Source organism: Crinia signifera, chromosome 9 (genome assembly GCF_055691185.1).
Source record: "Crinia signifera chromosome 9, ASM5569118v1, whole genome shotgun sequence".
Lineage (NCBI taxonomy): Eukaryota > Metazoa > Chordata > Amphibia > Anura > Myobatrachidae > Crinia > Crinia signifera.
Window position 1 is genome coordinate 33,664,464 of NC_139225.1, and position 60,948 is coordinate 33,725,411.

Sequence of the window (60,948 nt, forward strand, 5' to 3'; positions counted from 1 at the left end):
CGCGCATAAAAAGATGGCCGCCAGCTTAAGTTTATCCTTAGGGACCCCTGGCATTCCTAAATGGGAGAGTCTTCACTTGGCGCAAAAACCTTTAGAGGATCTCTAGGGAACGAGCCGTGAAGTTGTGCTGCAGTAAAACAAAATTGGTTCTCACAAATTTAATATTTTTTCTTATGTTTACTCAAAGCAGCCTCCCGCTGCCCGTACATTATGTCCCGTTGCCCATATATTATGTTCCTATTCTTGCTTTTTGGGTTTGAGATAGAAACGGCACCATCTGCAGGGTGACACTCATTCTACAACTATCATTTTTGTGCTTTCTATGATGTTCTTGATTTGTTTATTTTATTATTTATTAATCGTTTCTTATATAGCGCACACATATTCCACAGCACTTTACAGAGTATAGTTGAACATTCACATCAGTCCCTGCCCCAGTGGAGCTTACAATCTATATTCCCTACCACATGTACATGTGTCTGCACACACAGACTTATTCATTCTAGGGTTAATTTTGTTAGGAGCCAAATAACCTTCCAGTATTTTGGATTGTTTTTGGATTGTGGGAGGATACCGGAGTGCCCAGAGGAAACCCACGCAAGTACGGGGAGAATATACAAACTCTGCACAGTTAGGCTCATGGTGGGTTCCGAACCCATCCTCAGTGCTGTGAGGCAGTAATACTAACCATTACACCATCTGTACTGCCCAAATGATAAGGATGTCCTGATGATAAGGGATGGTATTTACTATTAGTATATGGCTTGCTTGTATTATACCCCCACCACCCGGAGTAAAACGCTGTCCTGTGCAAGGCTGCGAATGGCTAATCGCATTTGCAGCGATTAGCTGCAAATGCGTTTCCAACTCACTCACCATCGAATGATTTTTCCAGTGTGTGTGCTGAAAACACAACGCTGTGTTTCCAGGGCTGAAAACGCCTGAGCATGCTTGCAGTTTCCCTGACACTCCGCAACTATGGCTGGGTGACACGCATATATGCCAGGTTAATGTCAATCAACTCGGCATCCGATTATCCCCAGCCTGCAAATTCACAGACCAGCGATCATTGCTGTCCCTTGTGCCCTTGTGTACAGAAGCCAATCATCTTATGAACATTTGTCCTTACACCACAAATGACACAGGACACATAATGGCCACCTGAAAAATAAAACGAATAAAGCTCTGTGAAAAAAAAAAAAGATTAGCGGTTCACAGAAAAACCCTTTGAATTTCCTAACGCACGAATGATTGCGTGGTCATTATTCATATTAATATGACATGGTTTTTCGGATCTTGGCTAGTATATCTACCCACAGTAATGCATGGAGAAAGGGGTACGTCTACTGAAATTACAGCGTTGCAGACTTAAATTAGAAAACACGCTTTTAATTACATGTATACTTTTAGTCTATCGCAGCCATCGTAATCTGACTTATTCAAGCTGATCCCTAAACCAAACTCATCTATCCCTTCACCTACACAGTCTGACAAGAGATTGAAGGCTCCTGTTTTTTTCCCCCCTGTGTGCGGCTGGTTTTCATTAAGAAGTCTCCACACTGGATGCATACCGTGGCGTTTGTAACTGCAGAGAAGGGCCTAATTACCTCATTAAGAGTAGATCTGTTTTCCCAAGGGTCCTGACCTGGAGCTCAGTGAAGGAGTCACTTAGGCGGCCAGGATCTGATTGAGCCTCTGATGCTTTTCCCTATTGCACAAGCCTTGCACACAACAGACCCCTCATCCAGTCAGTCCCCCCTTCAATGTCAGATGTGCACACACACACACACACACATACAGATGTATGTTACAGCAATCAGTTACAATAGCCTTGCAACTGGTGATAATTTACATTAATGTGCCATTACGTTATTTCGCTATATAAAAACAAAATCTGTGAAGGCTACCATCTGTGCCCTTAAGTATTGCCGTCATACGTCGTACAGTACATGTACCGCTTATTTCCAAAATACTGATATTTGATTCTACAGATCTTAATGCGTCATTATGACATTTTCCTACAGCCGCCTTGCAATGGATAACCTAGCGGCGCCACGCGGTGGCACCTTGTCCGCGATTCTTTGCCCTATGCAATCAGTACGTGTTAGGCTTTGAACAGCACAGTGGAAATATGATCTATATGTTATTTGGAGCTGTGCGTTAGAGTGCAACCTTTGTGCAAAGGATTCTCGTTGTCTCATATTTAAAAAAACTGCTAAAATTACGTTCTTGTATCGTCTTGTATTTGTGACTTACTGCGCACAGTAAGTTATAAAGAAATAATAATACAGTATATAATTACTTGTGCAGCGCAGTGAAAGGATAGTCACAACGCATTTCATCACCTCAGTATGATTGCATATATATATATATATATATATATATATATATATATATATATATATAGGAGTAGGCAAAAAAGCAGACAGCGGCACTCTGGGAATTTTCAAAAATGTATATTAGTGCAAAAATAGCATACCAACGTTTCGGGGCATAAGGTACCCCTTTGTCAAGGTGAACAGTGCAGTTCACCTTGACAAAGGGGTACCTTATGCCCCGAAACGTTGGTATGCTATTTTTGCACTAATATACGTTTTGGAAAATTCCCAGAGTGCCGCTGTCTGCTTCTTTGCCTACTCCTGCACAACTGTTCCGGAAGGCACCTGGGTCCCTGACCAGCTGGGGGAGTGCCAGGTCAACACACACCTTGCTATATATATATATATATATATATATATATATATATATATATATATATATATTCAGGAACTAAATCTCCACTATTAATATCAGTTAATTTAGTGAGTGCAGAGCCCCTACAATGTCTGTTTAAACAATGTGGTCACAAGCCATAGGGCACCCCAAAACCAGGAAAGGTGAGTGCCGATGTTTAGTGTGTGTGTGTGTATATATATATATATATATATATATATATATATATATATAGATAGATATATATAGTGTGCCCAAATGAAAATGAGACTTTTGCAGTAGCGACGTCGTAGCTAATCGCATTGAGTTCATGTGTTTGCCGAGAGATTTCGTAGCGTTTTTCGCAGTTGCATATGCGTAGTGAACGGGACGTGGGAAGCACTTGATGTTTTCGCATCCCGCCTCATACCGCTGATACAACCGGAATATGGTGCACCGTACAAGACACTTCTCTCCGTACACCGCCTTCATCCTGCGACATAAGCATGCTCGCCTTCTGCGCAATGAAATTGGATAACATCTCTTTGTGCTGATCTGGAGAAATCCATCATGCATCCGACTTCGCAGAACAACTTTGCAGGAATAAAGAAAGAGAGGCGAAGCCATCCACTACTTTGCGCAACTGGGAAAAACGCTGCGCCATCTATCGGCAAACACTGCGTAGATACAACGCAGCTACAGCAAAAGTCTCCTATATTGCTGTTTTCAGATCTTACAGTTTTGTGTTCCTGTTGTTGGGTCATTTATTTGAGTGCAGGAATTTGCAGATCCACCCCAGGATCCCGCAGTAACCCCTTAGCTCTCAGGATACCCCTCTTCATGCGGACACTTGTTGATAGAAGCACTTAACCTCATGTTATGAACCACTACGACACATCTTGAGGAGCTGAAAGAATAACACGCTGACCATCTAATTTTCCTTTTCTTTCTCTACTAGGGGGAAGAAGAAAAAAGGGAAGGGGGGGTCAAGGGTCAGCACTGAGAGAAGGAGGGGGCGTGTGGAAAGATTTATCCAAGAACTAGAGAAAAAGAAAAAAGGGAAGGGGAAAAAAAAAAGGTTCTGTTTTCTTCTAGACGTCAGCAAAAGGCGTTTTTTGGTCACTTGGCTGAAAGTGCATGTGAGTGAGAGTTGGTCCCTGCCCTAGAGGGGGAGAGAAGACAGGGAGAGTTTTAAGGGGAGAAGAGAGGAAAGGAAGCAAGATAGGAGACAGTACAAGCAAAGTCAGACTGAGGGGGAAGTAAAGTCAGTTTTGGGAGAGAACACAGATTATCCACAGCTAGCAATAGAGAAAGGGAGATAACAAGATCCATCAAAGGGACAAGAAGGAACAATAATCACTGGAAGTGTAATTAGAACTTGAAAGTTTTTCAGAAGTTTCTATAAGACAGAAGGAAAAGTCTAATAAGGAAGTAAAAGGCATCATTTCAGGAGGAGGGAAGGAGAAGGGAAGGTGAAGGGAGCAGGACAAGGGGCATGGACAGAGCTCTTGGCCTGGATAAGTCAGGACCCCATAACACGATGCGGATTTTGGAAACTCCAGAACTTCCCCACAGCCGGAAGAACTTTAGTGTCAGTCACCTCTTGGACCTGGAAGAAGCTGCGGCTGCAGGGATGCACAGCTCCCGGGATCTCAGGCCACCAAACGAGGAAGAAGACAAGGATCCCATAACAGGGGGTAGCAGCGATAGCGAAGTGACAGTTCAGGAAGGTAAGTCTCCCCGTGCCAGCGTTGGGGACATCTGGGCAGTACCCATGAGAAGCTTCTCAGATATGGGGAGGGGTCAGCACTGTTTGAGGGGGTGTGTGAATCTGATGTCTGGATAATTGTTCAAATTAAGAAATATTTTCTGCTTCGCTGCTGCAGAGATAAGCAGACTGGGCAACGCTGCAGTGGGTCGCAGGACCCAAGGTAGTTTGAGAACAAGTTATGATCTGGGGCCGGGAATGAGATGCAAGCTCTTGGAACCACAATCCCTCCTGAACAACAGAAAAAAAAAGGTTTTCTGCTTTAGGAAGGCACATGGCTGTCAGTGCTTGCTGCAAGCTGAAATCCTCTGTGTCTCATATGTCTGGTGAGATCTATGGGTGACCTTACTACTGGCTGCCCCTGTTCTAGAGTTATGTAGTCCAGAATGGACAATTATATGGTATGGAGCTGTCCATATCTCTGAGTCGGTACCGTAGCGTATAACACATTACATAAACGTTGGCTGAGGGTTGTTGAAATCTGTAATGTTAGACAATCTTTGCATACTTTATCTGATAGAGAGAATGTTCTTATTTACTAAGATGGGAGTTCTATTCAAGATGGGAAGTTGCTATGCGCAACCAATCAGATTCTAGCTATTATCGTCTGAAAGGTGCTAAAAAAATAAGTAGATTATGATTGGTTGCTATGGCAACACCCCATCTTCAATAGAACTCCCATCTTAGTACATTGCCCCTTAAGCCTGATATAATTCGGCAATAAATCTCTGCCAGGGTAAGTAGCCCTGGTAACATCCTAAGTAATCTGCAGCTACATCCTCGTCAGTCATGTGGAAGACTATTCAAGTATCTGTGTCACATATGAAGTCACATATAGCGATAATCGCTTTATATGCATTCAAGTAGTGTTCTCAAGGGTTAATGAGAGCTATAATGAACCAATTTACCTCCTCCAAAATAATCAGGTATCCCTCAGTGATGTGGTTCCACAAGTATCGCAAGGAGAAATTGTTTGCACTACAGTGTGGTTTGGAATTTTTTTCATTTTTTTTTTTTTCACAAATATATTTTCAAACCAAATGTAATCATCCATTAATACCAATAGATCAAAGGACATTGTTGAAAAAGTTACACAGCCTGGGGATAACCTGGGGTGAGAACGGGTGAGAATATATACCGCCTGAATCAGCCAATAAAGTTGGCCCGAGAGTTTTAAATTCTTTAATGCCATATTATCTAAAATAGATCTGCCATTAAAGCAAAACGCTAGGTTCTAAAATTAATCCAATCTAGAACTTTGTTACATTATTATGCAAACCTGACAGGATATAATTTATTAGTATGGTACATATATAAATAGCATACAATATTAGGGAAAATGTTAATCAAATAAAAAACAAATTAGCATTTTGCATTGCAGACAAGAGTCGCAGACTTTCACACATATATATATATATATATATATATATATATATATATATATATAATTCAAAATTGTATTTATGTAAAAATAATCGAAGAATATGTTTTTTTTTTTTTAAACAACGAAACCCTAATTAATCAGACCGCCCCTTTCCCGGTACTCACAGTCTCCAGGGGGTAATTTTCGATTCTATTAATCATTCACACTGGGTAAATGGAGGTGTTTTCATGTGTTGATATAATGCCAACGTTTAATTAATTATATAATTTTAAATTCCCAATCTAATTAAATGCCAGAACTTGGAAGAGAGAGCAGTACAATAGAAATGATATTTGCGATTCAATATAAATTTACACAGTATAGAATTAAATACATATTTGTTGATAAAAGAAAAGTACATTTTGTTCGTTAGGTATTAGATAATAAATCACTTTTAAATGAATAAAGTAGTAATAATGATTGTAAACTTGCTGACTTAAAAGATAACAATCCCTGCGATGTTTGAAGCCACTAAGACCTGTTCACTTGTTAATTAGATGATGACAATGTTTTTTGTATTAGCATAAGGGGATACAATTGTCATATTTTGCAAGAACGCGATCTACATGCTGCAAAGTGACAATAAACTACTTTTGTAGCATGATACAAAGAGAAGAGCATAAATGTGGAAATGTTCAATGGAAAGAATTGGGCTTTTTGTTTTGCCCTACGAAAAAAAAAATTAAAGTTATTTTGCTACAAACTTGGAGTTAACCATAAAGTCTTATTTTGGGGAAGAATTGCACTTGGCTTGCTTTAGGAAACATATGCTTTACTTTTCCGATGCTACAAGGGAAGGTCACCGGACATAAATTAAAGGGCAAGCAAAGGTACATAAACAAAGAGCCGAGCCAGTGGTTTCCAAACTGTGTGCCGTGGCACCCTGACACTTGCAAGGGTGCCTTGGGTTGGTGGTACATGACCAATACTAATTATATATGGTCAATGTATAAGTGGCGTAGACCAGTCTCGTTGGCTGCCATTCATAACATAAGCAGACAAACATAAGCGAATCCTGTCTCTCACCACCTAAGGATACCTTATAAACACAACTTCTTTTTTTTTTTTACATTTCTCAATAAGAAACTTTTGTCCATCAAAAGAATTCTGATGCTCTTGTGTGCTGTGATACAAAAACATTTGGGGACCACTAGGCTAAGCTGTAATCAGATCCTAAGCAGTAAAAGTTCCAAAAACCAGAACAAGGGACAGTATTAAATGTAATGATGCGTTCTAGGTGATTAAAACGATGCATTAAGACCAAGAAGTAAATTTACTAAACATCGATGTTGTTCAATTTAAAACCGATGAGCCTCGATCTTTAGTAAATTCCACCCAAGCATTTGTTCTTCATTCTACACACATAACATTTTAAATATCATGAAGCATCGAGTGATTTAAGATAAATGGGCTGCACTGTTGCGTTCTGACCAATCACATGTGCAGGAGGTGAGAAGGAATGTGTTTTATTAATTACTTTATAAAGCTGCGAGACCCTCCTTTAAGTATCAGTTGACTGAAGCAACCTCTTGTCAACAGGATAACATTGACATCACAAAACCCTGTAGCCAATCAATGACAATCAGCTCCGCCAAGATTGCCCATATTTATTCATAAGTATCTGAAATACCCTAAAACTGTACAAACCACAGGAATGAGCAAACATTAGTCTAAGCGATTGCATTTATAGCTGTGTAGCAAAGCAGGTAGGTAAACAGTGTTTCCTTTTTCCAATTTCCAGTAATTAACAGTTAGAAAGTGGCAACGTGAAAACATGTACGGAGCTGTCATTAAAAATGTTTTTGTCACCAAGAATTCAGTGGCAGCTTCCCCTTATTGGATCTGTTCACCCATTGGATATGGTCATCGGACTGTTGATTTCCATGTGACTGTGATCCCAAATCAAACTTTCCCCATAGTAACAAAACCAATCTATATATAACATTTTTAATCTTACGCTTTGGAATCTTTATTTTTATCATTAGCTTTTTGTTGGCAAAATTGTTTTTTTGAACACTAATAACTAAGGAAGTGGAATGTTACCTTGAATCTTTTTTTAAAGACGCGCCATCGTCCAACTAGTACTGACTAATACTTTGTTTGCATAGAAATTTTTGTGCTACTGTATGTTGATTAAACATTTACACGAAGACTTCATTTTCACTATATCCTTTCATTGTTATTTGAATTTGTTGTAAAAATTATGCAGCTAGTCAAGTGCTATTATTAATTAAATGATGCATATTATTTAACGCCTAGGCAGCATGGGTACCGACCTACATACTGTGTGGGAATCTTATAGCGACACAACTGACCGGCACATAGACAACGAAACATTAACTTATTTATTTATTAACAGTTTCTTATATAGCGCACACATATTCCGCAGCGCTTTACAGAGGATATTTGAACATTCACATCAGTCCCTGCCCCAATGGAGCTTACAAACTATATTCCCTACCACATGTACACGCACACACAGACATTATAGGGTTAATTTGTTGGGAGCTAATTAGCCTACCAGTATATTTTTGTAATGTGGGAGGAAACCGGAGTACCCAGAGGAAACCCACGCAAGCACGGGGAGAATATACAAACTCCACACCGTTAGAGCCATGGTGGGAATCGAACCCACGACGTCAGTGCTGTGAGGCAGTAATGCTAACCACTACACCGTCCGTACTGCCCCGTACTGCAAAGAAATAGTAATAAATAACTAAATAACTGCGCTTGGACAAACCGAGTGTCCATACAAAGAGTACAAATAAATGTATTTATTTTAACATGCAGGGTAATTACTGTCGGTTTTTGCATGTAGCCTACACATGCTGGCCAGCTGTAATTTAAATCTGAGTTTGGACACGCTCCTCTCAAACATAAACCTCTTTCAACATTTTAAATCTGCTCCCAAGTGTACAAAAGTACAAAGTTATGCGCTTCGTTTTGTTCCCAAACAAGCCCCCCCCCCCGTCTGTCCACATTTTATTTTTGTAACGTCGATAACAAGAAATTGCTTACTGCAGGACACACCCCATTTCCTTGTAGCCCGCATTCGCGGTCTTCTTTCCCACACTATCTGTCCAGGTTTTAAGGATATCCATGCTTGAGCACAGATGTGTAAAAATCAAAATAACTGAGGCTCTTATCAAGCCACCTGTGCTTAATTATGGTTAAACTTAAAACCTGGACTGTTAAGCTGGATACACACTTTGTGCAAATGATATGCATGACAACGATATCTTTAACATGTCGTGCACACCGTCTACTGTGTACGCACTATATCGTTAATGAGTTAGTGGGTCGTTAACAACCCTCATGTTGTCTGAACATGCATTCAAACACTTTACAGAGAATATTTGAACATTCACATCAGTCCCTGCCCCAGTGGAGCTTACACTTATATTCCCTACCACATATACAAGTCCACACAGATATTCCAGGGTTAATTTTGTTGGGAGCCAATTAGCCTACCAGTATATTTTTGGATTGTGGGAGGAAACCGGAGTACCCGGAGGAAACCCACGCAAGTACGGGGAGAATATACATACTCCGCATGGTTAGGTTCAAGGTGGTAATCAAACCCATGACCTCAGCGATGTGAGGCACTACTGCCTCACATCGCTGAGGTCATGGGTTTGATTACCACCTTGAACCTAACCATGCGGAGTATGTATATTCTCCCCGTACTTGCGTGGGCTAACCATTACACCGATTTCTGAATGATATTGTTAAAGATATCGTTCAGTGTGTATATGGAGTATCATTCATCCGGGAGCACTGGATATAGGTGGCACCGCAAATCGTACAGTGTGGTGTACCTAGCTTAAGTGTGCCCAAGAACCAAGGTTGGGGAACACTGCTCTATGGAATTGTGTTTTACAAGTGGTGCCTGGCTTGTTTGTTTTCCTACGTAGAAGTAGAAATAATTCCCAGCCTGCAATGAATCTGTCCGCTAACAAGGTCTCAAGCAGCGTTACGACTAAGGGCTATATTTATTAAAGAGAGGGCGAGAAGTCTCCAAAAGTGATCAAATACAACCGTCAACCAATCAGCCTGTAACATGCCAGTTAGGATCTGATTGGCTGGTGCTTTATCACTCTCTATTTTATCACTTCTCAAGCTTAGTACATCTGGCCCATAAAAAGAGAACTAAGCAGTCAATCGGCACATAACTGCCATTGTTTTAAACAATGCCTGTAACATGACAGTTAGGAGCAGAATGGCTGCTACTTTATCTCCTTCCATTTGATCTCTCTCCAATGTTTAGTAAATCGACCCATAGAGAGAAATTTACTAAGATGTGTATTCTACTTCACATGTGATGTTGCTATGGGCAACCAATCAGAATCTACTTCTTTTTTATTTAGCACCCTATAGAGAAGTAGAATTTGACTGGTTGTTATGAACAACATCTAAAACCCCACAGTTTAGTAAATATAACCCTAAAGCAGGGTACACACTATGCTATATGTGTACATAGCGAGATCGCGAGTCGGCGGGACCCATCAGGGGAGCTGGCATCAGACGTACTGTCACACTATGCCTGCAGTAATTGAGTGCTGGTGGCGGCCATGTTGCATTCCGCAGCATGGCCCTCGCTAGCAATGTCTCCCGCCGGATTTGGGATTTATGTGTCCAACTTCAATTGTAAATTTCATTGTAAAAACTAGGTTGCACAGTATTTGTTCGATACATGCAAAAACGGCCAGTATCATCCCTGCATGCAAATAAATAAACAAATAAATGCGCTTGCACCCCTGTAATGCAAAATGGTTTGTTCCAGGAACAAATGACGTCTTCTTTGCTATGTTTTTTGTTTTTACTAGCAATACTTGTAGCAGTGAAATAAAGGGTCCGATTCAGGATCGCTCGTAGAGATCCAATGGTCGGGGTTTGTGCATGCGCATTTCTGTGCATATGCAAACCCTGAAAGCGAACGGCTTTGGCAAGTTGCACACTCACTGGGCCGTTCGCTGCAGGGAGAGAGGGCCAGGGGCGGACGGGGTCGAAAACGGGGCTAGCCCAGGGGAATAACCAGTGTTTTATGGCGGCCCCCGTGTTCCTATGGGAACACGAGGGGGCCTATGACTGCCGTTGCGATGGTTGACATAACAGGATGACAGCCTCCCACCCCTTCTTCGTCCTAGCGCTGGTAAATAAAAGACGGTTGAGACAGTGGTACCGAGGGGATACGGCGGCGGTGGTTCAGACGGGCGAATGTCTCAGGCGCTCAGAAAGCTGCGATGTAAGCTTAATGAGCCAACCTGAAGTAGGGACAACGTTCTTTTTCTGCATAATTAGTATCAAAATAAAACAAAGTACCTATGTCAGTAGTTTAGGGGAACCAGATATTCTTTGTGAATACCTGACACTTTTGCTTTTCCTAAATCTGCAGTGATACAGAGAGCTGACGTTTTGTTTGACGGCAGACATCAGCCGAGGTAGACCATTAATTGCATAGCGGCGTATAAACAGGAAAATATTCAATATAATTGATGCCCCTGTTTATAAAACACATCACAAGCCATGTTATCATAAAAGAGATTAGGTTTCCACTATTTCCCTGTTTATACAACAGGTTACAAGTAACCAGTGACCTGCAGGGCTGCAGCCAGGCACATCAAAGAGGCAGGAGGCTGGAGAAGTGACACGTTACTCAGGGCTAATTAAGCCGAAACCTTTTTCCTGGCCATAAGTTCTCTTTCATATGTACGTTGTATAATGGCGGTGAGCAAACACCGCAGGACTACAGGCGGCTCAGAGACTGCAATTTTTAAGTATCTATTGCAATTCTTTTATTTTATTTTTGTTTATCCTGCCGTGGACATTATTTTCCCTGGCCGCTGCTAATGTTATTCTTGCATCTCCACCCAGCCGAACACAGGCCGATTGCAGAGAGGGTGAGAGATACAGGAAGGGTCAGAACAGACAGCGAGGCATCTAGGGTCAGGCCCCTGTTCTGTTACTACAGGTAGGGGATCTGTTATCTGGAATGCTTGGACCAAGGCTTCTCCAGATAAACTTTAAAGGGGTTGATCATAATCTGGAGCACCATGCCTAAAATATTCTACAATGCATTTAAATAGGACTTCTGTCACCCCCTCCCCTCTCTGTCACATACCATCCCCTCCTGATGAAAGTGCTCCTCATTGTATAGGATGAAACACCAGTGGCGTAACTAGTCACACTAGTGTTTACTAGTGCGTAAACACTACTGGCATAACAGGAAGCCCCATAGCAAAATTTTGTAAGGGCCCCTTTGTACCATGCAGTGGTCAAAAATGTATAGCACACATGTAACTGTGACAGGGAAGGTGGCCCCTCTCAGCTCTGGGCCCCATAGCCGCTGCACTCCCTGTACCTATGGTAGCTACAGCCCTGTATATGACACATGTAACTGTGACAGGGAAGATGGCCCCTCTCAGCTCTGGGCCCCATAGCAGCTGCACTCCCTGCAACTATGGTAGCTACACCCTATATATAACACATGTAACTGTGACAGGGAAGATGGCCCCTCTTAGCTTTGGGCCCCATAGCAGCTGCACCCCCTGCACCTATGGTAGCTACACCCCTGTATATAACACATGTAACTGTGACAGGAGAAGATGGCCCCTCTCAGCTCTGTGCCCCATAGCTGCTGCACCCCCTTCACCTATGGTAGCTACACCCATGTATATAACACACGTAACTGACAGGGAAGATGGCCCCTCTCAGCTCTGGGCCCCATAGCAGCTGCACTCCCTTCTCATATGGTAGCTACCTGTATATAACACATGTAACTGTGACAAGGAAGATGGTGCCTCTCAGCTCTGGGCCCTATAGCCAGGGCTTGTGCAAGGCAGGGGGGTAGTGCTACCGCCGCTGACTTGCTTCGGCGCACGGTTCCACATGGGGGGGGTGTTTGGGCGCTGCTCAACTGGATCCACAGGGGGGGTGTGCAGCCGCTACTGACCTGCTCCCAAGTGCCGCCCTCAGGAGGCCGGCACACAGGCAAATGCCTAAAGCTGCCTAGTGGTTGCGCTGTCCCTGCCCATAGCAGCTGGGGTGCCGGATAATGCTCCGACAGTGGGGATCTCGACAGTCAGTATCCCGACTCACAGGGGCTATTCTCCCTTGTGGAGGTCCACAACCCCCATAGAGGGAGAATAGAACCTGTAGAGGGAGAATAGAACCTGTGGCGAGCAAAGCGAGCCACTGAGCCCACAAGGGGTTTTTTTGCGCTTGCCCCCCCTGCCGGAGCACCGGCAGACGGGATCCCGATGTCGGGATACTGACTGTTGGAGACCCATACCACACCCAGCAGCTGCACTCCTTGAACCTATGGTAGTTACGCGCCCCTTGTGAGATACTATTGGCTCGATCCTGTTAGACAAGCTCTGGGTACATCTGCGTGGAAATGTAAGAAAAAGATCCACAACTCACGTCCTGATCCTGTGACTTTTTCGCCCTGTTCTGCGAGTCCGTCGGTCATGTAAATGCATCACATGCCAATTTGGGGCTAATAATTTAGAGGCCTTGGTGACTTTGTATGTGCATATTACAAAATAATACATTTTCCTCTTCATGTATTATTATGGAATTTTCTGGATAAAAAGTTCCTGTCTATGTCATACCTGTACATGCAGATTCAGTATACAGTAATGTGTAGGGGAAGAGATGACTTAAACAGACTTGTTTTTGTAAAGGTTTCTTTTGATGTTCCTACCACTGTAAAGTGAAGATGATCTCATTCTGGGAGGCGGCTTCTTCAGAAGGGTTTACACTGCAGATGTGTTTTTCCATCCTTGATGCGTTTTTGTTCATTATTTTTTGTTTGGCTGAATACTAGCAATATAATATACAATATATATTTGTTTCCCAGCTACTGTAGTGTTTTAGAAATGTTTGGTCGCGCCCCATAATAATGGGGATAAATGAATTAATCCCACCGCTGCTCCTTGAGAGTACCCACATTTCAGCGGTAAAAGAACAGCAACATAGACTGTATTTTATTTTTCCATACAGTTCGGTATTTTAGCTCAAAAAACATTGACGTGCGCTTGCCTTCATCATGACACATGCCAGAGACAGAGGGGCGGAGGGCTAATTTGAAAGATCAAATGCTAGGGATCTGGTGAAAAAACCAGACCAAAAAAAAAAAAAATTCCCGGAATTGCTAGAGAATTACAGTAAATATGGTAACAGGAGGGTTGATTAAACCAATTTAATGAAACATAAACTAAAAGCTGATTTTTCAACACTGTGCAAAAAATGTAACATGGAAATATTCATTGTAATCACCATTTAAATATTCATAAATAAAATGTAAGTTGGAGGGCAGCTAGCCAGCAGGGAGTCTGGGAGTGTTATGCCCCCCAGATTGTAAGGGTATGGGTCATAGTGGGAAATGCTATTTCACATGGCATGTTGCTATGGGGACCCGATCAGATACTATTATCATCTAGAACAGGGATGGGGGACCTTCGGCCCTCCAGCTGTTGTTGAACTACATATCCCAGCATGCCCTGCAACAGTTTTAGCATGGACGAATAGCAACACTGGAGCTAAAGGCATACTTGCCAACTTTGGCATACTCCTTTCCGGGAGAAGCCCGGAGAGGAGTGAAAGGGGGCGGGTAGAGGCTTCCTTTTGGGGGGCGGGACACGGGTGATGTCATCAAGCCCCGCCCCCATGACGGGCTGAAGCCTCAATTTGCGGGTCCGTGGGTGGGGGGAGGGGCTAAAAATGACTCTAAATGCCGCGAATTGCATAATTTAGCCCCGCCCCCTCCCCGCGGACCCGCGAAAGTCATAGTTTTTAGACCGCGGGGAGAGGGGGAGCCGGGGCTGTAGGGAAATGCGGGAGACTTGCCCCCCTTCCTGGGGGACCGGGAGGGGGACCCGATTTGCGGGACCCTCCCGGCCATTCCGGGAGGGTAGGCAAGTATGGCTAAAGGTTCCCCATCCCTCATCTAAATAAATTCTGATTGGTTGCCCATAGCAACATCTCATGTGAAATAGATCTCCAATCTTAGTAAATTTCCCCCATAGGGTTGATACAATGAAGGTCAACATACATTAGGTTGACCATTAAAGGTCAACAGCGCTTTGGTCGACACATGAGATAGGTCGACATGGCTAAGATCGACAGTCAGATGGTCGACAATGGAAAAAGATCGTCATGAGTTTTTCTTTTCCTTCTTTTCGAACGTAAGTCGACATGGACACCACATCAGTGTACCGGGTCCCCTCGCCATGCTTCAAACAATGTCGACCTTTTGACTGACAACATTCCCATTGTCGACCTAATGCTTGTGTCGACCTTAGCCATGTCACCTATTTCATGTGTCAACCTAATCCCTGTCGACCATTTAGTGGTCAACCTAATGTATGTCGACCATAGTGTTGACCTAGCGACCATATCCCGATTGAAACACACACACACACACACACACATAAACATACACACACACACGCACATAAACATACACTCTTTCCCTGAACTGTCGCAAAACTGTCTGTTTTGGGGAGTGGAAGGGAAATTATTTTTTTTTGGGGGGGGGGGGGATGTTGCAGCAACTTCTCTTTCAGTCTAAGCAGGGGAGAGAGGGAGGCTCTTACAGCCTTTGTCTGCGATGGAGTCTGTGGCTGGGTAAGGCGCCAGCATCTGACATTAAACCAGATGTTGGGAGGTGCCGATCACACGCTAGGAAAGTGCAGCCACATGGGCATGAAAGCTACACAGGAGGGGCCTGTATACAGTCTGCCTGCAGGCAGGGATGTAGAGTGGGGGAGCCGTAACCAGAGAAGTGCCACCAGGTCTGTAAAATGGGCCATCTACAAGGAGCATAGGAGGAAGGAAGAGGGGGCGGTTGGAACAAATATTTAAGAAGGGAGAAACGCTTGGTAAAACGTTCTGTAGACAAGGCTGGCTGGCGACGTACAGATCATCTAGATGCAAGGTTACCGAGACGGGCAAGAGACAGAGGGCCTGATTCTGGTCAGCTCGCTAAGCAGCATAAAATCGTCACTCAGCGAGCCATCTAACGCCGGCCGCCAGGCAAACAAATGCCCGCCTACCGCCACCGAGCGAATATCCCCGCCACATTACGAATGGATGTTTTGCATAAGCATCCATTTGCAGGGGAAAAAATCATTCGATGGTCAATAACCATCGAATGATTTTTCCCCTGTTCGCACATATAAGTCAACCTTGGCTTGCCTATATTTGCGGCATCCTGCTCCGAGAACGGGCAGGGGGCGGCTGGTGTCTTGTGACATTAGCCGCCCGCCTCCGTAAGGCAGGTGCCATCCTGCGTTCGCATGGGGACGCCAGGCGGTTTCCTGGCAGCACTGACCGTTTTTGTGGGTATGCGTTTGCATGCGAACACCCCCTGCCCGCCTCCATCCTGCCCCCTGTGTGAATGCCACCGTGACTATGCAAGTCGCCAAAGGCATCCGCGCAAACATCAGTCCCCGGGGTGAATACGCTGGAGAGCGAGTCCCAGAACAGAACAGTCCCAGAGTGTATAACAGACTGGTAAGCTGCTGTCCAGGGGAAACCAAAAAAAAAAACAGGATTAGCGAAGGCACCAGGACGCTAATTGTAACCACATTGAAGTGCTGGTTAGAGGATGAGAGAGACGGTGAGATGAGGTCAGCGGGTGTTGTGATCATCACCGTATAGGACCTAGGAGATCTTTTATGGAGGTCCAGCTGGGTCGGAATACGCTATTACAGGATAACCGCATGGTTAGACAAAAATGATGTTTTTTGAGCATAAGTTAACAACATAATTTCCATTACTGGGAAAACTTCCTTCACCACAAACTGCATAGACGCCGGCAAACCACAGGCCCCAGTTTGCTAAATGGTGCTCAGCATTAAGACGTTTGTGATGAAAACTTCTACGGCTTTATCCAAAAACGGTCTCTTACAACTTACAAAACAGTGGGAGCATTTTATACCATCCCATGTCCGTAATGCTGTCAGAATACAGATCTATTAAGCAACATGTCATTAGTGGGAGTGAAGGATTTCTATATTACTTGGATTATTTTAGGTAGACGGTTCTACGAGGTCTATCGTATTAGTTGGGAATTCCCTCCTGGTGTGGAGAAGTGTAAGGCTCGCTTACGGAGCCCCCGGACTCGCACTTACTTGTCTGCAGTCCTATAAGTGTGCTTACAAAGGGCCCAATTCAGACCTGATCGCTATCTGCAAAGTCGCAGAGGACCGCGAGTAGATAGCCGCCGTCCAGACAGAAAGATATCCGGCCCCGTGTAAACTTGAAAGTGAATTGCGAAAGGATTGCTATTCGTTGTACACTTGTGATTCCAAACGCAATTCACACACCAAAAAATGAACTTTACAGTCTGTGCAAATGTGAGTAAGAGCCTCCTGATTCAGACCTGTTCGCTAGGCTGCGTACGTTTGCTTATTGGCGCATGCGCAGACCCGCACCATCGGTCGGGGGACAGAATTTGTCACGCAGAGAGCGGATCTGAATCACCCCCTAAGTCTGACTCTTCCACAACTCTGCGGAACTCAAGGCCCGTGGGTTTTCCCGGACACGTGCAGTCATTCCGTAATCGCTTGATCTACGAATTCCCTGTTCAACAATCAACTCTGAGGGGTAAATTTACTCAGATAGGAGTTATATTAAAGATGGGATGTTTGCCATAGCAACCAATCAGATCCTACTTCTTATTTATTTAACACCTTCTAGAAGATAATAGATAGAATTTGATTGGTTGCTATGGGCAACATCCCATCTTCAATAGCTTAGTAAATTTACCCCTGAATCAGGCCCTAAATTCGCAAGTCCTGAATGGGATTGGACCGTGAAGGGGTCGAGTTGCAGTCCCATTGCTGCCTTTTTATACATTTCCAATGGCAACTAGGAGTGACACCTCTGTTTGTTTTTATGTATAATGAGGTGGAGGGTTTATTATAACACTGAGGCTTTGTGCTAAAACCTGACTGATTTGAAAAGATGTCACTGTCACATTTGGTTAAACATAAGGGTAGGCGGATATTGGCGAGCTCCGGTTGAACAGCTGGATCACGTCCGGTGTCACTCGAGACAGTGCAGCCGTTAATGGCCGCACATGTCATTCTCCGCTATCAAGTTCAAAAGTGTGATTTTAGGGGAAAGTTGTCATTTTGTGGACACGTTCTGGCCAATTGCTCATCTGTGATATTGGCTCCGGGCTAGGGCAAGGCGAAACACGTGTTTACAATTTTCCATGAAAATGTACCAGCTATAACTGTAACACATAAGTCCCCCATACACTGGTACGATATGGCCTTTCCCTTATTACCACGATTTCCCCAGACTGATAAATTGCATGAAAGGTGTGATATTGTATGTCATTTACCTCTGATTCTGAGCCGGAGATCGCCATGGCTTCCACAGTCGCTAGGTCGACACATGAAATAGGTCAACATTCATTAGTTTGACATGGTCATAAGGTCGACACAAGCATTAGGTCTACACGGTAAAAGTCAACATGAAAAAGGTCGACATGGGTTTTTCTATCTTTTTTTTTTTACAAAAAGTGTTTTTTCCAAGTGGGCATAGAATGAGAATATAATAGTTTGCGTAGTGTAGCCCGATGCATGGCGGACCAAGCGGTACACTTATACGGTGCCCATGTCCACTTGTGTCGACCTAGACACCAACAAAAACATGAAAAAGTGTCGACCTAGTGACTGTCGACCTATAGTGGTCAACCTAAGTTCTGTTGACCCCATGCAAAAGGACTGATTACGATGTATCGCATGCGATACCTGGGCTAAGTGTATGGGGACCTACAGACCATCCATTGGCACTTATGTCTGACTTGGTGCCTGGTGCCACATTGAACACATATCACCTGCACATGTCCCCACGTTACCTGTGTATATTATGCAGAGTTACATATCTGTAGTCCTCCCAGCCCTATGCATACACTTGGATTGACACCCATTATCATCAATGTATGCTTACGCCCGTCTAATGATACTCCCTGAAACAGGGGTATCTGCTTTTACACATAACTGTGCATAACCTGCACATCCATTGGCGCACCCTCACTCAACTTTGTCTATGTGAGAACACCATAGTTCCCTACTTTCTGGCTGCCCTTTCCAGGAGTGTGGCTACTTGTTTGGGGACGTGGCCAGAGTGATCGCGCTGTTTTAGCCATGCCCCCCACATGCAATGCCATTTTTAAGGCATTGCACTGCGGGCCATCATGTGATGTCAGCCGCCTGCCCCGAGCAGGCAACGGCCCTCTTGCATTCCCAGGGGAACGCTCAGCATCTTCATGGGGATGCTGATAAAATTCTGGACCTTCCCCTGCTCTGGGCCAGTGTCTGCCCCCGCCCTTCCCTCTCTCTCCCCTACCCATGCGAGTGTGATACTCGCCGAAGACGATTGGCAACTACGCATAAGCGCAGACCCCCCACTATTGTATCACGCCCAAGATACGCTTCCCAAAATTCAACAACTGTCAGCTTTTGTGGAATGAGATATGGCTTGGCCACGCCCCCAATACCTGGGCCCACCAGATCTCTTGGCGGCCCTGGTGGTGATCAAACAGCTTCCTTTACTGTCTCTGTGGGCTTTATTCTAGTTCATTCTTTCTGACAAATTCCTTCTTAGATGGACAAAACCATGTGCACTGCAGGTGGGGTAGATGTAACATGTGCAGAGAGAATTAGATTTGCGTGAGTTATTTTGTTTCTGTGCAGGGTAAATACTGACTGCTTTATTTTTAAACTGCAATATAGATCTCACTTTGAAGTAAAACCCCACCCAAATCTAATTCTCTCTGCACAAGTAACATCTGCCCCACCTGCAGTGCACATGGTTTTGTCCATCTAAGAAGGATTTTGTCAGAAAGAGTGAACTAGAATAACCCCCTGTGTTACAGGTATTCTAAATAGTGTTACACTATGATATATTTCCTTTTTCTGTTTTATATTCTTTTGTGTTTAATGAGGAAACATTATATCAAAGGAATTGTCAACCCAAAAACTACTCTACACCAGTACATAGAATGACAAAGGGCCTGAATCAGCGACCGACTAAGGGCCTAATTCAATCCTGTTAGCAAGGCTGCGATTTTTGCAGATGGACAAAACAATGCTGCGCTGCAGGTGGGGCAGATGTAACGTGCCCCCAGACGGCTGCAGACTATGACTGATCTGAGTCAACACACGTCATAGCTGGACGACAGCCGATAGATTTTCGTACATATCTGACTTACGTCTTCCTAAATTTTCTAGCTGTGGCTCCCTCCCCGTGATGTTCCGGGGTCTGATGCGGCAGGGATATGACTGAGGCGTGGTTTTACTGAGAGTGATGAATTTGCTACAAATCATCCAATAATAATATAAGAAACAAAGGCCCTTATTCTAGTTGGTGCGGTAATGTCCGCGTGCGGTCGGTCCGCCGATGTTTTGTGTCTGCGCATGGGCGAACGGGACGCACGTCCAAATTCTGCATGAAATGTGTACACTACGAACAGGGGGTGGAGAGGGGCGTGAAGGGCTGTTTGGGCTCATTACCATATGTTTACACCCCACGTTTCATGGGCGTTAATGCGGTCGTGACACACGTGTAGGGGCGGACATATGACATTGCCGGATGTCAGCTGCCCGCCCAGATCCCTGCTTTTGCACGGAGAAATGCCCGTGTGGTCTGAGGTTGCGGGAGCTGCTTGACCACTCGGTCCTGCATTCGATGGTCTGCGACCATCGAATGATGGGGGAGGTTCCCTGAGATGGAGGAGGTGTATTCATGAGAAATACACTTGCGGTCCGTTCGGACAGCTTCTTACCGCATTCAGGCGGAGTGAGCGATCCGTACGAAAGGCGGGGTTTAGGACGCATATTCGGCTCCGTCCGCACAGACCAGAATAAGGCCCAAAGTCTTGAATCATAAAAATGTGAAGCGAATCGGACATAATTTTTTTTTTTTTTATGTGATATGACAGCACTTAAAAACGTATGCGCGTGCTTCTGACTCCGCTAGGAATTCCGTCACAGTCATCATCAGTGTGATAATTACACCAGGGTGAGCGCATCTGTAACTATCACCCCTACAGGCGGTAGATCTACTTAACCAACCAGATTCGTTACCATTTTTCTATTGCATTGTAGAAAATGATAGTAAGTATCAGTATCTGTTTGTTTGCTTTTTTTAACATCTCCAGTTTTTATTTTTAAGGTCGACAGTCAAAAGGTCGACATGAGTTTCAAGTTTTTTGTCCTGAATTTTGACATGGACCCTGAATCAGTGTACCGCGTCCCCTGGCATGGCTCTCTGTGATCGGCACACTATCATATTCTCCCTCCACAGCCTTGTGTATGGTAGTGTATGTCGGCACAAAAAAAAAAACGTGAAAAACTCATGTCGACCTTTTGACTGTTGACCTTCCCATTGCGGGAATTACACGGCTTGCTGCCCTCGGCACACTATTATATTCTCCCTCTATGTCCACTGGGATGATAAAAGTATGAACAAATCGGTGAAAAATAAAAATCATGAAAAACTTATGTCAACCCTTTTCCATGTCGACCAAGTACGCCTTTTGCTTGTATCGACATTTTGACTATGTAGAACCAATGCATGTCAACCTTTTTTATGTATCAACCTTTTGACTGTCCACCTTAACACTGTCAACCTTATGACCGCATTCCATGCCAGATAGCGACAGCCGGGTAAGCGGGTCACAAGACCACATGATGCCTGACGGCCTATCGGATGCAGTACATTACAGCAGAACCTCTTCTCTTTACCAGTTACCATTTCAGTATAAAAATAGCATTTCCGCCTGACGGCTGTGCACTTCCACGCCGCCTAGCACAGAACCCCTGTGTTGTAGGGCTCTGGCGGCCGCCACCTCCGCCACGATTCATAGCCGGCCACTTTCTTATTAAAAAGGGGAAAAAAAACAGCACTGTAAATGTTGCCTTTGCTAATTGGAGACTAGTTCCAGCAAAACCAATTATCATCAAGTGTATTACAGGCATCAGTTGCGGTCCAGGTATAATAAAAGCTGTGTTTCCCTTAGAGCAGCTGTGGTGGCAGCGTAGGTTTTAGCTGGGGGGGGGGGGGGGGCAGTCGCTCCTGTCAGCGGCTCCATTCCCCTAACAACTAAAGAGGTGAAAAATCCATGAGAACATTTTTGTGCAACATGATCACTATCCCACATCCCCTTCCTCTCTGATTCACAAGTCTGTGAGCCTAACCCCTTCCATCCCAGGAAGGCCCGCAGCACCCGGCTGATTAATGGAGTGGGCTGGTTCTTTACAGCTTTTGGGGTGATTCAGACCTGATCGCTCAGGTCCGAATTAGGCCCCGTCCCTGGTGGTTGGAATTTGCTCATGCGCGAATATGCGTATGGGCAAACACACGGAGTGAACGCCTTTGGCGTGTTTTACACTCGTCTGGGTGTTTGCTTACTGGGGGCGGCCAGGGGACGGGTGCTGGAGACACAAAAACGGTGGGCGTGCCCATGAAAACGCTGGGCGGACACCTGGGAATGCAGGCGTGGCGTGGCCTGCTTGGGGGCGGGCAACTGACGTCACATGACATCAGCACATGCCCCGAATGGGTGTGGATAGCGGGCGCTGGAAAAATCAGTCCAGGCTGACTTTTCTTAGCAAATCATTTGCGAGCGGATGTGTTAGTATACATATATCCAAGCATGCTAGTGAGGGGATTCGATCGGCGGGGAGGGGGTGCGTTTACCTGCTAGGTAGGCTGCGAATATACGTACAGGTCTGAATCAGGCCCTTTCTCCATAGGAGACCCACAACCCTGGTATTTGTGTGGTAGAGGGTGGAGCCATTGATAGTGCGAATGGTGTCATCGACGTGGGGGGGGGGACAGGGTGATGTGCGGGTGCGGGAGACCAAGTCAAGTATGTATTAACTGCTGTGATAAATGTTTGTAAGTGAAGTAAGTTATGATCAATTAGTACATTAGTTACTCACCCCGATGCAGTCACTTTTCCTACAGTCAAAATACCGACCACCCTTGACGGATGGTCAAAATACGGCCACGTTCAAAATACTGACATTCATTATGTCGAAGTGGTCAAAATGCCGACACAGCCAAAAGTCGATATGTGTTTTTCAGGATTTTTTTTCTTTGAAACTGACTTGTTTATACTTTACCATCCCGGTGGATGTGGAGGGGGAATATAATATTTCCTGAAGTGCGCACGAGCGCAGCAAACAATGTGAGGGGACGCGGTACACTTACAGTATACAATGTCCATGTCCACATAGACACCCCAAAAAAAGTAAAAACAAACCTACTTTTTGACCTGTTGACATTTTAAATAGTATAAAATGCCGGCATTTTGACCATCGGCCAACGGTGGTCGGTATTTTGATTGTAGGTAAATCATACTGAATCCTAGAGGGAAAATTGTTCCTAATTATACAAGGTTTAACTTGGCTGTATTAGGCCAGGCTCACATTATACGACTATCTTTTGCAATCCACTGATAATCTGCGGATCGGGCCCATTTTTGGCCACCAATGATCAGCGAATCGATCACAGGTTGTCCGCATTTAGAAGTATATGCCCAACATTTCCACAGGGAGGGAACCTAGATCAGGGTTGCCGACTTTTGTAGTCTCCTCTCCGGGAGAAGCCCAGAGAGGAAACTTTCAGCAGGACTTTGGGGGGCGGGGCTTGAGTGTGTCATCATTAATCCCCGCCCCCATGATGGTAAATGGCCTGATTTGCCAATCTCCGTGGAGGGGGCGGGGCTAAAATGACGCGTGATTACACTTTAGTCCCGCCCCCTCATCGGAGATCTGCAGAATCGCAGATAGGGTTAGTTTACTGCCGTGGTCAGGCAGAGGAAGCCGCGAACGGGGGGCAGAGCGGGGGTCCCCCAGATACCGGGAGGGCTGCCCACCTTTCTGGGGGGCAGGGAGGGGGACCCAAGTGGCCATATGCTGGAGAGATTTATCAAAGCTTGGGAGAGCGGTACAGTTGAAAGAGCTAAACTACTAAACAATCAGCTTCTGTCATTTTGTAGGCCCTTTCACACACACCCAAGAATCCGGGTTATTGCTTGAGCAAGCCAACGTGACCCAGGTCTAGGCTTGGAGTTATAGGGTCAACCATGTTTGTGCATCCTAGATCCGTTACCCAAGTCCCAACCAGGGTTATTCCTTGGCCAGCTGCAGCGATAAAGGCAGACCTGGGTCATTGATGTCACGGGTCATCCCTAATAGACTGCTGATTGGCTGGCTCAGAAACATAACGCCATATCCAAGTGCCCTGTGTGAGCGGCAATGACTCAAGACGAGGGATAGGTATATCTGACCCCAGGGTCTGACTCCTCTACAGTATTCCAGGTTGGACACGTGTGTAAGGGGAATTTGAAGATGATTGGTTGGTATTTTATTACTCCCCAAGCTTTAATAAACTACCCCACTGTGAGATATCTCACAGTGGGGGACAATTACTAAGCATTGGACAGTAATAAAGTGGATAGAGAGAGAAAATACTAGTCAGCCCCTAACTGTCATGTTACAGGTTATGTTTGGGAATGACAGTTAGGGGTCAAAATGTTGGTAGTTTATTTCTCTCCAATGAATCACTCTCCAAGGCTTAGAACATCTGCACTCATGTATGTCAATGATATCTGCTCGGTTTCAGGCTGTCAGATAAAATGTATGTTGGTCTAGGCAGTGCTATGGGCAACCAATTAGATTCTATCTATTACCTTTGAGGGGATGCAGTTCAAATCCCGGCGGTCGGAATCCCGGCGTTCAAAATCCCGACACTTTCTCCCTCTATGGGTGTCCGCAACACCCATAGAGGAAGAATAAATTAGTGTGCCGAGCGTAGCGAGTCACCAGGCCCGCTGCGTGGCGAGCACAGCGAGTCCGTAATGGGGGGCGATCCATGTCCCCCCCCTTGTCGGGATTTCGGCGGTCAGGATTCCGGCGTCGGGATTTTGAATGCCGGGATTCCGACCGCCGGGATTTCATATCAATCCCACTTTGAGAAGGTGCTAAATAAATAAATAAAGAAGTAGATTCTGATTGGTTGCCAATAGCAACATCCCATGTGAAATAGAATTTCCATCTTAGTAAATAAATTCCCAAATGTCAGTCAGGTAGTGCCTCTACTATTTGTAGGTGACCAGTGAGGTTGTAAAAAGCGAAGAAGGGGTTGTCACGTAGAGGGGGGGGGGGGGGGTGTTTGGGTGTGAAGCTGCAGACCATATCTGTCCCTGCATGTGATAATTGGTACATCCGTGCAATGTATAATACATTAGGGGTTATTATAGTTCACTCTTTCTGACAAAATCCTTCTTAGATGGACAAAACCATGTGCACTGCAGGGGGGCAGATGTAAAATGTGCAGAGAGAATTAGATTTGGGTGAGTTATTTTGTTTCTGTGCAGGGTAAATACTGGCTGCTTTATTTTTACACTGCAATATAGATCTCACTTTGATGTACACCCCACCCAAATCTAATTCTCTCTGCACAAGTTACATCTGCCCCACCTGCAGTGCACATGGTTTTGTCCATCTAAGAAGGAATGTGTCAGAAAGAGTGAACCAAAATAACCCCCTTTGTGACAGTATTATCACATCTGTTTTTAAGGATGGAATTTAACAATAATAAATCATACTTGCCTACCCTCCCGGAATGGCCAGGAGTCTCCCAAAATTTGGTTCCCCCTCCCGGCCCCCCGGGAAGGTGGGCAATTCTCCCGCATTGCCCTGGAGCCCCCTTCCCCGCTGTACCAAACAATGGGATTCGCGGGTCCACAGATTGGGGGTGGGGCTAAAATGACATGAATCGCATAATTTCGCATCACTTTAGTTCCTCCCCCAATCCACGGACCCACGAATGGCCGAGTTTGACTGCCAAGTGGGCGGTGCTTGGTGATGTCATCCTTGTCCCGCCCCCCTGACAGGCACAATCAGGTCTCCTATCTGGTCTTCTCCCGAAGAGGAGAATGGAAAGTAGGCAAGTATGTGATAAATGTTTTTTATTATTTATTGGCCGGACACCATTTATCTATCATAACGATTCATAACAAGAGTATCACTCCTTTGTATATCTGCCCCATAATGCTTATGACACTGCTTCTATTTGCCCTACCACAGTGACTTACTACTTACTAGTGTTGTCAGGACACATTTTTTTGTCATTATATCTGGCTGGATATTTAGTATAGATACAGGTGAAGTCCTGAAAAAAAAAAATTAAATGTATTTGGTATAGTAAAAATGAAATCACATAATGATCGCTTCACTTTGATTGCTTAATCATTATTTTTTTATTGTTATTGTTGTTAAATGCGGCAAAAAGAAATTCGATTTATTTATTTGTCCTATAATATCAAACAAAAGTAAAAATAACATAAACATAAATTTGGGTTCAAACGAGAGAAATATTGAGAGCAGATTGTGTTGTGCGCACCTGCTCCTGAGCTTCTTGGGAGGCAGTAAAGAATGCTGCCTGGTCAATCTGATTGTGAATCACACACAAACAGAACGACCAGGCAGCATTCTCTTTCTGCTTCCCAACCTGCAGAGAGACAGTGAATGGCTGTCAGCATGCTGATTGGTAGATGACTGAAGCTAATCACCAATCAGAGTTCTAACAGCCATTCACTGTGAAAGTGGAGAGATGGCACGGACCACAGAAAGGTGTTATGATTTTTTTCCCCTGTGAATGGGTGTGTAGGGCCCCCAAATGCATTACTTTGCCTGGGGCAATGCAGTAAAAACAGCCCTGCCTGTATTATACTTTGTGACCTCCTTGCATCCATATTATTCCTGACGGCCGCCGATTACATGACTCAGTCACCTTCTCCGATCCCTCCTCAATCTCCACATCTGAGCTCAGCGGTGTTAATTTGTAATACCCACGGAGAGTAGGATTTGAATTAGCTTATTTTTCCTCACCTGTCATCGTCCACTATCGAATTTCCAGTTTATTTTCCAGCGGAGCTGTTAATTAATTAAATGGCGGATCTGGCGATGGGGGAAGAGGTGGGGGGGCTACCGAAAGGATGCATTATACCCTCATCACCTCCCAGAGAATAATAAACAATGAAATACAGTCCCATAGCTCAGCCCGGACCGTGTTTATTTATATATTTGGGGAAGATTTATCGTTTTTTTTCCCCTCTCAGGACCCTTCCACAGATGACAGAAAATGTGCATTAAAGAGCTGTAAATAGAATGTGTAACCCTTTCCGCCATGTTGCGTTGCCCTCAGCCCCCGTGCAGGGACTCCGTGTCACAGTTATTATACAGGCCGCCTCACTGGGGTGTTGTAGTGAAGCGATAATTCCAAAGGATTAGCTATTATTTATAGAGTTGAAGTGTTAACATAGCCTCGTTGAATAGCTACACTTTCAAGGCATTACCGTTTTATACAGCAAATTCTCACACGCTGAATTTCCCCATAGGGATATACAGGTACGGAAATCCTTGCAGTGCCCCGGTATTAACCCTATAATTCCTACATTATTATAGTTCCTATAAAAACCTTTTTTGATTGGCTGATAGTCACACATTAAGTGGCAAGCCTTTATAACATAGGGATAGAAAACGGTCATCTTAGTATTGGATAGGAGACCCACAAAAGTTTTCTTCGAGGCCCGAATGGCCAACCATAATAGGCAACAGTTGTGTACAAGGCGTTAACAATCTCCAGTACATGGAACATTGTTACAGTTCCCTAAAATGACAAAAATAAATGGATATAAAGTTATTTAAATTTTCATTTTAGATGAATTTTCTACTTGGTTAAATTTGAATAACCGCGCCAAGGCTAAAGTATTTCTCTGTATTCCTTTCTCTGTTCAAAGCTCCACCAGGATACTGTGGCACAAAAAGGGGTATTCGGTTATGGGGAACAGCGCCTGCGGATATCATCGATAGTTACTGCACACTGACATTGCAGTTTGCGGTTGCGCTGTGCCTTATAAATGGTTACAAAGTCTGTGTACCGCTTGGCTATCGCTACTAACTAGATACCTACCATAAACTGTATTGCAGGGTTATCCAGGAAGTATAACTGTATTGTAAATAAATAATGAAAGTATCTGATAGCTTACAGTTATGATACCACGATGTACTATATCAGTGAGTCCCCAGCGAGTCTTCCCAACTTTTATTTTATTTGTTTATTTAAGTAGTATACATTTGAAAGGCAATACCAGGGAGGTTGTGCTGTTTAAATGATTGCTACTTTAAAACACCGCCCAGACTTGCCGGGAACTCGCCTTCAAGTCATGGCTTATTACATTTACCCCCAAATGTATTTTAATAAACCAATGGGTCTATGTACTCAGCCACAACACCCAACTGCCCTGTTTTTGGGGGAACAGTCCTGTTTTCAAGGGACTGTTCCAATGTCCTAACCGTGGAACAAGGAACAAGTTGACCATGGTGAAAAAAGGTTGCCACAAATTTTTTTATGATTTTTTTTTAACCGACTTCTTCTTACTTCATGATCCAAGTAGACATAGAGGGGGGATGTATTAGTGCGCCAAGTGTAGCGAGGCTCCGAGACCTGCGAGGGGACATGGTACACTAATACGGTGTTCATGTTGGCATATGTCGACTCGACATAGGCACCACAAACCCGTGAAAAACGTGTGTCAACCTTTTCCTCTGTCAATCATTTCATGTTGACCTTTTGCTTGTGTCAACCTTTTGTCCACGTTGTTCTACATCATGTTGACCTTTCTCATATGTCACCTATTGCCTCTCAATCAATATTGGTCATCCTACTGACTGCCGACCTAGACACTGCCGACCTAATAATCCACACTTGTGCGACATAGGTCACGCAGACGCCCCATGGTGTCACCCAATGCCGTGACCTAGGACAAAGCACTAATGCAAGCAAGAAGCGTCTACTTAGAGATGGCCATCGACCATCGATTCAAAGTCATTGATGGTTTAAGACCGATTTAGAATAGTTTTGCAAACGATGAGGGAGTACCAGATGTTCACCTCCATCGATGGCACAGCATAACCAAATATTTTGGGGGGGGGGGATTCTCCCAAAGGTGCAGAGACACAGAGCAGAGCTCCACCCCCGGCACCCGTAAAGGCCCACCCCAAGATTCTGATTGGCCCATGGACCAGTCAATCAAAGAAAATAGATCACCATCGATAGTCAAAAACATTGATAGTCATCCATTAGAAATGATGCTGCCATCGAAGACTGTTTGTACTATCTCTATCGCTGCTGCTGTGTAGGCAGCAGCGATGGAACTTCACCCACATCTGAATCAGGCCCCGACATCAATGCAGCATGCGATTACATTTTTTTTGTTGTTCCAATGGTTCCCTTTAAAATAAAAAAACCTCTGCTGCTCTCTGACTCCTAATGTTTCTATAACCTGAAACTGTATTTACAGCTGTGCAGTATAAGTAAGTGAAGTACTCTCACAGCTGGGCCATCACGGCTGTCACTCAAGTAGATTTCCATTCTGATTGGTCTTTTACTGACAATGTAGAACATGAAAAACCTCCAATATGTTTACTTAGCCTTTATGCTTCCTGCACACGGGCGTTGTGTAAAGCATTTAATATGCATTCTCACTGCCTGTTAAGTGCTCATTGAGTCTGACACTACACAATAGGGACACACTCCTCCTGACAAGTGTTTGCATTGTGTTCATTTCCACATTGCCTGCAGCATTCAGAAGCATAGCTCAGTACGGGGTACATTTACTAAGCTGGGAGTTCTAGTTCAGATAGGATGCCATGGGCTACCAATCAGAATCTACTTACTTATTTAGGACTTTCTAGAAAAAATAGATAGTATCTGATTGGTTGCCCATAGCAACATCCAATCATCAATATAACTCCCATCTTAGTAAATTTCCCCCTTGAAGTAGGCGCTGCCTGATTCAGAGATGGATGATACTGCACAGATACTGCAAATGCAGCAGGAGGCATCCGTAGTGGAAAGATGCCTGCCGCCAGCTTCTGTGATGCAGCGTTGGGTCATCGTCATCTTCATACCGCCCATTATTTGCAGTTCCCAAATTGGGATCCGCCGCACCAAAGTCAGCTCACTTACGACAGGCATTTTACGACACGGTGCAGAGAGGCTAGTTGTGTGAAACAGTGGTGGATCCGGGGGGGGGGGGGGGGGGGGGGGGGGAGGGAGCTGCTGCACAGTTCAAAATTAAAAAAAGAGAGCCACACCAACTGTCATTCCAACTGGAGCGGCTCTGCCCCTATTTGAATTTTTAACTGTTATGCAGCCCCTCTGGAGCCACCACTGATGAGAACACAAATGTAAGCGAAGACATTCCTTTTACTGATGTAAACCCTCATAATACTGATCCAGCTGGGTATTTATCCGTGTGTATTCTTTCTACCATTATCACTGGGCTCTAAGACATTGATCTTTTAACTTTAATATTTACTACACTGAAAACATTACAATTAAGGGTTTTATACTTGGACTTGCAAAGTTCTGTAAGCTACTTCTTTTTCCCGTTTCTGAGATCCTTAGGGACACATTTATCAACAAATATTTGTGGGATATCCCCGGAAAACCCACGTTTTCAAAGGCTACCCTGAAATATTAAGGATACTTAATGAAACGCATTCCAGAGCTCAGCCCCATTAGCGAACGCATATTCAGATGGAATCAGTCATCGGAGCTTATTGCTTACACACGCTGCAGCAGTTATTGTATGAATTCCACCAAAGTAATGGTCTCTCGCATATGTATGTGTAGTAGTGCGCCAGATCCCATAGGAGCAGTTAGAATATTGCATTAACTATCACTGTTATGGGGCACACACACGGGGTGATTTACGCCCCATCTCAATGAAGCACGGACCCCTCCGTATGTACAGTATCTCCCATCAGGGGCAAATGTCGGATTTTCATGGGGGGTTTCTGTACATGCACATATCTATATATACAGACACACACACTTTTGTACGTTTATATACACACACACAAACACACACCATACATACCATAGATACACACAATCATGTACACACACATACCATAGATACACAAATACATAGCATACCTACACACATCATGTACATGTACACACACACACATACCATCCATCATTTACTTAGACACACAAACATACCATAGATACACACATCATGTGCACACATACCTTACATACACACTTCATATACACACACATAATGTACACACAAATACACACATAGCATGCATACATAGTATACACACATCCATACCCTCATGTGAGGGTCAGAAATCGGTGCAAATAATATATATATTGGAGGGGCGTGGCTACGGGAAAGGCGGCACTCTGTGTCTGTGTGTGAGTGGAACATAATCACTTTACCTGCCCTGCCCCGCTGGTCCTCTCCTGCTGCGCTTCATTGTCCCTGCTGCCCTGCACAGTGCACTGCAGTGCACACTCCAGACGGCATGCATGACATTCTCCAGTCTATCCCCGAGCAGGAGGAGGCCGGCCCACCGTGTCCCCCCTTGGTGCATCTCAGGAGTTGTAGTCTTGTTTGGCAGCTCCCCCTCAAGCTCCCTGGGGAATAGCCGGCGGTCGGAAACTACTCCTCCCAGAGTTCCCACGGCCTCCTCGGCTGAGACTGAGACGTGAAGGAAGGAGGCGCCTGTCAAGCGCTGTGGCTGAAGGCTAGAAAACCGGTACAATCGGTACCTGTTGAATTTATTCTGTACAGGCCGTTAGAAAACAGTACTGTACCGGGTAAATCGGTACAGTTGGAGGGTATGCACATCATGTACACAAACACACATTTTTCCATACATACATGTACACACATACTGTATACCATACATATACACACACATACTATACATACTGTACACACAAATACACACATCATGTACACAAACACACAGACATAATCAGGAACACACACACATAGCATAAACACATCGGGTGAGATTTAATAGGATGAGAGATTCAGAAAGTGAGAGATTTAGTGAGAAATCTCCAGTTTTTTTAAAGCGGCAATCATTTACACTGCAAAATCAAACTGGTTTAGCAGTGTAAATGATTGCCGCTTTAAAAAAAACTGGAGATTTCTCACCAATTCTCTCACTTTCTGAATCTCTCATCCTATTAAATCTCCCCCTTCATGTACACACACACATCATGTACACATAGCATATACCCTCCACCCCCAAACAGACATCAGGACAGCCCCAGAGCCTGGTCAGATGAAAGATAATTCACTCACGTCGGCTGCTGGTCCCCTCTCCTGGCCTGAGTGCTCGGTAGCAGCTAGTTCCCCTTCGCCGTAAGGACCTGGGGAGGAGAGGGGGCGGGAGAGGGGGCGGGAGAGGAGGAGCAAGGTCAGAACAAGACAACTTTTTTTTGAGCCGACATGTGCCGACAGGCGGTATTTCATGCCCTACCATCCACTAGGGCGTGGAGGAGGTTATTAAAGCTGTGGCGAGCGAAGCGAGCCACCGTGCCCGAAGCATTGCGAGCGAAGCGAGCTATGCGAGGGTCCATTTGGGTCCCTTCTTCTGAACTTGCTCCTCCTCTCCCTGCCCCATCTCCTCCCCAGGTCCTTACGGTGAAGGGGAACTAGTCTCAACCCTGAGTGCTCTCTCTCACACAACCACGGAGCACTGCTGTGCCTGGGAGGAACTGTAGGCTGCCTCTGTATACAGCGCCCCCTACCTCCAGCCAGCCCAGCAGCACCCTGTCACTCTCAGTGCAACAAGAGGCAGCTACCAGCTGCCAAATAGTCTGCATATGCATGGGGCTGTGTTAAAATAAAAATCGGTCAGCTGCAGCGATCGATTGGAGGGCAGGCAGATTTCTAGATACTCGGAAACCTCCCCTGTGTGCGTGGGTGCCCATAGTGATGGCGATGCGCAAGCACTGTCTATCCGGTAGTGTCTAGATCCCATGCAGTTTAGGTAATTTTCCCATCATGCCCTGGGTCCACGTATACCTGGAGGGGGAATATAAATCTGTGGCGAGCGAAGCGAGCCACCGTGCCCGAAGCGTGCGAGCGTAGCGAGCCCGCGAGGGTACAATGCTGCAAAAATAAAACAAAATAAACGACACCTACATGAATTACACATAAATTTAAAAACGTTGTGAGGGCATCTAACAACTTCCGCCCTCACTGAACGTCACTTCCTGTAAGCTATACTGCATGGGAACTAGTCTCTACCCTGTCTATCCTGCTAGATTGCAGTGTATTGCCTAGCAAAATATCAGCACAGATCGCTCAGCACACATCTCGGGTGCATCCCTTGTGTGCTCTGATGTGTGCTAAGTTAAGCACCTCGCTCAGCACGGAGGCGGCGGAGCCCCGTGTGTAGGGGGCTTAGATAATCACTGTCCCTTCATGTGTGTGTTTTTTTTTTTTTAATACGTGTGGGAGATTCTTCATTTCTTTTTACCGGATCTAATTGCAATAATGAATAAATACGACCCCTTGTGCTATATACGACACACAATGCAATAAATGCATGTTATCTATACATGCAGCACAATCCTGACTAGGGCCCTTATTCTGGTTCACTCGCAACGGCAAATTCCTTCTCAAATGGACAAAACCATGTGCACTGCAGGTGGGGCAGATGTAACATGGGCAGTGAGAATTAGATTTGGGTGGGGTTTTACTTCAAAGTGAGATCTATATTGCAGTGTAAAAATAAAGCAGTCAGTATTTTTCCTGCACAGAAACTAAATAACAAACCAAATCTTATTCTCTCTGCACATGTTACATCTGCCCCCCTGCAGTGCACATGGTTTTGTCCATTTGAGAAGGAATTTTGCCTTTGTGAGTTAACCAGAATAAGGGCCTACTATATCTTCAAAGACTTCATGATCAGAAGGGGGAGCGAGCAGAAATCCAGCAAAACTAGGGCGGCAATGCTGTTTTAAGCCCTAGTGTGTCCAAACACCCACTAATACCATAATTTTCCAAATTAGCAGGACGCTGAATAGAATAGCTATGGGAGCTCTCTCCTGGCGCTATTCACAGCATGGAGAATAGAATTGACGGTACTTGTGTAATATCTGGGCGCCCGATTTTTTCATTGTATTGCATCGCATCGCATCGCATGCAATATAGTGGCATACAATTCATGCAATGCGATTTTTCATTGTAAAGACCAGATTTTTAATTGTATAGTCACCCAAGGGTGATTTCATACCCCCACTATCCAACTACGCATGGAGTTGATTTTATATAGTGTGTGGAGCGCAGCGAGCCACCGAGCCCGAAGCGTGGCAAGCGCAGCGAGCCTCGCGAGGGGACGCAGAATACATGTAAAGTAATCCGCGGCCGCTCGCCACGCTTCGGGCTCGGTGGCTCGCTGCGCTCAGCACACTATATAAAATCAACTCCATGCGTAGTTGGATAGTGGGGGTATGAAATCACCCGTGGCTGACTATACAATTAAAAATCGGGTCTTTACAATGAAAAATCGCATTGCATCGCATTGCATGCCTTAAGTAGTGGCATGCAATAAAAAAATCGGGCGCCCAGATAATACACAAGTACCGAATTGACCCCTATGTTACATAAATGTTGGTAAAAATTGTCAGGTTTACATACCTATCAACCAGTAAAGTCAGGACCTGCGGCATAAAAAATGGGCTGAGCTAAGTGGTGTGGGTGTGGCCTCTGGCAGATGGGGGCATGGCTTAGCACTGCGACCCCCTTTTGTTCTAGTAACAAGTGGGCAGCCCCTGGCTTTATTTTTTAAATAAAGTTGTGTGTAATAAAATAACTTTGCTGAGTTTTGCAACTCGGATACACAAAAAGTTATTAAACAAGAGACTGCTGGGCAGCACGGATGGTGTAATGGTTACCTTTACTGCCTCCCACCACAGATGTCAATGGTTCCATTCCTACCATGGCCCTAATGTGTTTGCGTGGAATTTCTCTGGGTGTCCCGGTTTCCTTCCAAATATTCTGGTAGATGACTTGGATCTCAAAAAAAAATAAACCTTTAAAAAAATCGATAGTGTGTATAAGGCTTTGTGTACCTAGACTATAGGGTTCATTCTATCTCTCTACCTTAACCAGGTTTATCAGTGGAAGCGCCCCAATTTCCGCATGGTACCCCCTACCTGAACCTCATGCTTGTTGTCGGAACTGGAGCTGTTTGTCATGTCGTTCCTCCCCTCTCGGCATCCCGTGAATAATATGGATCACATGTGTTATGTGCACATAACTGACACAGCTTTGCACGAACCTTCTGTAACTCTGAGATAACAAGATGTTCAGGGGTCTGGGGTCTGGACAGTTTTGCAATCCAACTCATGATTCCGGAGGGATTATGTAGACATACAGGATTACAATGGTTATATGAAAAGCCCATGTCTAGGAGCTTCCATTGTGTGCCGCCTAACAACAGATGGGCACACACTGGCATGGCATCTGCGTTTTAGCACCTGGCAAAGTCTCTGAGGTAGCAAGTAGGGCTTCCTTGGTTTATTAAGATGTGAGTAGGGGAGTTGACCAATAAGTATGTATGATCAGTAGGATATAAAGGGATTTCATAGGATTTTACTCTGGTGAGTAACATAAGATTTATGCCACCTGTACCCCTTTCACATCGCTATGCTGGTCCGACCCGGGTCCCGCCCTTTCACATTAAACTCGGTTCACTCATTATACATAGTGCGACCTGGGTTTAACCCTTCTTATAACCCCGGTCTACCCTGGTTATAAGCTTTGGTGTTTTCTCACCGCACATCAACCCACTTCGACACGTCAGGGAGTTCTATTGAAGATGGGATGTTGCTATGGGCAACCAATCAGATTCTATCTATTTTCTTCTAGATTCGAAGATGCTAAATGAATGAGAATTATGGTGGTAGCTAGGTTGCGGATATATTCATGGACTAGTGAGCAGGTAAACGCAGCCCCCCCCCCACCAAACGCGCGCTCACCCTGCCACCCAAATCCCCACAACACGGTGCAAGCAGATGTGTACACTTACATATCCGCTCATATGCGCCCACACAGAGGAAAAATCATTTGATGCTCGCTCAACATTGAATTATTTTTCCTCTCTTCGCAGATAAAAGCCTGGACTTATTTTTATCCCGGCCGTTCTTCTCCGAATTGTGGATTAGAGCTGACACCAGGTGACATCCTCCACCTGCCCCAAGCAGACATGGGCACACCTGTGTTCGCAGGGGGCTGCCCAGCATTTCTATGGGCATGCCCGTGAAACACTGGATGGGCTCATGTGAACGCTACCTGCCTGTCACTCAGGCAGCGAGCGCAGACCCCCACCATCGGGGTCGGGGACGTGTTCGTCTAAATTGGCCCCTACATTCAACATAGAACTCCCATTTCAATAATACCCCTTTTACACCAAAAATCCCAGATCTGACCCGGCATTTGGGACACGGATCCAAGCCAGGACCGTGATCACCCCCGCTGGGACTGCCGATCGCCACACTGGGGGCAAGCCCAGCACCAAGGTAAGCTGCCGGGCTGCCCCCAGCCCCCGTGCACCCCCCCCCCCCCCCCAGCCCTTGTCCAGGAGGTGAAGGGATGCCGCACACAGGCATCCATTCACCTCCTCTGCTGCTGTCTGCAAAGTACAGCAGACAGCAGCAGATGCTGTGCGCAAACCCCCCCCCCCGCCCAACTTGCGGACGCTGCAGTCCGCAGGTTGGGATTCCCCCATTAATGTAAACAGGAGCCAGGTCAGATGACCTGGCGTACCCGTTTAAACTGCCCTCTACCCAGGTCCTAGACGTGTTCTACCAAGGTCAGGATCTGGGTAGAAGTCCCGTGTAAAGGGACACAGCTTGACCAATTTACACCGCCGCTTAACCCGGTCTGACTGGGGTAAAAGGGGTATTAATTTACCCTGTAGTCTTTATTCATATAAAATACAGGGTGAGCCAAAAAACACATCTCAGATTTTAAAGGTTAACATTAAAAAGCACAGCAAATGCTAAGTGCAGGAATACAGTTTCTTTTCAATTGGTTCTCAATAGGGATGCCAATCCCAGGGCATTTTTTCAATTCTGGGATTCCAGGGATTGGCATCCCTAAAAGAAATTACCGGATGACTGAACTACTGAAGCTAATCACGCTGCGCAGGTCGCACGCCGGTGTCGGGTACAGCCCGACAGCGTCTGAGTAAGTGCTCAGACACTGCCCGGCATAAGACTGCGCATGCACAGTCTAATCCCAAAATCCCGGAACTGGATACTCCAATCACGGGATTTAAATCCCGGACATTTTGGGGCCAAATCCCGGGATCCCACCGATCCCAATACCAGGATTGTCGTCCCTAGTCCTGAATATGATATGACCATTTCCTGGCATATAGCAGCCTTCAGTTTATTAATGGTTCTCGGTGGATGTTTGGAGACCTTACAGGTAGCCCCGTTGGCTGTGTAGAGGCCTGTCATGGTGTTTATTGATTGGCAGCACCATTTTAATACATCATTGCATAATGACTACTACAACATTGTTGCAAGTTTAAAGTCTGCTGAAGAAAGATGAGACTAGGCGGAGTGTGTGCTAGATGATGTAAGGGTTATGGTATGGTGCACTGATCAACAATTTGTAACATTTAACTTTTAGGTTACATGTTTAGCACAAAAGAATAAGGGGAAACAAAGAAAATGAAAAGAACAAAGAACTTGAAATACTGTAGGTCAAAATTGGCAAGACAATATCAACGCAATTTAGTGCACATTAAAATCTATATTACTTTGTGTGTAGACGTATTTTATATTACAGGAAATGAATGTACTTGAGCTGCGACTTAGTTTTTTCTTTATTTTTATTTGTTGCTTTTGTGAAACAAAGAAGAACAAGCTTTGTTATATAAAAAACTGAATTTGGGACTGATGCCGAGGTAGTCGTGCTGCCCTCTGCTGGTGGAAATCAAAATGTTTCCTACTGAAATAAATATTACGATCAAAGCAGGGTCTATAGCAGGGCTGGCCAAACCAGTCCATCGAGATCCAGGTTTTCCACATTTCCTAGCTGGTGCACAGCTGTAGTCTTTACTAACTGTCACATTTGCATACATGCTGCATTCATTCCCACTATAGATCCACAGGCTGCCTGAGACAGATGAACTGTTGGTAGATCTTCAGGACAGGTTTGGCCACCCCATGTCTGTAGATCAGGGTTGCCGACCCTCCCGGAATTTCCGGATCACGGTATTAAAATGCCGCAATCCTCGGGTCTCAGAGGAGGGGCGGAGCTAAAATGACACCATTGCGTCATTTTAGCCCCGCCCCCTCCACAGAGATCCCTGAATTAGCTGGGTTTAACATCATGGGGCGGGGCTTCGTGATGTCACGCTTAAGCCCCGCCCCCTGAGCGGCTGCTGAAACTCTCCTCTCCGGGCTTCTCCCGGAGAGGAGAATAATAAAGTCGGTAACCCTGCTGTAGATATTGATGTAGATGTAGAATTATTTGCAAGAGTTAAAGAGTAACATGTTTATATCAGGTTGATGTATTCTATTTCATTGGGTCATTCTGATTGAGTCACATTCCTGAGAGTTCGGCCCCGTCCCGATGTTTGTGGGACTGAGTATGCACATGGTCTATTATGCACATGTGCAATTCCCCTTTGTGAATGGCTTTGGCGACTTGCATAGTCGCCAAGCCCTTTGCAAACACATTGGGGCAGCCAGGGGCGGAAGGTGACGGGGATGGGGATTGCCCATGGTAACGCACAGTATTTTATGCATACCTCCCAACATGACCCTCTCCAGGAGGGACACATTGCTCTGTTTCTGGACTTCTCCCTTAATTAATGATTGCCAGCACCTGTGTTGAAGCACCTTTCTTTTCAATTAACCTGTGTGAAACAGGTGATGGCTATCCTACATTATGAGGGAAGTCCAGAAACAGAGCAATGTGTCCCTCCTGGAGAGGGTAATGTTGGAAGGTATGTTTTATGAGCATCCCAATGAAAATGCAGGGTGTTCCCATGGCTACGAGGGCGGGACAATGCCTGACTGGGGCAGGCAGCTGACATCACAGGGCATCAGCTGCCCGTCTTCGTCCCGGCGGCCACAAATAAAAGTCAGTTCCCGCTGACTTTTATTTGCAAAGCTAGGAGAAATCATTTTGTGGTCACTCGTTACACATCCCCTCATCCCCCATGTTAGAGAGGGAAATCGTCGTCAAGGGGGAGGGGGGTGTCAAGTGGCGTCTCTAGTGGCTTATTGAGCCAACCAGAATGACCCCCAAAAAGCGTTGTGAAACTATGCCGTATGTCACAGACCATGGCTTCGTCCCCTCTCTCCTGATGATAACCTAAACATTAAGCCATCCGAAAATATATGTTTTTTTAAAGTAAATTTTAACAATAATTGCCTCCCGTATTAAGTGAAACATTGAAGAACATAAAGCATCAAGATGCAGAAAATTATGCAGCAGGTTAATGTCAAGTAATATTCTTGTTATCACTCTTCCGAATGATAAATGCTGCTCTAGGCAATTTGCCCCTAACTGCCATTTTTGCAAACACACAACAGGAGCTGATTGGTTGGTACACCATGCATCACGCGTGAAAATAAGAATAATACCCCCTTCTCACTGCCGCAAAAACCCCGGTATTTGCCTGTCTCAGTGTGAAAGGGTTTTTGTGAAATTCCCGAGTGTTATGCCCTGGGAATTACACACAGGTTTTTTGCAGGGTTTTTCCTGGGTAATACATGGGTGTATGGCAGTGTGAACAGGCTATACCTGAGTTTTTCTCACAAAATGCAAAAAAGCAAGTTCATTGAATTGCTCAAAGCTGCTTATTAAACAGCCAATCAAAGATACTTTTTAGACATCAAAACCAGTTGGATTTTGCTGTGTAAATGATTGCCGCTTTAAAAAAACTGGAGATTTCTCACCAAATCTCTCATCCTATTAAATTTCACCCTCGGTTCATCCTTTAGCATTCAAGTGGGCATAGACTATAATAGTGTGCCAAGCACACCAAGCCATGCAAAGGGATGCGGCACACTCATACGATGTCCATGTCGACATATTTCAACATTGGCAAAACCTTAGAAAAGGCTGTGTCGACCTTCTGTCACTATGGACATAGATATTGTCTATCATCTATACCAGAACCAGTAACATAAGGGAGATGCCATGTTTAAACCACGTTCTAGGTGAACTGCACAAAGCAAGGCTGTACAGATGACATAAGCGACGGGTCAGTAAAGAGTGTAACAGTCTCCTATTTGTGTCTTAGGTGAGAGCTCCATCTCCGGCTGCACCAAAAGTGCAAGGATTAAAAAGAAGCAGAGGCGGAACAGAACCACGTTCAACAGCAGCCAGCTCCAGGCCCTGGAGAGGGTGTTTGAGAGAACCCACTACCCCGACGCATTTGTACGAGAAGATTTGGCGAGGAGGGTTAATCTAAGTGAAGCAAGAGTACAGGTCAGTCCCCTGTAATGTTTGTGAGAGAATCCAATGCAGTGGGACATTTATGAAGCCGTTCCACAGATAACGTCTGCCAAGGAACCAATCATATATTTACTTTCATTTTTTTAAACTGTACTATAACAAGTCAGAATATGATTGGTTGCTATGGGCAGCCAATGGCAAATGCAGGATTACTAGAGTCAATATCCAGCTATGCAGACAATAGGGGGTATATTTACTAAGATGAGAGTTCTATTTTAGATGGGATGTTGCTATGATTAACCAATCAGATTCTATTATCTTCTAGAAGGTGCTAAATAAATGAAGTTCATTCTGATTGGTTGCCAATAGCAACATCCCATTTGAAATAGAATGCCCATCTTAGTAAATGTCCTCCTTTGAGTCTGGGGGAGACATAGAAGAACCTAGTAAAGACCCTGGACATTATTGCAAACATTGGTCTTTTTGAGATACTGTATGGAATGCAGTATTAATATCTAACAGTAATATATGTAATATAGGGTACTTGTGTATTATCACGGCGCCCAATTAGCATACGTACGCTACCACAGTGAAATCGCATCGCATGTCACGTTATAGTGCCATGCGATGCGTGCTATGCGATTTCAGTAGTTAATATGGTACTTCTATAGTGGTGTATGTTACGCATTTAGCGTAACTGTGGTTTCAGAATTAGCGTAGGTAACATTGATTGCGTAGTCAGTCAGAGATAGTATTCCCGCTCCCTGTCAGAATCATTCTGAGGTGAATTTCTGACAGGAATGGCAGCATCACTCAGACCTGCAGCAGAATTGTCCCAAATGGCTGAACCTGTCACTAATATGTTCAGCTTGCCTAAGACGGAGGCAGACGCAGAATTGCACCAATGGGCACCCCATGCGCTTGCCAATTAAGGAGTGCATGTGGCGGTGTCATATCAAAGCATGCCGTCAGAAGGTGAGCCTAAGAGCGGGCCATTTTTTTCCGGGGTGCCGCTTATCATTCCTCACTCTCATACGATTTATATATTCCTGGGCAGAGGAGCTGACATCAATCGACTATTGTCAGCGTGAGCTCCAAATTTCTAACAAAACTGCGGTCCTGTACAATGGATGGATGCGGGAGGCCTGTACCATGGACCTGATGGCACAGCCGCAGTGGCGTATCGGTGGACCTGGGCAGATTGGTGAGGTCGATGAGAGCTTATTTGTAAAGAGAAAAAGCAATGTCGGCCATGTTTTGCCTCAACAATAGATTTTTGGCGGGATCTCATGAGAAAGTGGCCAGTGCTTTATTACAGTGGTGCCTAAACGTGATGCCACCACTGCGATGGCGGCCATAAATGAGAACATTGAGCCGGCACAACCATTTATTCTGATTGCTGGTGGGCGTACAGCACAGACCAATTGGAACAGGCTGGATATAATCATGCCAGAGTCAATCACAGATATAACTTTGTAGACCCCGATACAGGTGTACACACGCAAACCATCGAACGGCTTTGGGGCTCCTGCAAATAGCGGAACAAGCACCAAAGAGGCACAGCACGTCACCATTTACAATCCTACTTGCAGGAGTTCATGTGGCGGAAAACTTTGGGTGCTGATAAGCCATTTGAGCGCATCCTTCACGCGCTGGCGCTGCTCCCAAAGGCAGATTGACTGTTGTATTATCTTTTTTTGGTCATTTTTTTCCTCATTAATGTTGTTATTCTTGATTGATTGCTAATATTTTCATTATTTATTGTGATTACTGTGATTACTTGATTTAATATGCTCTTTCATTATTACTTATTAAGTAAATACCAGTTTTTCTTCATTAATGTTGTTATTCTTGATTGATTCCTATCATTGTCATTATTTATTGTGATTATTTAATTTAATATGCTCTTTCATTATTACTTATTAAGTAAATACCAGTTATTCGTTAACACATGTCGTCATTACTGTGTCAGATGTATGATATTGCAGGCGTGAATGTGTCACGAAAACACCCCCACTATCCACGTCAACCCGAAGCGTGGCGAGCGCACGCGTTATGTGTCCTCCCGACCTTTTCATACCCCCACTAACCACGTTGGCGTGGAGTTGATTTTATATAGTGTGGCGAGCGCACACGGACTTCTTAACATGTATTCCGCGTCCGCTCGCCACACTATATAAAATCAACTCCACGCCGACGTGGATAGTGGGGGTATGAAAAGGTCGGGAGGGCGCGTAAACGCATCCGCTCGCCACGCTTCGGGATGGCGTGAATCGTGTGGGTATGAAAAGGTTGGGAGAACGCGTAATGCGCCTGTTTGCCACGCTTCGGGATTTGTATCACATACATATATATGTATACACTGTGTTATTTAGCATCACATATGCATATACACAGGGTGTTCTGTCGCATATGCATATACACAGGGTGTTCTGTAGTAAATCGCAACACATAAAATCGCATGCAATCGCATGCCTTTTTAGTGTTATGGTGTGAAAATTGTACAGGGTGCAGTGCATAAATTAACTAGTGAGATCGCATCGCATGCAACGAAAAAGTGCGATGCGATTTCACTACACAGAAGAGCCCACTAAGAAAATAGCATACTGGGCGCTGTGATAATACACAAGTACCTAATATAGTACAGGCTGTATACCTTAGGCATGTCTACCTATTTCATGTGTTGACCTCAGCCATGTTCACCTTTAGTGGTCAACCCAATGCATATCGACCTAATAAGTGTCGACCTTAAGACCGTATGCTGACAGGAACTGATCAAGAGGGCACAATTAGTGCGGTTGTTCCTAGTCTCTTGTAGAAGCAAAAAACTCCCCTTTTCTGTACGTACTCAGTTCCACAAAGTTACCAAAATATCTCTGCTCTATGAATGCATTATAATAAGTTTTTGTGACACACAGTGTGGGGCAGATGTATTAAGCCTGAAGTGGAAGGGAACACACCAGCCAATCAACTCCTAACTGTCATTCTTCAAATATAGCTGATTGCCTGGTGCGTTATGGCCCTTATTCTGATCGGTGCGGCCGGATCCGAATATGCGGCCAGGACCGTGCGAAACCCCGCCTTCCATACGGGCTGAACGGACTGCACGTGTATTTTTCATGGACTACGCCTCCTCCATCTCAGGGAACCTCCCCCATCATTCGATGGTCGCAGACCATCGAATGCAGGACCGAGTGGTCGACCAGCTCCCGCAACCTGAGACCACACCATTTTTCCGTGCAAAAGCAGGGATCTGGGCGGGCAGCTGACATCCGGCGATGTCATATGTCCGCCCCCTACACGTGCGTCACGGCCGCATTACCATACGTATGCCCAGCGTTTGCATGGGAACGCCCATGAAACGCGGGGCGTATGCATATGGTAATGAGCCCAAATAGACCTTCACGCCCCTCTCCACCCCCTGTTCGGAGTGTTCACATTTCATGCGGGATTTGGCCGTACGCCCCGCTCGCACATGCGCAGAGACGCCTCTGCACATGCGCAGACACAAAACATCGGCGGCACGAACGCACGCGGATATTACCGCACCAACCAGAATAAGGGCCTTTATCTCTTCTCCAGTCTTAATACATCAGCCCTTATGTGACTTGTGCACCACTATATTCTATCACAGCCATCGGGCTAATGTGGGGTATAGATGTAGGAGACATTGGTTATATGTAACTGTTTACACCGCTCTCCAGGTCTGGTTCCAGAATCGGCGAGCCAAGTTCCGGAGGAATGAGAGAGCCATGCTTGCCAGCCGGTCGTCCTCTCTACTAAAATCTTACAGCCAAGATCCCATTGTGGAACAACAAATCAGCCCCCGACCAACCAGTCTGGCACCTGAGTTTTTGTCCTGGAATTCTAACAGCTACAGGTAACAAACTGATGTTTTTCTTCCTCTTTCTCGTTTTAAAATGTAAGGGTGTCATGAAAAACAACGCGTTTCTCCATCCCAAAGCTAATTTGCTATCTACACAATGTCTATTGCAGAGGTTTTCAAAGCTGGTCCTCAGGACGCCCATACAGTGCATGTTTTGCAGGTCTCCTCACAGACCCACAAGTGAAATAATTAGCTCCACCTTTGGATCTGTTAAAATGTGTCAATGAGTAATGAATACACCTGTGCACATACCGGGTGACCTGGAAAACGTGAACTGTGTGGGGTCCTGAGGACCAAGTTTGAGAACCCCTGGTATCTTGTAATGATTTATCAGCTGGTGTAGAATTGAAGTATGTAAGTGGAGGAACTCTCCAAGGTGTAGCTGCACTAGAGTCCAGAGCCGGCTCTACAATGAGGCAGCTGCCTAGGGGCTTCAGAATCTTGGGGGCGCTCCTGAGTCTGTCTATGACTCTCAGGGATGCTTCCTTGTTGAACTTAATGCAAATGTCTGTAGCTGAACATCTAAGGCACCACCTACTCAATTTCACCTGAGGTTCTGGAAGGTCAGTATGGTGTTAGGAGGTGGTGGGAGCAGTAAGCAGTTTTTCCAGGGGTGCCGAAAATCCATGTACCAGCCCTGATTTAGAAATGCATGCAACCCCGATGGTTTAGGTATATCTCTGATGTGTCAATCTGTAACTGTGATGACCACGTAAGCTGCAACATGATTGGTAGATTTACTAAGGATTGGAGAATGATATAATGTAGAGTAGGGGTGGCCAAACCAGTCCTCGAGATCTACCAATGGTCCATGTTTCCCAGACCACCTAACTGGTGCACAGCAGTAGTCATTACTAACTGTCACATTTCAAACATGCTGCATTCATTCCTAACTGACACATTTACAGATCCACAGGTGGTCTAGAAAACATGGACTTGTTGGTAGATCTCGACAACCGGTTTGGCCAGTCCTGGTGTAGACAGATAAAGGACCAACCACCAGTTAGGAGCTGAATGGCTGGTACTGTATCGCTCTCTTCATTTTATCTAAAGCTTAGTATATCTCCCACATAATGAGAAGTCTATCACACTCTAGTAGTGCCTCAGCGGAGAAGCCTATTTCTAAGTGCAAGTTTCATACACAATAAAAATACGACATAGGCAGTTTTTACACATGTAATAAAGGCAACCTCCAGTGTCCGTACACTCTAATCATAATTATAAGTTATAAATTAGGCAAAACCAAGTCCTGCTGTAGGAGAAAAACTGAACATTTAATTTGATGGAAGAGATGTCTCTCCAAAATGGGCAGGGGGCAGACATGGCAGTGGACCCTGCCGGGACCACAGACCCACAGTTGATCATGTGGGGGATCCCCTGACAACAAGCAGAACCCCTGACAATGAGCAGGTTCTATGAAGGCGCCTAAAAGTTTTTGTCAAGGGGGCTGGGGGGTGCAAACTTTGTAGTTACACAACTTCCACATTGGTATATGTGGGGAAACTGCTGGCATCATTTCCTGGGAACATATTCTCCTGATTATCAACACTTTTAAACACGTTTTAGGATCACTGCTTACATAATATTGTGTGTGATCACCCAGAGCTGTATAGTGATTCATTCATTTGGGCAAGGCCAAAGCTAGAATTTTTGTCACCCGGGGCAACTTAATAATTTGCCGCCCCCACTTTTTAAATTGCACAGGGTCCGCGCTTCTGGTGCTGATCTGTATTCCATGTCTCCGATAAGCATGGAGATACATTCTTACTTGAAAAATCTGCTTCCCAGCTGGGCTGGAATCTGTACACACACAGGTGCAGCCCACATTACCCAATATTTATATTCATGTCTGTGGATTGTAACTCACCATGACACATAGGAGTAATAGTTTTGTTTTAAAGTTGATATGCACTTTCGTAAGTGTTTTTTGTTTTTTTTTTAGACTACTTTATTCCCCCCAATGTAATATAAAAAAAAAACTATTGCCAAAATAAAATCATTTTACACGTCAGTTCTCTAAAGCCGTGTACACACGGCAGTGATGTTTGCTGAAATCACTGGCAATATGGTCGCGTGTGACCATATTGGCAGTGATGGGAGTGTGCCCCGGCGATAAATCGCCGGATGCGCACTCCCATTTTCAGCTCCTGCGACCAGCTGATTACCTCTGCGGCACCACCGGCAGAGGTTCCCTTTCATCAGCGACCATCTCTGGTCGCTGATGAAAAGGAGACACTGAGCAATATATATCCCCCTTGTGTACACAGCTTAACTGTATTAAATATAATTACACTGGTCTGTTAGGTGACTAATCCCAACAATGAATCGGTTCTTATGCTTAACACCAGACGGTATTATATTGCACAGCTACATACCCACACACAGGGTCAGACTGGCCAATGGGTACAGGGGAAACCCCGGTGGTCCACGCATCTTGGTCCATCTTGTTTAACCTTTCATAATTCTGCCTTGATCCCAAGAAGTTAAAAAAAAACGCCATCTCCCATTGGTCAGCTAATCCTTCCTGCTCTCAAAAATCAGATACAGGTATCCCCCACTCCCTCCATAATGTCCTCTACTATAATTGCTACATGCACCATTTATATGGCAGCCTCCCATAAATAGGAATTCCACAGCTAAGCAAGAAATCATTGCTATTGGTTCCTTTGCCCCTCTGTATTGTTCATGGTATATACATCCCAACAGTCCCAATTACCGCAGGAATGTCCCGGTTTTCGGGGACATTCCCGCATCCCTCACGCGGCCAGCAGTGTCCCGCGGCAAGGGGGGGCTGTTGGGGGGCTGTGCGCATGCGCACAGTGTCTATTCCCGCAGCCAGGGGGCTGTGGGTATGGCTAGAGGCTCACAGAGCCTCTGGGTCATGCCCCCATAGCGTCAAAACGGGGGCGTGGCCTCGCGGAAGACCCGCAAGTATAGGCCACGCACCCTTTAATTAGGCCACATCCCCAAAATTGTCAGGGTGCCTGCGGCGCGCATCACTATGTCCCTCCTTGGTCTACCTACAAGTTGGGAGGTATGATAACAGACAATTATTGGGGACATCCTGTTACATTTACACACATAATGCTTTGGTCACCTCTCCACCTAATGGGGCAGATGTATTAAGCCTTAACAAGAGATAAATTCAAGTGTGATAAGGAGAGATAAACGTCCAGCCAATCACCTCCTTACTAACTTTTTTCAAACACTGCCTGTAACATGGCAGTTAGGAGGTGATTGGCTGGACGTTTATCTCTCCTTATCATACTTGTATTTATCTCTTGTTAAGGCTTAATACATCTGCCCCAATATGTCTGTAAACCCACTTTATAGTCTAGGTCAGTGTTTTTCAACCACTGTGCCGTGGCACACTAGTGGTCCACACATTAGCGTTGAACCAAAACTCAACTTTGCTCGCTTCCTTCCTACAGACGGCTCACGCATGCACACTTGGGGCCTTATTCTGATCGGAGCGGCCAAACGTGCGTACGTTCACAATTACCGCACGCTAGCCGTACGCGGCCGTTAGGGTTAAGTCCGCCCACAAATCGGCCGCTTGCGTACGGGCAGAAATAACGTAGAGGGGGAGTGGTGTACAAATGAGCGTACGGCAACGTACGCGGTCGGCCCAGCCCTTACACTCCGTCGACTAGCGTACGACTGAGCGTACGGCGCCGTCTACGGCCGTCTTTCCTCCGTCTCCCCACCGCCTTCTTGCGGCGATCTGAGCGTACGCCAGCTTGCACGGACGGGTCCCTATTGTTTTCAATGGAAAACTCAGCTTATGTCACCGCTCGTGAGAGTGAGCGTACGTCCGTGCACGCTGGCATACCCTTCACATATATGGACCTGCAAATCTTGCCTCTCAACTACTAATCTGACAATTGATTAATTAATCTATTTGTTATTCACTTATTGTTTTCTATTAACTCAATTGTCTACCTTAATAAAGACCTAATAAAACTACATTTTAAACCACATTACATGTATATTTGTTATGTTCTAATGTGGCATTTTAATCACTATCTATGTGTCCCCATATTGCTGTTACTTTTAAATCAAGTTATGTTGGTGTTTCTGTATATGTACTAAATTATGTCCATAATTAGTTTGTCCAAAATGTGTAACATGTATACCTACCCTGATGTTATGTGTGATGTTTTAATCGAAAAACATTAAACATTCATGCATTTTCACTATGTGTTATTTTACTCAAAAACACACACATTTACACATCAATCATTACCCCTCACCTCAAATTACTAATATAACTTACATTACACATCTGTATGTACCTACCCTTACAAGCCCTCTAACATATTTATTATTAAAAACACAGGCAATTTATAATACAATATCAACTTTTATTTCTTACAAACATAATAAGGGGGGGGGGGATAAAAAAAAATTAAATGCGGGCCTCCAGTAGGCCAAAAAGAAGTTGCAAATAAAAAAGGGTCAGGAAGATCTCCCGAATAAGGGCTGCCACCTCCTCCTGCTGCTGTTCAGTGTCTGTAGTGAAGGGATAAAAAAAAAAAAAAATATATAACATAAACAAATGTTTGTTGTATTTGTACATAATAAAAAGTTGTGAGTTATGTGTGAAGGGCACATACATTTTTAAACTACATTGAAGATGGGTCTGCTGTAAACACAGTACTAAAAAAAAATATGTTAACACACACATACTGTACATAGTAAATAACATTAATTCAATTACTCCTTCATCAATGAATGTATGCTGTATCCCAATTGGTACTTTGTTTTTGGGGGACTGTCCTCTAACCTCACAATTAGCCTGTGCTATTTAAGGGTTATGACATTGTTGTGGCTTAAGCACTCCTTACTATTTTAAATTTAGGACATTGCTGTACAAATTATAGGCCTACAGCTGTAGGCCTATAATTTGTACAGCAATGTCCTAAATTTAAAATAGTTTGTAAAGCATGCATCCGCATGGCCTCACACACTATTACCAAAACAATCTCGACATTTCAGTTGCACCAGTGGCAGATTAAGCCTTTGGGGGGCCCGGGGTACTTTAGAGCGGTGGGCCCCCTTGCACTTGTCATTACTGGCCGCACACTGCATGGCCGAATATTATACTGTCAAAACATAGAGTAAAGGCAGAATAAACTTGGTCAATGGTTACCTGCAGGGGATATATATATATATATATATATATATATATATATATATATATATATATATATATATATATATATATATATATATATATATATATATATATATATATATATATATATATATATATAGACAGGGGGTTGGCGGCACTCGGAATAATAATAGACACCATATATATATATATATATATATATATATACACACACCACATGAAAAGCCTGTGTTTGTCCCTCTGCCCCTTACTCTGGAGGAGACCTCACAGTCCTAGTGCTGCCTCTGATTAAAAACCCTCCTATGACTAAGCTGCTGCTGCTGTTCTCCATGGACCTGAGAAGTATGTAATGAGCTCCACCAATCAGAGCTCAGCACAAACTTCTCAGCCTCTGTCCTCTGGTGCAAAGTGTCATGGGACTTAGTCAACTCCCAGAAAAGCACTGCACACTTGTGCAATCAGTGTGCCTTGCCTCCCGATGCTCAGCACCATAAATCATTGTCACATTGGCAGATAGGTGAAGCTGCAGCACTACCCCACCCATGCGCAAAACATTTAGCAACAAAAAAAAAAACATAACTTAAACATTGTCTTTTTAAAAAAAAAAAATGACAACCACAGGGGGCCCATAGCTAGAGGGGGTCCCAGGGGCACTGACCCCTTGCGCCTCCATTATAATCTGGCCCTGTGTTGCACATCATGCTGGGAACTGGAGTTACCCAACACCACATAACTACCACACCACTAATGTCGGATATCTCATTGGATGTACTGTTATGTCAATTATTCAAGGGGTGAGGCATGGACACACTCAAAAAAACCACCAAGGGGACCCTTGTTCCTGGAGAAGGACAGGACACACCTCATGGTCGCCCTGCAGTGATATGTTGCAACTAATGTTGATGTTGGATACACATATGTGGTTGTTGTGATTGCTTATGTGTAGAAATGTGTAGGTCAACATTAGACACATTATTTACTTACGGCTACTTGAGCCATCCTGGGCGCCGCTGGTTGGCTGTGGAGTGGTTGGGGAAGGCAGGAGCAAGGAGGATGGTCCTGGTCTTTGGCCCGAGGTACTGGGTGTTACTGGGGAGTGGAGAGGTTTGGGGGTGGGTGGTGGAGAGGTGTAGGGGGGTTGGAAATGGGGTGGGGAGGGGGGGGGGGTGTGGGTTGTGGAGGGGGGGGGGTTGTGGAGGGGGGGGGGGGTTGTGGAGGGGGGGGGGGGTTGTGGAGGGGGGGGGGGGTTGTGGAGGGGGTGGGGGATGGGGAAATTGTGTGGGTGAAAACTGCACCCTGGGTCTCCTCTTCTTCCTCCTCCTCTTCTTCCTCCTCCTCCTCTTCCTCCTCCTCCTCCTCCTCTTCTTCCTCCTCCTCCTCTTCCTCCTCCTCTTTCTTCTCCTCCTCCTCCTCCTCCTCCTCCTCTTCTTCCTCCTCCTCTTCCTCCTCTTCCTCCTCCTCTTTCTTCTCCTCCTCCTCCTCCTCCTCCTCCTCTTCTTCCTCCTCCTCTTCCTCCTCTTCCTCCTCCTCCTCCTCGGCTGCCTGGTCCCGGGCTGCCTGGTCCCGGGCTGCCTGCTCCCGGGCTTCAATGCGTGCCCTTGCCCGTGCTGAAATGTTCATGTTGATGGCATAGAAATCGAAGATTGGGTTTCATAAAAAAGGGGGAAAGAAAAATTCACATTAGTCATGCTCATAACCTTCAAAATTATCATTGCTGTGAAATTTCAGACATTTATCATGCAAACTATTTGATATCCTACACCCAAAAACTGATCAACTACTTAAACCCCCCTATACACCCCCATATACACCCCCTATACACCCATATACACCCCCTATACACCCCCATATACACCCATATACACCCCCTATACACCCCCATATACACCCATATACACCCCCTATACACCCCCATATACACCCATATACACCCCCATATACACCCATATACACCCCCTATACACCCCCATATACACCCATATACACCCATATACACCCCCTATACACCCATATACACCCCCTATACACCCCCATATACACCCATATACACCCCCTATACACCCCCTATACACCCCCTATACACCCATATACACCCCCTATACACCCCCTATACACCCATATACACCCCCTATACACCCCCATATACACCCATATACACCCCCTATACACCCATATACACCCCCTATACACCCCCATATACACCCATATACACCCCCTATACACCCCCTATACACCCCCTATACACCCATATACACCCCCTATACACCCCCATATACACCCCCATACTCAGGAACATATTTATAAAAAGTACACCAAACATTGCTAAAAAACGCTGACATACTAGTAATCAAAACTTACATCGGGCAATATGGCGGCGAAGGCTGCTGAGTAGAACCGGCTGCCGCCGGCGCAGGTCGGACCAGCGCCGCTCAACCTGTCCCAGGCTTCTGCGGACGCCGGTTGTTGAAAATATCAGGCGGCGGGCAGCATTATACGCCCGCCGCTTGTCCGCATTAGATACATATGGGCCCCTGGGCCCCAGGTGACGATCCATCACTTCCACCAGGGCCAAAAGCTCACATGTAGAAAAGGGCCTGGCTCTTGTAGAAGTCATATTGGCAATGGCGCAGTTATTAATTGCAGGTACATATATCACTTTTGGTGCTTGCTGATTGGTCGAAAAAATTGTTTGTTTGGTATTAACTTTATTAATCCCTCTTATATTAACAAACTGGATGCGAATAGAAACTTACGCGGACCGTTCCGATATACACACCACAACCAACAGCATGCATTCAATGAAGAGAGAAGTACTGTATTTACAGTGTGCGGAAAATAATACACGCACCCCGTCTACTCCTAACTACGCTGCTTAAAGGGGCCTCAATACACCAATTGCCATGAAGAGAAGTACTGTATATATATATAGTAAGCGGAAATTAATACACGCAACCGTCTACTTATAACTACGCTGCTTAAAGGGGGCACGATACAGCGATATGCATGGGGAGGAGTACTGTATATACAGTAGGCGGAAAATGATACACGCAACACTCTACTTATAACTACGCTGCCTAAAGGGCCACAATGCAACATGTTGCTGTATGACAATTTCATACACATTACATATGTAAGGAAAGCATTATAACGTGATGTTTTGAAATGTGACTCACAAAGCATACACGAACTCCAACAGATACCAGCTGACAACACTCATCATTGGAATGACAGGTGCACACATTTCACGATGTAGCCCACAATGCTCCACAACCTGAGTAGATACATATACGGGTGATTGATCAGGTGCATTGAGACCTGCGTAATTTAAGCGGCAATTATCGGCGGGAAATATCGGCGTAAATTTGCATATACCTTGCGGGGAAAAATATACGCCCCCTTGTTCGTGGCGGGAGATTAACATATAAATATTCAGTCAGATGCAGGCCACAATTGCTGCAAACATGTCTGACTCTGACGATTCAGCAGCAGAGGACGCTCTGCAGAGAGCACAAGCCGAATCCATGCTTCAAGCATTACAGAAGAGGGAAGAGGAGCGGAGAAGGAGGGCCCAAGAGAGGAGTCGCCTGCAAGATCAAGCGGGCCCCTCAGTAACAGGCCCTGGTGAACCTCCACCAGCTCCACAAGGGCCAAGCAGCCAGCCAGAACAAGAGGTTGCATCTCTCCAAACAGGTGTGACCCAGCAGGTGCATGGTGAGAGAGCTGGGGCCACCAGAAAACGTGCTGCAACATCTAGGGTGATGACTGAGCAGGATACCACCACCAGAAGGAGAAACCCTGCATTTGTAGAGGCCGAAATGCGAATTCTCGTGCCCAGGGCACGCGAATGGATTGAATTGGCAACCAGGAAGCCAGGTGCCAGTGCAAGGAGAAACCTTTGGGACAAGATCACAGAGGAAGTGAACCAGGTGTCACCAGTGGTCAGAACTTGGGACGCGGTGAAGAAAAGGTTAGTGTGTTTGTCAGGGCAATTTGTTCAGCAGTCTCCAGCAGGAACTGAGGCCCTTATTCTAGTTCTCTCTTTCTGGCCAAATATTTCTTAGATGGACAAAACCATGTGCACTGCAGGTGAGGCAGGTGTTACTTGTGCAGAGATAATCAGATTTGGATGGGGTTTTACACCTGCCTCACCTGCAGTGCACATGGTTTGGTCCATCAAAGAAATATTTGGCCACACATGGCACAAAAGATCACCCACACTAGGAAATGTCACGTAGCTAGGGGTACCACCTAGTCCCTTTAATTCCGGACACATATTAATTACACAGGTTCTGTGGCTGGCTGACTTCAAGACTCCACTTCACCTAATTTTAAACTGCCACAGAACCTGTGTAAGTAACATGTGTCCAGAATTAAAGGGACTAGGTGGTAACCCTACACGTAGCACAGTGGTGCACATATCTCATGGTGATATTTGTATTTTTAAACTTGTAGGTGGACTGACTTCAAAAGTGCCCTGAAGAGGAAGATGACTGACCGGTACAACCACAGCATGTCCACCGGGAGCGGTCCTATGCCTGACCATTTGGAGTTTACCCCCCTGGAGCTGGACTCCTGTGACGTGATCGATGTGGGGGAGATCAGGGGGATCTCCAATATGGACAGTGAGCTCCCGGTGGAGGTCTTTGCTGCTGCTTTTGATGGTAAGTCACAGTAATGCATTGTATTTAGAAAGATATTTTTTATTGCGTATGTGATGGTGACATTGTTTTCAATTCTTATCCTAGCAGAAGCAGAAAGTCAGGATGTACCGGCAGCATCGGCCTCTGCAGAGCCACAGGTGGAGCAGGTGGTCCAGCCTCCATCAAGACGTCGCCCCCAGCCCCAGCCACAGGAGACATTGAGTGAGAGCCTGTTGGTGACGCTGGACAGGATCGAGCAGCAAGGGGTGGATGCTGCGATCCGTCAGCAGCAGGTGGCGGATTTTCTGGCGGAGTGGAAGGCCACAAACCAGCTGCAGGTTGAGGCGTTGAACCGCATTAATGAAACTCTGGCGGCTGGCATGCTAAGCATTGGCCAACACCTCAGCCGCCAGAATGAACTTCTTGCGGAGCAGCTGTCCACCGCCAGGTCCCTAAGGGACAATCCCCCATCTGCTGCCCCACCCCAAGCTGCTCCCCAACCTTCCACCTCGGCTGACCCTCCTGTGGCGACTAGGGGAAGACGCCGAAAGCCAGCTGACCCAAAGGCCCCTGTCCCCAAGGCCCCATCTAAAAGGGGCAAAAAAGGGCCCAAATGAGACCTGGGTCACTTCCTCTGTGGTTGGAGGCCAAAGGTTTAAATTGCACTGGACATCCGCTTCCTGAGTTGCCCATCGATCCATTTGCGTGCCATGGGCATGAAAGTTCGTATTTTGACCTCTACAAATGCAGGTTTTTTTTTTTGGTGGTGTGTATCTTGCTTAGTAGTCACCCTGGTTGTTGCAGTACGTATTCTGGTGTCCCCATTTCTTTCACCATTGCATTTGCAGGGTAACACATGTTTGGAGATATGCAACCTCTTGTTCTGGCTGTTTTATTATTTGTGTGTATATTTTTTTTTTTTTTTTTGATTTCTCACATTAAAGTGTCAAGCTGTGATGCTGAACAGCAAATAAATTAATTTTACAAATTAAATCTAAATGGTGGTATGTGTAATTTCTTGTGTGAAACAAATACTAGATTTATGTGTACTTACTGACCAGGGTATTTTTGAACATTTGTTGAAGTGTGGTGGAAGTTTCCCATGTGTAACCCTCTCCATGGCCATTCCCATGTTCCTATCCAACTTTTCCCTGCTAATTAGTTTGTGTCAGCACATGTGCAGAGCAACTTAATAGGTGAGAAAGCAGTTTGTGTGCAGGTGAGGTAGCTCCTACAGTAGTAGGTAAAAGCAGGTCCAGAACAATGCTTTCCTCATGGAGTGGGTGAGGCAGACAAACAAGGGTGAAAAGGTACATTTGTGTAGGAATTCATATGTGTCCTCCCTAAAAAAAGATGTGTGAATGGGCCAAACATGATAAATTAGCTTGTGAACAAACATGCATAACTTTTAAAATATATATGATTTGACAGTGTCATAAGCAGATGTAGGAATCCTTTGTTAGAGAGATGAGAGTGCAATAATGTGATTGGTGGCATCTTACATCCAGAGTGTAGTGAAATCCAAATCATAGCAGATGAGATAGTGGTACAGGTCATAATTTGGGGTACTATACAAAGATTGTGTTGAAAATAGTGGTCATGTGCTTCAAACATTGCAGAAACATCGTTTGTAGCTGTTAGATGTGGTTTATGTTATTGTATCCTAAATACAAAACCTATGTTAGTATTAGAGTGAACACGTTGACACATGTCGACTTGTGTAGATTGAGTGTGCTACTGCGTAAAGTCTATGAAAGCAGGTAGTGAATGTGTCAGTTTATCAAATACCTACCTTAGCGTATAAAAATATTCTTACCTTAAATTAAACAAACCTTTAAATGTGGAGAAGTATAGAAACATAAGCTTCCAATGTGTTTGCGTGCTGCATGTGTGGCTTGCAGGCAGTGAAATCATGGTTTGGAGTTAATAGACTGCAGCATTGCTTATTACATTCAGGTGTATGTGTTTGAGTACTAATCAGCGTTAATTAGCCAACTCAGGCGCACGCTGGCAAACGGTATCTGTAGGAGTGGTTTTAGCTGTCGGTTGGCGGCCGCCTGTTTGGTGTCCGAAACGAACGGTGCCTTAGTCGATCGTGCGGTAGTAGCACCGCTCATTTCTGGTGCACACCCCCGTGTACGCCCATATTTACGCCCATTTTCCCTCATTATTTCGGCCGCTCCCATCAACACGCCCCTATGCCGCCCCATTACCCGTACGCTCGCGTATAGGTTTTTTCGCACGTTGAGACCCCGGCCGTAAGCGTTGTGGCGTGCTCGCGCCGGCGCATTAGCGTATCTGCACATGCGCAGATCGAAAAAAAACCCGGAACGTACGCGTACGGCCCGGACGCTCCAACCAGAATAAGGCCCTAAGTAACGTGTGCATACGTGGTCATTTGTTCATTGTTCGGGCTGCGTATTCTGCAGCCCAGCGAGTGGGTCTGAACCAGACCCAATGTGTAATAAGACTAGTTTTTATCACAGCTATAGCCTAAGAGTTATAACAATTTCATCCACCATTTCACTGCTCAGTCGGCCATTTTGTGCACATCTTTCTGTGGTAACTTACAGGTATTGTGGTAATAGCCCGTTATTCCATTTAGTACTGCCCCCTGTCTTACTGTGGTACAATTCTCCCATAGGACTAGATGTATCAAGCTTTAAAAAGTAATAAAATGGATAGTGATAAACAACAAGCCAATCAGCTCCTAACTGTCCTATCACATAGTTTGAAAAATGACAGTGAGGAGCTGGTTGTTTATTACTCTCCATTTTATTACTTTTTAAAGTTTTATACATCTGGCCCTACCTATTACACCCAGCAATGTATAGTTACGTAACACTTTTTCTACCAATATCCAGTTGATGTATCTTTATAACCACAAATGTTTGTCAGGCATGATCAGCCGTTCATTAAATTATTATAAATGTATGCAATTCGTTATTCAATTATTTTTCTACAGTCTAAATTAACCCATCCTTTTCTCCCCAACAGCGCCAGTTTGCCACCTTATAATCCAAACACCACCTCTGCTCCTAACACGCTGCCGACCCAGGGAGTCAACATGGCCGACAGCATCGCCAGCCTGCGTCTCAAAGCCAAAGAATTCAGCCTGCACCACAGCCAGGTGTCTACTGTTAACTGAGTAATGGATGAAAAAAAAGGGAAGAGCCAGCCACGAGGCACAGGGTGTGCTGGACACGCCACAGATGAGCCCTTGGCCACCAGCAAAAACTGTGGCTCCATTTCCAAGTTCCTTTTACTGCAAGAAGATGCTGCGCTGTATCTGACAATTGGACTGGAGTCCTGTGCATGCAGCCACAAAATGGTCACCCCCAACATGGCGGCATGATATGTACAAGCTGGGCAACGTCTATGGTCCAAACATTGATCCAGTGGACAGGACTTATGAGACATATTTTGTGACTGTAGATATTTTGTTTGTTAGACTTTTTCATCATTAATCAGTATGTTTTATCCAATGTGTTCTGGCCATCCTTACTTCCCTTTACATCACTTAGCTGTGCTTCTCCAGTGTCTACGTGTCATCGGTATGCACTGTATATATGTAGATACGTACTGTGCTCTGTAAATATATCCTTTTATACGATACTCCCTATCTGTACGGCAGACATGTATGCAGATTTGGATTGGGTAGAAGTATTTTCCTATATTTTTCGGCAAACAGACAGCAATTCTGTAAAAAAAAATCTAATAATATGATTATTATTTGACCTATGTTCTGTTTGAGGGAAAACTAAATATCAGGAATAAGGTTTATAGCAGGGAAAGGGAACCTTTGGGCCTCCAGCTGCTGTTAAACTACACATCCCAGCATGCCCTGCAACAGTTTTAGCATGGTTAAATAGCAAAACTGTAGCAAGGCATGATGGGATGTGTAGTTTAACAACAGCTGGAGGGCCAAAGGTTCCCCATCACTGGTTTATAGAATAGGCAAATTGTACTGTCTTACTGCCCTATTAGAAGCAATGTCATTGTAATGCAATTTTACCTGTTCACCTAACATACACAACTGGGAATCAGACCAGGACTTTGTAATTAATCTGGATCCTTTATATATAAAGCATAGTACATAATACCACTGTTTCTCAAATCATTATGGCAAGCTGTCTATAGGACTAAGACTTATATTATTATGTTTCTTTATTTTAATCATTTATCACGTTAACTCTTACATGGAGTCTTAAAATAAATGTTTTAATGTTTGTATTTGGTTCCACATTCAAGTGTTCCAATGACCCATGCACAGATGAAGGCGCAATTTTGTAAGCTCGATGTCGATGACGATCCTGATTATCCGTTAGGGCTACGCTTTGTGCACTTGCACTGCCTTAGGGCCAGATGTACTAAGCTTGAAAGTGATAAAATGGAGAGTGATAAACAACCAGCCAATCAGCTCCTACCTGGCATGTCACATAGTTTGAAAAATGACAGTGAGGAGCTGATTGGATGGTGGTTTATCACTCTCCATTTTATAATTTTTCAAGGCTTAGTACATCTCACCCTCAGTCATAGGTGCCGATTTATGTTTTTGCTGGTGGGTGCTCAAGCCAAAAATATAGGGGAGTGGCTTCATGGGGAAGAGGCGTGGCCACAAAATAATACCAATTCATATTACGCAGTACAGTTGTCTCCAATATTCAAATTACAGCAGCAGAGTACCAAATACATAAATGCCTCCACAGTACAGGTACATAAGTTCCCACACAGTGCCAAATACATAAATGCATTTATTCCCTGGCTGCTGTAATAAAAGCTCTGGTTTTATAAATGGCCAGCTATTATTTTGGATCCAGTAGAGCAACGTGCACTGGATTTACTGACCTTACTCACATGAGCCTTACAGAGTGACTGTCAGCTCATGGCCATGCAGGCACCCCAAGAAGAAACTAGAAGCTGACAGGACAGCCAGATGCCCGTCCCGCTTCTGCCAGCCTACTCCGCTCCGCTTGTTGGGGTGAGCAAGCTGCCTCCTTGCACTGTGCTGCAGCAGCTGCATCAGGCAGAGATGGACGCCGACGGTGTGTGATCACGCAGTGGAGGGAGAGGGAAATTGGCGCCCGGCGGCTGTGCGTGAGGTCACGTAAGAGTGCACAGGGTGTGGTGGGGACCATGTTGTTATGCTTATCGGCGTGCAGGACGAAAGTGTGCTGTATAATATAGCGGGTATGAGTAGTAAAACTGCAGCCCAGCAGCACGACTCGGGCCCCCGTGGGTGCTCATCAATTTCCGTGGGTGCTCAAGCCCTTGAGCACCCACAGAATCGGCGCCTTTGCCCTCAGTATTCTCCTTAATACAGGATACAAAATGGCTGCCAGCCTGACTAAGCTCAGTTGATAGGTTTAATTCAAGTGTTTGACCATTGGGAAGGCTTGGAAAAGCTGTGTGAGTCTTATTTACAATCAGGGTACAATTGATTGTAAGGATTCAGTATGAAATCCCGGCGGTCGGGATCCCGGCGTTCAAAATCCCGATGCCAGAATCCCGATCGCCGAAATCCCGACAAGGGGGGGACGTGGATCGCCCCCCCTTGCGGGCTCGCTGCGCTCGCCACGCAGCGGGCCCGGTGCCTCGCTACGCTCGGCACGCTAAATTATTCTCCCTCCAGGGGTGTCGTGGACACCCACGGAGAAAGTGTCGGGATTTCGGCTCGGCACGCTAATTTATTCTCCCTCCAGGGGTGTCGTGGACACCTACGGAGGGAGAAAGTGACGGGATTCCGGCGTCGGGATTCTGAACGCCGGGATCCCGACCGCCGGGATTTTAACTGCTTCCCGATTGTAATATTTGCTCCCCCCTGCCAAAAAAGTTTGTGGCACCCCCCATCCCCCTCTCCAGTGTGTTTCCCCAGCGTGTGACGTGATGATGTCACATGCATAACGGAGAAGCTGAAGCAGAAGAGAGGCCGAGAGACCAGCAGACACTGCTGCTTCCCCTGGCTCCAACACATCCCAGGCCGCCCCAGCACACCGATCCTCCCGTCCATCCTATACACAGTAGCCAATAGCGGCTCTGTGTACAGTCAATTGAATCAATGGGGGGATTTGTCATCTCTGTCATGGCCGCACTCACGCTGCAGCTGACTCGCCTTCGGTGCTCAGCCAGTGGGCAGCGGCAGGCAGCAGTGTGTCAGTGCATCGAGCGGGTGCCCACACAGGCCCCACTGCCGCTTGCTCCCCCAAGCGGCAGCTGGGGCTGCCTTACAGTAGTTACGCCACTGCTACTTTAAACCATATTTGATCCTTATTTTTTTGTAAGGATATCAATATGCCTATCCCAAGCATATTTAAATTGCTCTACTGTATTTTCCTCTACCACCTCTAATGGGAGGCTATTCCACTTATCTACTACCCTTTCTGTGAAATAATTCTTCCTCAAATTTCCCCTGAATCTTCCTCCCTCTAGTTTCAGTGCATGTCCTCGTGTTCTGTTGCTCCTCTTCCTGTGAAGAATGTCTCCCACCTGTACCTTGTTAAAACCCTTGATATATTTAAAAGTTTCTATCATGTCCCCCCTTTCCCTTCTCTGCTCTAAAATATACATATTAAGATCTTTTAGTCTTTCCTGGTACGTTTTGTGATGTAGGCCATGCACCATTTTAGTTGCTCTTCTTTGTACAGTCTCTAATGTATTTATATCCTTCTGGAGATATGGCCTCCAGAACTGAACACAATACTCTAGGTGAGGTCGTACCAATGACCTATACAGTGGCATTATTACTTCTTTCTTTCTACTGCTGATACCTCTCCCTGTGCAACCAAGCATCTGACTTGCCTTCTTCATTGCTTTGTTACATTGCCTACCTGCCTTTAAGTCCCCTGAAATAGTGACACCTAGATCCCTCTCTTCCTCAGTATTTTCCATTATAGTGCCATTTATACTATATTTAGTCTTTGGATTTCTGAGACCCAAGTGCATGGTTTTGGCATTAAACTGTAGTTGCCATTCTCTTGACCATTTCTCTAATCTGCCTAGATCATCAATCATTTGTTTTACCCCTCCTGGTGTGTCTACCCTGTTACATACCTTTGTGT

At 45.2% G+C, this 60,948-nt stretch overlaps 1 protein-coding gene across 1 annotated transcript; it reads left to right on the top strand.

Annotated features, from left to right (window-relative positions):
* Positions 1-3,830: 3,830 nt before the first annotated feature.
* On the top strand, positions 3,831-58,119 carry PRRX2 (paired related homeobox 2). The gene is made up of 4 exons (XM_083158764.1): positions 3,831-4,421; positions 40,073-40,260; positions 43,932-44,107; positions 56,888-58,119. Exons 1-4 carry the CDS (start codon positions 4,187-4,189, stop codon positions 57,036-57,038), a joined length of 750 nt encoding a protein of 249 aa, XP_083014890.1. The 5' UTR covers positions 3,831-4,186; the 3' UTR covers positions 57,039-58,119.
* Positions 58,120-60,948: the final 2,829 nt, after the last annotated feature.

Coding starts and splice junctions, on each gene's coding strand:
- PRRX2 (XM_083158764.1), top strand. CDS start 4,187: ATGGACAGAGCTCTTGGCCTGGATAAGTCAGGACCCCATAACACGATG. Junction 4,422..40,072: donor CGAAGTGACAGTTCAGGAAG/GTAAGTCTCCCC, acceptor TTTGTGTCTTAG/GTGAGAGCTCCATCTCCGGC. Junction 44,108..56,887: donor TGGAATTCTAACAGCTACAG/GTAACAAACTGA, acceptor TCTCCCCAACAG/CGCCAGTTTGCCACCTTATA.